The sequence below is a fragment of the Xenopus tropicalis genome, chromosome 9 (assembly GCF_000004195.4).
Source record: "Xenopus tropicalis strain Nigerian chromosome 9, UCB_Xtro_10.0, whole genome shotgun sequence".
Lineage (NCBI taxonomy): Eukaryota > Metazoa > Chordata > Amphibia > Anura > Pipidae > Xenopus > Xenopus tropicalis.
In genome coordinates, this window is record NC_030685.2 from 33,437,633 (window position 1) to 33,509,721 (window position 72,089).

A 72,089-nucleotide genomic window follows, 5' to 3' on the forward strand; every position below is an offset into this window, starting at 1 on the left:
AGCCAGTCTCATTGAGTATGAGACATTCTGCTGAAGTGGGTTTGACCCAATAAAGAGCTTTAAATATATTTTCCTATTACAGGATAACCTTATGGAATTAGCATTAAATATGGGGTGCACATCTTGAAAGGACATATAAATATACGGATTTGTAGCTTTTTTTGAAGTATTATTCAAGGAAATTACACATTTACCAATAAACTGTGTGGTTAAATATTTTATAGGAGATAAAGGGAATTTCTAAATTCACAGACGTTATTTGATCATTTTTTATAGTGTGCTGTCAACCAATAAAAAATGATTAATTGCCCTGTGATGACCTCTGGGTTAATGGCTAATGATATTTCTTAATCCTTGTTAAAAACACTAAAGATTGGTAGAAACATGATTATTACTTTACTTTACTTAGAGGCAAGTGCTTTATTTTCTAGGCGGTTCTTAGTGATTTATATTGTTTTTCTGAAAGTTGCCCTATTACTTTATTCCACCTGTCTTGGTTAGAGGCCAGAAAATAGAAAAAGCTGGAAAGTCCAAGAAGGAATCCTTTTTAGTGAGTGAACTCCTGCACCCATGTCCTATTGCACTGCTTTTCAGCATCATGTGGGTGTGCTGCAGAATAAATATCCTTGCTAGAGAAAATAGCAGATATATTCTCAGTGGCCTTGCTGTGTTAAATAGATTGTCTTCTTGAGTCACTATAAACCTATATCTATTGGAAATGGTAACATCCATTACAACATGCAATTACAAATGTTGCCTTGCAGGAAAGAACATATTTAAATTCTTCATTATTGTGACCTCAAGGAGCTATGTGTATTATATTACCTCTAAACCAAAGGTTTTAAATACTTTAGTCACAATAATTAGAAACTGCCTACACTGGATTTTACCTTCGCTGAGCACAATGCCTAGCTTTGTACAAAATTAGATTTCCAGTGCGGCACTACATCACCTCTCCAGAAAACGTGTTCTTATGAAGCGCCAGTTGTTTTCTCAGCATCTAATACGAGTATATCACCTAAAATAGAATTCAGAGACACCACAATGCCTAGGGTTTGAGTCATTATTCTAGGCTATGCCTACAGATGTGATGAGCCCTAATTATTTATTAAGCTATCATTGTGTTTAATGCTTGGTATATAACAAAATAATGTGTTCAAGATTCATTCAAGTGAGTCATATATCTCTGGCTAACTATTGGCACCGTGTAGAATCCATCAGTGAGTGACTAAAGTTAGTTCACTTCTAATCAGTGCTTAGATTGGATGTCTAGAATGAGATTGGGTTGGAAAGTAAGGTCAAATACATCTTCTTAATTGCTTTGTGTTGAAGTAATAGGCAGGAGAATAGTAAAATAGCAAAAAGAATGTTGCACCACATACACAGTCCACAGTTATAGATCAGCTTCAGGTAGAATGTGAGCTATCACATTGAGTTGGTCTCCAGAAGTCTAGGAGAAGCAAGATTATACTATAAAACCTTATGGTCCCTATATACGGGGCGATAGTAGCTCCCTTGGACCGATTCGGCAGCTAATCTGCCTGTGTATGGGCACTTCCGACAGGCCTGCCTGACCGATATCTGGCCTGAAATCGGCCAGATCTCGATCGGGCAGGTTAGAAAATCTAGTCGGAAAGGGGACCACATTGGCTCGTTGATGCGGTCCCCGGACCGACTTTTCCTATACCCGCCGCAATACCCTGGCTACATCACCAAACAAGTGGATCTTATGGTGTATGGGGACCTTTAGCTGTTTAGTAACCAGTGCATAGCAAGCATAGAGATGTGTGGAAAAATTGCATCCAATAGCCTCCAGAAGAAGGGCACATTTACTTTCTATCATATTATTATTTCTTTGAAAGAAAGCGAGTGAGAACTATTAGCAATAAAACTTTTATCTGAAGATGTTTTGTTTTGCATGACTAATGTTTCAGTGCAATAGCCATTCCATAAATGCAGCCCTTTTTACTACAGCGTAGATGGCAAAAGCAAATAGAGAAATTTACAGCGGGCATTGAGGGATGCATTTACCAGATGTCCAAAGGCAACAGCTGATGAAAGCATTAAAACAATTGCCGTCATTTGAAAGAACACTAGTGACTCCGATTAGCTAAATTTCATTGAAATTCTAATACCAGCTCGTTCTAATACCACGGATAAAAATCAATAATAATCTCAACTGAACTTTTCTAAACCTGTTCCCAGGATTCATTACAGTGGTACTGAAACTAATGGAGTTTGGAATGTGAGTCTGCTTTAAAGCAGTCTGTAATCTAATTATGCAAACTGTTCTTCCGCTTTGTTGCAGCTTTACCGGCGATGTTAGAACACGTTTGTCACATCACGTATAGGAATGATAATCAGAGATATTGAGGTTACCCATCACAATGCTTTAGAGCTTGGCAGATTATTAGCAATATGAGGAGTGCTGTCACTAACGGATCTGGTTTCTATAACACAATCATTGTTGCATGTTAAACCATATTAAGTATGGCTGCTTGGTTTTATACTGATGCACTTATGAGGTAGGTACTTTCATTATTTGCATTCAGTGTAAAAAGAAGGAGATGCGATATTGTTTTTGTTACAGACTTTAACAGAACATCAGCACTTATCTGAAGCAAGCAATATGGCAACCACCATTCTAATGTATACATGTTAAAGGGGTTGTTCATCCTCCAATTAACTTTAAGTATGATGTAGTGATTGCTATTCTGAGACAATTTGCAATTGGTCTTTTATTATTTGAAGTTTTTGAATAATGTAGCTTTTTGTTCAGCAACTCTCCAGTTTAGAATTTCAGCAGCTATCTGGTTGCTAGGGTCAATTTAACCCAGTAACCAGGCATTAGTTTAAAAGAGAGACAGAAATATTAATAGAGGAGGGCCTTAATAGAAAGATAAGTAATAAAAAGTAACAATAACAATACAATTGCAGCCTCACAGAGAAATACACTTTTGGCTGCTGGTGTCAGTGACCCACATTTGAAAGGTGGGAAGAGTCAGAAGAAGAACGCAAATAATTCAACAACTAAAAAAAAAGATCAATACGAAGACCAATTGAACACTTGCTAAGAATAGGCCATTCTGTTAAAAAGTTAACTTGAAGGTGAAAAACCCCTTTAACATGCAGAGAAACATTGTTCTGGCAACCAAGACACCATTTCCAATTGAGTATACTCTTGTTTTTTTTGAAATTTGAGATACTGTATAAAAAAACCTGTCTATAATTGTCACTCGGTTTGTTTACTGTGTAAATGAACTTGCTGTATAACAGGAGGGAGGACATTATATTGTGTATGTGCCCTTATATGTGATAATTACATGAATAGAAACCAGGATGGGGTGTAGGAACATTGGGGTTCTCATTGCAGGGTCCTCTTGCTTTAAAGGGGCTGCTGGCCCTGGAGAGCAGGGAAAAGTTCAACTGTGTAACAGTAAGAATCCATCCTTGATGTCAATGGACCATAGATCCCAATATTTGGATGTTTTATATCCCTTTAGTATTCTGTGCTTCCAAAATCTAAAAATATAATTAGTCCTAAAGGAGAGAGAGATTTTGGTGCAAGGATATGCACCACCACAAATAGTGCATTCTGAGAAGTCTTGTGGGGAATCCAAAACAGCCCATGTAGCGATTCATCAACTCTATAAGGTTTATTTACAAAGAAACACTCCAAAATAGATGCAGAATTGGACACATAAATTCACTTTGCCCCTATACATACTACTTTCAACTTGCCTGTAGTGTTAATGTGCTGATTCAGCCTAATTAATAATTATGTGCACACAAATGAATTTACATAAATGACTCTGTTTGTAGGGCCCTATTATTATGCTGCATTTCTGGGACAATGCTGCATTGTAAAAAAACATATCTGTGTAATTTTTTGCACTTTGTGCACTGCACTTGCAGTCATAAATATGCCTTTAGGTTTTGCACTAAATAGAATAAGAAGCAATTATTAAGATAAAAACATTTACTTTACAAGAGGTGAACAAGTTGCTTTTTCATAATGTAAAGATGTATGGATCATTGAACTACAGGATCAGGGTCAGTACATTACATTTTGACTCCAACTGGCTGCAGCAGTATCGTGGTACATACAGAAGACACAGTGGGGAAATTTGCCTATGAGCAGTAACCCATAGCAACCAATCAGTGATTGGCTTTTTTTAGCCAGTTGCAGGTAGAACAATGAATGTAACAATATGATTGGTTGCTACAGGCAAATTTGCCCAGTGTTGATATCGACCCCATGCATCTTGGTTGTACATTTTTGTTGAGGCCAATTAATTCTACTATAAACATTTGCTGGACATTTTTACTACAAACATACAAAAGAGGGGATTGATCAATGGACATTCCTTGTTCCCTAATTTGTTAGCAATTTAGTATCTCATAAACAGTTGGTTTTATTTAGACATTTATGATCATTTAATGGCCAGCCACTATACTTTGTCAAGGTAAAGCCCATATGGTGATCCTAATTACTTATCATATTTTTCATAGGTTGGCACCTCCCTGCATTGTTTTTACAGGCCGATCCTCCCTATTCTCCAAGGTTATGTTCAAAAAATTGGCATTCCACTAGTGTACAGTACACAAGCACACAGATCAGCTGGCACTGATCCTCCTACAGATAAATGTTATAAGGAAATATGGATTGCACTCTGCCCAAAAACTAGCTAGCTTAATGGTAAGGAAGCCATAACCTATGAGCAATCTGGGAAGACACTGTGGGTAATACTTTTACTTACTGTAAGCAACGCTTTTGCTTCATTTGTGTAATATAGTAAATGAATATAATTATAAACTGTTTAGAATTAGTTGGATCTGTAGCTGATTTGTATGCTTATGAAGGGGTCACTGGAGTCAACTCTGCAGTTTATGAAAAACAGGCCATGCATAACAGAGAATAAAAACGTAATTGTTTGCAAATATCTATAACATATCAAAGCTGTTCTTTTATCCAGAACATGAATCGAGCTAGTTGCATGAGGATTTAAGCACACACCAATAGATATGGGGATAGGGCAAACTGTAACATGGCTTATAGGCAAAAAAACATGTTATGTACAGGCAAACCTTTGCAGAAACACTATAGGGTGCATTCGTGTACAAAGTGTAACTTTGAGCTCAATCACCATGTCTTTCCCCACAATGCACTGTTTTACCCAGAATTCTGACATCATACCATTCCCCAAAATATATGCCACTGCTTGTGAGCTTTATTATAAATCACAAGTCTGCCTGTTGTCATCTCTGGAGCCCTGGAGCTACTGCCTGGTGAGGAGGTGGCAATAGCTTCAGAGTTCCCCTGCGTTAATAAGTGGAGCAGTGCCAGATTTGGTACGAAAAATGCATTTAGATGCAAGTACCTTTATTGAATATAGTTTTATTGGCAACTGTTAGAGAAAGCACAAGTTACTCACTGCACTTGTGGACTTAAAGCTTTTAGTGATGCTGGTGTGTGTTTACACATATCAATAATATTTGATGCACTATTGCAACAAGACATGGCACAATATATATCAAGGTACTTGTGGATCAATAGAAAAGTTAACCAAGATGTATCTAAATGGAGGATTGAGTCCATATCCTGAAGCACTTTCTTCCTCCTGGTTTTGGTCAGGCTGCTGCCCGATGAAGGAAACTCAAAGTACCGCCCTGCTTTATAGGAACCATACAAAAATTCCAATAGCACAATATACAGGTAATTTCTGGCATGATAGTACCAAAGGTATCATGGTCTCTTTAAATAACTTGCCAAAAGCAAAGTCAAACTTGTCCTTCTTGCAACTTTTTAAACTGCGATATTAGTCTTTCCAGCATTGCAATTTTCCTTCCTGGGCATGCAGTGCTAATTCTGAATCCGATTCACGTAGGGAGACAAGACATAATTTGACCAATCTTGCCCTTTAAAACTTCCAAGGAGAGAAAAGGCTTTGCTTCTTTGCAAGATGTCCTTTAACCCTTGAAATGCTTATCTGAGAAGCTTTGCGCAGAGCACAGTCCAGTGGAGGAAAAAAACATTCAGACGCTTGATTTTTATCGCTTATATAAATTTTAATTAGGACTTGCTTGTGGAGAGGTACGTTGTTTTCAAGGTGCTGCTTCTTCACAAAGCACAGAACAAACACTAAAAAAACAAGATAATAATCAGTTCTTGTACATTAGCAGTGGAACATAGAGATGCCTGGCTGGCAGGGATGATACAAATGTCTGACCTTTCACATAAACAAATATTACATTTGTTTTCTAAATTCAGAAACCCTTGTACACATAATTAAAAAGGGGATTGTTCGACAGACAGATGGATCGTTAATAAGACATCACCGTTGATAGGGAAAATAAAACACTACGCTGTGTATTTCCTGAAATGATAATGTTGTTAATATTAAATGCTGGGGGGGATGTGGAGGAAAGGGAATGATAGACTAACTATCCATGTGCATCGACCTCTAATATTCCTAATGTGATATTTTTGGCAGATAGAGAAGCACGGCTTGTCCAAGGGCTATTAAAATGGGTAAGTGCAGCCAGTTGCAGTGCTTTTACAGACAAAAGCATACCAGTACTAGAGTTGCTATGGAAACACTGAGTGGTGTAATTCCAAAAAAAAAAGTTTTAAAATGTTCAATGTTTTAAAATAACATTTATATCTTATATGGCAGCATAATTAGCCAGATAATGAGCAGAGGTTTTGTGCCTGGTGCAACGCCATTAGTGTGGTTTCATTATTCTTTGTCTGCATTATTATTAGGCATTTGTTTTAAATGTGTCACGTTTATATACACATAGTATAGAGAGCAGCTTTTACTTGTACTTATAAAGATGTCTATTGAATTTTAGCCAAGAGTAAAATTTAGGTGTAAAAACTAGTTTTTAATATCCGTTTTTTTACTCCTAAAATTTGTCCCATTGCAAAAACATCGATAAGTTCAAAAGTCTGCCATGAAAATGTGATTTGGCTTTTGTATTGCTGCACTGTATTGATGGATGCTAGTTTGAAAAAAGGTAATGTAATTCAGTTTTGATCATTCCTACCAGCTAGTAGTGATGAGCAATGTATTTCTCCAGCCATGGATTTGCGTGAAATTCTGCATTTTGCCATCAGTAAATATTTTTGTGAAACCAACAGTAAAAAACACACATATACTCCAATGTATTCAGCACAGAAAGTTTCTGCAGAAAAAGTCACTGCTTAAAAAGTTGCTGCAAAAAAATACCCATAGACCCATACCCTTCTAGACTCCATAGACACCCAGAGAGTTCCAAGGCAATGAAAGTTGGAGCAAAAAAACTGATTTCAAGGAGTTTCACAAATCTTCACCGTTTCACACATTTCCCCATGGTTTTGTGAATTTTTTTGGTGAAGCAAAATGGGACAGATTCTGTCATCACTACTCATCATATATGTACAAAAAAGAGCTCAGTCTATAGAGCCACGATGGAAGGCCATGGCAGTCTTGGGATGCCATTCAAAATAATATGCTGAAATTTGAAAAAAGTCTCTCCCTTTGGCTCATATGAAGCACTGTGTTCACACACAAACCCACACATACATTTTAGGTTACATCAGCCAATGAATGCACAAAGGTATGTATTTTGCTGAGCTGGGGAAAATTTTACCAGCCACAGCAAAAATCAAGGAAATGTAAAAAATAAGTGGGCTTTTCTAGAAGACCTATATAAATACACCAATAACCACTCACGGTAATGCTGCTTAGTGAAAATAAACACCACATTTCTTTCCTTCTATTCTGTATACATGATCTTCTGTGTCAGATTTCCTCCTTCTTTTAGCATTTGGAGTGTTAATAGCTATGGGGAAAGACTTTTAAGAAAGCAAAAAGGATACAATGATGTCAGATAATATGAAATGATATGCATTATTCCCACTGACAACTTGCTGGGTCACATATAAATACAGAAGCTGATCTTTGAAGTTGGTGAGGATTCATCCATTCTCACTGGTTTGGTAAATTTCTATATAAACATTGCTTGCATTTGAAGCTACTTTACATAGTACATAGTAAGTTGGGTTGAAAAAAGACATACGTCCATCATGTTCAACCATAATGCCTATATATAACCTGCCTAACTACAAGTTGATCCAGAGGAAGGCAAAAAACCCCATCTGAAGCCTCTCTAATTTGCCGCAGAGGGGAGAAAATTCCTTCCTGACTCCAAGATGGCAATCGGACCAGTCCCTGGATCAACTTGTACTAAGAGCTATCTCCCATAACCCTGTATTCCCGCACTTGCTAAGAATCCATCCAGCCCCTTCTTAAAGCTATATAATGTATCAGCCAGTACGACTGATTCGGGGAGGGAATTCCACAACCTCACAGCTCTCACAGTAAAAAATCCTTTCCGAATATTTAAATGGAACCTCCCTTCTTCTAAACGGAGTGGGTGCCCTCGTGTCCGTTGGAAGGACCTACTGGTAAATAAAACATTAGAAAGGTTATTATATTATCCCCTTATATATTTATACATAGTTATCATGTCACCTCTTAAGCGCCTCTTCTCCAGTGTAAACAGACCCAACTTGGCCAGTCTTTCTTCATAACTGAGACTTTCCATACCCTTTACCAGCTTAGTTGCCCTTCTCTGGACCCTCTCTAACTCAATAATGTCCCGTTTGAGCACTGGAGACCAAAACTAAACAGCATATTCTAGATGGGGCCTTACCAGCGCTCTGTAAAGGGGAAGAATAACCCCCTCCTCCCGTGAATCTATACCCATTTTAATACAGCTCAAAACCTTGTTTGCCCTTGCAGCTGCTGCCTGGCATTGCTTGCTACAGCCAAGTTTATTATCTACAAGGACTCCAAGGTCCTTCTCCATTATGGATTTGCCTAGTGCAGTCCCATTAAGGGTATACGGGGCTTGCATATTTTTACATCCCAGGTGCATGACCTTACATTTATCCACATTAAATCTCATCTGCCACTTAGCTGCCCAGATTGCCAGTTGGTCAAGATCCTGCTGCAGGGATGTCACATCCTGGATAGAATTGACTGGTCTGCAGAGTTTTGTGTCATCTGCAAACACTGATACATTACTCATAATACCCTCCCCTAAGTCATTTATGAACAAGTTAAACAAAAGTGGACCCAGTACAGAACCCTGAGGGACCCCACTGAGAACCTTATTCCAAGTAGAGAATGTACCATTAACAACCACCCTCTGTACCCGATCCTGTAGCCAGTTTTCTATCCATGTGCAAACGACTTCACTAAGACCAATAGACCTTAGCTTAGAAAGCAGTCGTTTGTGGGGAACGGTATCAAATGCTTTGGCAAAATCCAAATAGATTATATCTACTGCATCCCCACTGTCCAGCTTCTTACTTACCTCATCATAAAAAGCAATTAAATTGGTCTGACATGACCTGTCCTTCATAAAGCCATGCTGATTACTGCTCATAATGGCATTCTCCACTACATACTTTAAAGTGCTTAGTTGAGTTTAATCTTTAAAGGGACACTAAACCCTACTGTATTGCACTGCGCAACCCCACTTACTACTCAGTGGTTGCTGGACTGCAAATCCCAGCATACTTTAACATATCAAGGTTAAGGCATGTTGGAAGCTGTAGCCCAGCAATATCAGGGTTGTATTCTTAAAGCAATATTGCTCAATAAAACTTTCCCCAGCTCTCCAGGCCATGCAATTGCAGTACAATACTAAATAATCATGGAATGAGAATCCCAGCTGATCTGTGTAAATCTGGCTTCATGTTTGTTGTTCCTGCAGTTGGAGTTGGAACCAATCTGTCATTTAAACCCATGTTTGATTACAGTGTAATATAAAAAAAAGGTCAAAATGACATAACAATCTCAGTCTGTAAGATAAGGATACTAACCTGGCGCTGGTTAACAGCATTCCCAAAGAGCAGCCCGCCATTTTGTGGTGTTCTCTGCGCCACCAGCCAGAAAAAAATACAGATTCTAACTATAAAATCTATAAAATACATATTACTGTGCATTCATTGGCTGATGTAACCTAAAATGTATGTGTCCTCTTGGGTTTGTGTGTGAGCACAGTGCTTCATATAAGCCAAAGGGGGGAACTTTAATACTTTCAAAAAGCAGTGTTTTAATAGTGGCTTCTTCAATGACACACACTATTAGAAAAACACATTTTTCATTTTTAAGGCTTTATTTATATGAAACAGTGCTTTACGTATTGGCTGTATTTTGCCATGTTTCACCTAGGGTTGCCACCTTTTCTGTTAAAAAATACCAACCATTCTATATTAATAATATTTGCATCAAACATCAGTTTTACTGGCCAGGAGGCAATCCTAGTGTCACCACCTATGTCTTCACAGGGTATCGTTTTTCTTTGTTCCCTGTTTTACTGAACATTTCAAAATATACATTATATATATCATTAGTAAAGTATCTAATTTTATTACTCATTGAAAAAATAAAATAACAGTTCAATATTAAGAATATTAAGAATTTATGGAATTAAAATGAAATAAAGACTATAAGAAATGATTTAGAAAGATGCAATTTCTGTTTCAGATATTTTCAACAACTTTCCTTCCTTGGCAGAATTTAGCAGGAGAAAAATATTAAATGTCAAAAGAGACTGACTTTGTTGCCGAGCATGCAAAATGATCTGTCAGTTATTATTAATAAACAGACAACAAAAGCTTTCAGTGCATTTCATGATCCTCGCAGCATTAAAAACACTCTATGAATTGAACATTTTATAATTAAAAACTCTGGACTCACCAGTAAAAGAATTAAGGTTGATTTACCACCAATGTTTTCCTTCAGGGAACTCTGTGTGTTCTGAATTCATTAAATGTACTGTAGAGGGAATGAAGAATGGAAAGATAAAAGAAAGCAAATGGCATTGTACATTTCAGAATAGGGATTTCAAGATTTCATGCTGAGTGATTTCAAGTCTGGTTGGCGTCATTTCCGGTGTTCGGCGTGAGAGTAATGTTTGCGGCTGATTCTTTAGGCACAAGTGTGCTGTACAGCTACTGCCTGGTCCACCATGGGGGGGGGGGGGGGTTAGCTCCAGGTTTTCCCTGCATCAGAAGGTGCAACTGCCAGTTCAGAAGGGGAGGCAGGTAGGACTGAGCGGCAATGAGTGCAACTGTACTGAATCTCAAAGAGAGCATTTTGATGCAAGTACCTTTAATGAATGCAATTTTACTCAGAACTGGCTACAAGTAAATCTGCACTACTGCAACTACACTTGCAGTCATAAATGTATGCTGAGCATTTAAATAAATTCAATTAACCTCTTATTTGTATTTTATATTTACAAAAAAAAAATGTGTATATCCATTATATCCATTTAATAATAGCAAGGTACCTAATTCTCACAGCGAAAAAGTATCTGTACTATAGATAGTGAATATCTCAACTGCTATTGTAAAATATAAGAAAATATACTTAAGTTTCCTCAGAGTTTCATGACCATATAAAAACAAGTCAGTAAGGGGCACATTTACTAATCCACGAACGGCTCGAAGGCGTCCGAATGCGTTTTTTCGTAATGATCTGTATTTTTGCGACATTTCTGGCTTGGAGTTTTGAAGCTCAGAGACAGTTTTACTCCAAGCAGAGCCTCCTGGGGATTTCTGCCTTAGACTGTAAGCTCCACTGGGACAGGGAATGATGCATAATCTCGGTAAGGCACTAGATAAAGCATAATATTTTTCTTAAAGAACTTTAACACCTTTGAAAATTTTAAATTAAAGGAGAAGGAAAGGTAAAAACTAATTAAGCTTTATTAGAAAAGTCTATGGAAATACAGCCATAAGCACTCACAGAAATGCTGCACTGACTTCTCTGAAAAAGATTAGTTGTGTCTGTTTTCCTCTGCCAGAGACACGCAGCTTTCAGCTTCCTGCTCTCTCCTGCTCCCCCTCCCTCAAGAATCCTAAGAGCTCACTCCCTCCCTTAGGAATGTGGATCTGAGCCAATCAGCAGGAAGCTGACTCATAGGGGCTAATTTACTAATCCACGAATCCGAATGGTAAAAATTTGGATTGGAAAACTAACATTTTGCGACTTTTTCGTATTTTTTGCGACTTTTTCGTAGCCGTTACGACTTGCGCGAATTGTCACGACTTTTTCATAGCCATTACAAATTCCGTGAATTGTCGCGACTTTTTCATAGCCAATACAAATTCCGTGAATTGTCGCGACTTTTTCATAGCCAATACAAATTTCGTGAATTGTCGCGACTTTTTCATAGCCATTATGACTTTCGTGAATTGTCGCGACTTTTTCATAGCCATTACGACTTTTGTATTGAGCGCTCGAAAAAGTCCCAAATTCCGATCATTGCGAAAAAAAACGCATTCGGACGCTTTTCGGACGTTCGTGGATTAGTAAATGTGCCCCATAGTCTTACTAACTGAGTATGTTCACTTGGTCTGGGTGTCTGTGCAGGAGCGAGGCATTATGGGAATATTCTTTACACAGCTCAGCGTTTTTTCTTCCTGTTTGGCTTCAGATCTTCTGAACAGGTGAAATATGGGGAGACTTAAGGGCACTTCTGAGGCAACTGAAGGTATGCCTGCAGCTTGAGATTAACTCTTTATTAGTCTTTCCTTCTCCTTTAAGGCACTTTGGAAAGTCACTTAGAATTATACTTTTATTGACTTGCCAAAATTAGTTTTGGCTTTATATGCCTTTTTTGTATTGTATTTTTCCTTATCTTGTTTTAAAAAAGATATTACACTTTCATCCAATAAACCTATGAATGCTGTTTTGCTTCCTATGAGATACTCTTGGAGCAACAGCCAGTCTTTCATATTGCAAACTGCTGTCAGCCTCAGCTCGGTTTTGGCGTCTATGCTTTTTCACTATGCAGAATGCATCTGTCAATTCACAGTCCAATAATACCCTATTCTGAATGTTTTGTTGCCTGAGTTACTTATAGGATTTCACCCCCACAGACTTTAAAAGCTAAGTGACGGACTTTGTGAGAGCTAGAGTGACCTTTGCGGAACACAGACCCAGTAGGAGCAGTATCCATTTCTTCTAACAGGTCGGGGAACAATATGCTGCAAAATAAGTGGGGGCAGAGATTTTGATGAATGTACGTGTATAAAGAATTAATATTTCATAAAATAACCATAAGTCTAAAAGGTCACACTTCTTATGAATCTATTCTCAGCCTTTAGTCAAAGGTACATTTTAGCTGTGACGGCTTGATTAAACAGCAGTGAATTATTTAAATGTGAAATCTACTTGATTTAAAATGCAAGCTAATACCAGATAATCTAAATTATTATTCTCCTGCAAATCATAAAATGGAAAATCCTTCAGACTAAATATAATGTTCTTCCACCTCCAGCTCCTCAGAAATAGCAGAATAAAAATATATTTTCCCATCAAAATAATGTTTCATTGCCTAATCAGCTTTTAAAAATGTTATTGCAATTTGAATAAATATATGGTGCCCAAAAAACTTTTTGAAATGCAAAAAACATGTTGTGTGGTTACATTTGGGTTGAAAAAAGACAAAATTCCATCAAGTTTAACTCCTCCAATTAACCCAAACTGTGCACACAAACACACACACAGGCACACACATATACATACACCTGTCTATTCTAAGCTAACCAAAGATCTTAAAATCACTAGATATTATTCTGGTCACTCTTAAAGGCATTACTAAAATCTACAGTACGATCAAAACAGCAAATCAGTAAATATCAAATAATTTCCTTAATTTTTACGTCTCCTATATGCAAAAAGAAGGTATGTGTCAAAATGTTTGGAGGTAGATTTACTGTTTTGTAACATCGGACATTTCAGCAAACAGCACCCTGTTCTCCTTTTGAGTTGTTTATTTGACCTTTACTAAGGCACTGCCTAGAGTAACACAGTTTATTATCCAGAAAAATTCCCAAAGTTGCATTAAGGAGGCCACCAACATGTTTCCATTTGTGTATAATTAACATTTATAAACGTTAAGAACATCACCTTGCATTTATTAGCATTGAACCTTCAATTTCCTATATAGTTCTGCAATTTAGTCAAACATCCCCATTTGAACATATAGTTTTGCACAATAAACCCATGTTGATAACTAAAAGTACATCTCTTTTTTTTATTTTAATAGTTTTTATTTTGTTTTTTAACTTTTACAGAGCGGATATCAAAGTAAAACATTTTCGTAGTAAATGACTTATATCCTGAGAGAATGGAAAAAAAAAGGAAGAAGGAAGAAGAAGAGAGATCCCATTTTAATAACCAATTGGTCAAAGGAAGAATATAAAGAAGTAGCTTAAGAAGCATGTGAACTAAACATTGGGTTGACGGTTCTTTTAATTATTAGATCCAATGATCTATAAATAACAGTGCCTTTGAGGTCCCATAGTGTAACATCTCTTTTTTTTAATAACCTTAAAGGGATGGTGCACTGCATTATAGAAAGACCCCCTAATGAGCAAACCCCAGGTTCCAAGCATTCCAGATAAAAGATCTGCTACTTGTTAGGAGCAACACTTTTAAAAGCATAACTAGGTTTTATATCAAACATGTTACTTGATACAGTCATCTGCCATCTGTCTTTCCTTCTTTATAAGCCTTTTCTTACATTTCTGCTTTGAAAGGTTGCTTTGCAGATCGCCAAAATAAGGAACTCGAAAGTCATCAAATATTCATCTGCAAAAATGACTTAAATGTAATACATTCTGTGCAAACTTCTTTGTAATGCCAGTCAGAACCAAGTACAGTATTTTGGGTCACAGAAGGCTCAACTGAAAAGCTGTGTAAGGAAAGTCTGCAAACCATACTATACATTACTGGGGGTAATGTATGCTTACTAGACAATTAAACCTAGAGCCGTGTATAATCTTCCTACAGACCATATTCATTATGTACAATATTTCCTGCTGCTGGTCAATGTTTATGTAAATGTTGCTTTAAATGTTATATTATATTATGATATAATAATGTAGTATGTAGATGGCTACTCAAATTGGGTCTTATTATGTCAACATAAGACCAGTTAGCTTTAAAAGCTTTTTTAGGCCCAAAAGGAAAAACACGGAAAGTTATTACCCACTGTTTTACTCTGTTTATCTATGATTGTGATGCTTAGGTCGGTTAAAATGACATAATTGCGTTTGCAGATGACACAACCTGGTGTCAGAATAACAATTGACTTTAAGGGGCAGATTTACTAAAAAATCTGAAATGAAAAAGTTGCAGAAAACTCCCAGAAATTCAGAATATTTCATCTTGTACCAGGATAACTGCCACTTTTTTTAATCGTCTGATAGAAAACCAGCATCAAATCTTTATTCTCCATTGACTTCTCTATGATCTTGGCAGTTTTAGCTAGCGAATTGCCAGATTTGGTGTCATTTTGACACATAGTGAATCTCAGAAAAGTCACAACTGTTTTTTGTATATAGTTGGTTCCCCTGTTGAGATATTCAACTGTGTGAAGTTTTCTGGAGAAAATTTAGCAGATGATGAATCCAGCGCTTTGAACACTACTTCAATCACCAGGGCCACCATACGGGGGGTACTGTAGCTCCGGGCCCCATGAAAATTTGCTTCGGAAGGGGGCCCAGCCGAGTCGTGAAAGTTATGTAAATTACACAAGTTACATATGAGGTTGTGTTAAAAGTTACTCAATTTGCATAACTACTGCAAAGGTTGACTAGAAATGTAAGAAACTGACGTGACTTGCCTAGAAACTTAGGTAACTTGCATACAAGAGAAAGACAGGGAAGGGGCAGATGGGGCAAACTCCATATTAAGCAATGACAGCACAGAGATGGGGCAGAAAGGAGATTAAACTTTGGGCAAACTCCACTAACTGTTAATAAACTGACCATTAATTTGAACATTAATTAATGAAACCCTTTCTATGAACTGCTTATTATAGGGTACATTAGCTGTTTATAAGGCACACACAAGGGGCGTGGCCAAAATATTGGCACTGTGCACTTGTGTTCATGGGGGACCCCATATAAAGAACTTGTACAGGGCCCCAAAGTGTAACAAATAGAGCCTTACCGGCTTGGCGGGGACGCCTGCCGCACCGCCATCGGCGGGGACGCCCGCCGCGCCGTCCTTCCCCAGTGCCGGCTTCCTCCTAAGTGTGCGCGCGCACTTCCGCAAGTTAGGGCGCATGCGCGCTGGCGTGATGACGTCAGCGCGCAATGGCGCGCAATTCAAATGTATTTAAAGGGACTTTTGCCACTTTTTCATTGCCCGTGATAGGATTGTTTCCTGGTGCCTTTTCTGAGCCTTGTACTTGTATTCCCGTATCCTGTTGGTGCTTTCCTGTGTTTTTGACCCGGCCTGTCCCCGACTATTCTGATATCCATATCCTGACCTTGGCTTGTACGTTTGACTCCGAATTTGCCTTATCCCGCTATTTGATTATCTGGTTGACCCTAGCCTGTCTGACGATCCCTGATTTCTGCCTGCCTCGACCCAGCCTGCCTGACGACGAACTTGTCCAATCCTATTTGTACCGTGATCTTCGGCCTAACTGACTTTATATACAGTTGTGTCCCTTTGCTTGCCAGAACTCCTCGCCTTGTCCCCCTCGTTAAGTCCAGGTGGCATCTGAGTAGCTGAGGGCTCCTCCCGAAGCCAAAGGCGGTCACAATACTGGTGAAGCCGAGCCAAGACCAGGGAACTTGGCATCAGTTCTGGTTTAGGATGCCGACCGTGACACAAAGTTTCTGATGGTGGCCCTGTCTATCACTAAGAAAGTAAACCAACTTTTATACTTTCTACAAAAAACAAATCTAGCCTTCCCCCTACTATTCTTACATCTTTCTATTGTGGGACTGTTGAGAGTGTTCTTTGTAGTTACATTACAGTGAACAGCTGAGTGGATCATAGGAACTCTCCTCCTGTCCATATCAGAACTGTACAGGAAGCACATTATCCATTATGTGAACAGTATTGTGAGATACATGGATCTTTGACCAGTAACAAGGCTAAAGAGTAAATGGTAGGGTTTAAGGCCATATTAACCCTAAGGGTCCCTACATAGGTATATGTGCACGTACATTTTGCTTGGAGAATTTAGTGAAATATAGAAATTGCTAGTAATTGTAGAAAGTCTATTCAGTAACTTACGTTTCATTTCTTATTTTATGGCACTGATCCAAATTACAGAGAGACCCCAAAACCTTGGGCCCTAAGCATCTAAATAATAGATCCCATACATGTACTATAAAGCTAAAAATAACCTAATACGCCCATAAAAATATCTAATGGGACACTACAGGGGTGTTCTCTTTCCCCCCTCCTATACTCCTTAAGTATAGAGCCACTAGCAGCCAACATAAGAAATGACCTCCAAATTAAAGGTATTACTGTGGGAACAGAAGAATTAAGATTGCACTATATGGAGATTATGTAATTTTCACCATCACCTGCCCACACACTTCTCTTCCAGCACTTCATAATTTGCTGGAACAATATGGCTCAATATCAGGCTATAAAGTATTACCAAGACAGTCTGATCCGATTACTTAAACTTTTCGGACGACCTATAAATATAAAAGTAAAACAGATTTTATTTCATATTTGGGAACAAAAATTACCCCTAAATATGAAGATGTATTCGCCCAGAATTTTATCCTACTGTCTAAAACAGTTAAAGCTAGCCTACGCAAATGGGATACATTAAATATATCCTAGTTTGGCAAAATAGCCTCTATCAAAATGAATATACTCCCTAATTTCTTATATCTTTTTGAGACCCTGCCTATAGAAATTCCACCAAAGTTTTTCAAAGAAATGCAAATTGCTTTTAATGATTTTGTATGGGGCCATAAATACCATAGGATTAGTAAAAAATACTTACTACATCAAATATCCAAGGAGGTCTAGGACTTCCAACCATCCAAAGGTACTATGAAGCGGCACATATCTGACAAATTTTAGCTTGGTCACGCTGGTCCTCCGAAATGGCATGGGTGAAAATGGAAAATACATAATTTAACCCATATCATCCAAATGCATGGTTTTGGATAAACCAAACCCACGCATTATCCAATGTCAATATGCTAAAAACAACCTTATTTACGTTGAAAGTGTGGAAAAGGGACTGTTGTTTTAGGCAATCCGTTGTTCCAACCTATGGCTACTTTCTTGCCCATCCAACCCAGAGAGAGAAACTCCTTATTTAAAGTTAAAGACCTGCTGAATCCCAATCTAACATCTATTTTACCTTTTGAAGCTCTTCAACAAAAGATTCCAAATTCTCAACTCCATTGGTATATGTACTTTCAATTAATGCATTTTCTAGAACCATTCATTTAATATTTTAAAGATAACCCACCTACTCACTTCGAATCTTTGGCATACAAAGGTCTCCCCCAAAAGGGTCTGATATCTAGAATACATGCTTTGAGTAACGACCCATTTGTTGAACAAGGATATAAACATTCCTATATGCTGAAATGGAAAAAGGTGATAGGATCAGAGATCACAATGGAGGCTGAATAGAATTTACCCTGAGGTTCCACATGTATGCTGGAGGTATGGTGGAGCTTCAGGAGATGTACCACATATATTTTGGTTGTGTCCCTCTCTACAATCTCTCTGGGATAAAACCCAAGATCCTTTGACACTACTTATGCACCAAACAATCCAGAAAGACATAGCTACGTTCTTACAGGGTAAACCCATAACTGGACTTACCAAACCACAACAGAAACTTGTCAATCGCATACTAACTGCAGTTCGCATCTCCATAGCATCCAAATGGAAAACACCAATTCTCCCAACAAGGGAAAAACTTTACCAAAGGATTGAAAGTAACAGAAATTTTGAATATAGGATTGCCTTTCTTCACAATAAGACCCAGGCATATCTAAAGGTCTGGGCTGTATGACAGCTCCTCTCTCTCATGTAAGGAGAAAATGGACATATAACAATGATAATAACTACTATTACTATATGATAATTGAAACCAGCAGAACTTATGTTTATCGTGTTTATTCTTTTCTATATTTTATATTATTGCCTATGCTTTCAAAAAAAGAAAACAATAAAAATATAAGTTACAAAAAAAAAAAAGTGTTGTGTTGAATTAAATACTACTCTTTACAAAATTGTTTTAGGCAGAGTTAGTGAGCCAACACATAAAGCAGGGTGTAAAGAGTAATGTGCTGGTGTAAAACATTCAGAAGCGTTACATTATTATGAAAGGTTTGTCTGGTAATGAAACAGTCAACAGGAATTATTTTCTCAAGCTTAAATCTAATTGGCTTAAAATTGCCTAAAAATTGCATGAAATGATTTGTTTGTGCTACAGTCACTAAATTGGTTTACACAATTGAAGAAAAAGAGATGAACAAAGGATAATTTTTCCTGTATAATACCTCAAAGAAATCATTATCTTTTGATTGTAAAGGAAAAAGATAATCAATTGGTTTCAGAACAAACAAAAAACAGCAGCATATAGAATGTTTATGCACTATGAATGGTTTCAATCTCCTTTCCCACTTAACCCTGTTTGTACCATTTGTAATTGTTTCTGGCACCTATCTACTGCTGTTTTCCTATTTATCAAACCTCTAGTGAAATTATTATTATTTCTAGTTCTGTGATGTTTGAGAAATATTTATATTGTTTATTAAAATGTAAAATTCCTATTAGCTGACACAGAAAAGTACTATTCCTTTAAACCAGCTTTTATTTCTCTTTAATTAAGTCAATTGCAAATAATTTTTTAGACAACTATATGAGATCTTATGTGTCTTATATTACCAATTTGCCATGAAACAGTAAATATTTTGCACTTACATTTTTATTTGATCTAAAATGTATTCAGTTCAGCTGTAATGAAGCCGAACAAGGCTATAAAATGATGCAATCCATTTATTAGAGAAAGAGGTTGAGGAAAACATTCACTTATAGATGTACATTAATTAATTAATTTTATACTTCAACAATGCTGCAAAATTGTACCCTTATATTCCAAAGTGAGTGAACATTATTTCCTTTTTCTCAAAATCCATCTATTAATCAATAGAATATCTTATAAATTATCTGAATATGAGTCTTGTGTCACCAGACATAAGACCAAAACATGTTGGTTAAGTATAATATTTATTATGGGAAACAGAATGCTCCTGTATTGGCGTTCTGTGCTCATGAATGAATGGGGTTGTATAAGCAGTATGCCTTCTTTTGTTTATTTCTACTAGTTATGTGAATTAGAATATAATAATGATATAGTCAAAATAAGCCATTGGGTCTCAATTACTACAATTATCAAGTGCCATTAGATGCTTTAAAAAGTGCATAGCAGAGTTGCTGCTGCACTAACACCTCTTCCTCCCTATATTTTCTCCCTATAAGGTCTTTAAAAACTACATCATAGTTCATACATGATAATTCATTGTTGGTCAGGAGTAAACCAGACATGCAAGGAATTCTACCCTGGGAATAGCTTTTGTCTTTGAGACCTTCTATGAAGGATATTTACAGAACAGGCCTTTTAGAGTTGTGCACAGGAGTTCACAATGTTGGATTTTATTAGGACTGTCAGTGACACTGCACATGCTCAGTGTGCTCTAGGCATCTGTTAAGAAAATGAGCATCATCTGTCATTGAAACTAATGGAAAATGACTGTATATTAAATTCTTATCCAAATTACATTGGCTTCTGAGCTACAATGTAACGAGAGTCCAAACTGATTGTTAATCAGCATTGTATTTCCATGTTTATATGATATAAATAATGTATTATATAAATCTATGAAGATTCTCATTCATCCAGGTCATGATATACAGTATCTAGTAGAATTAAGTCTAAAACAACTAGACTTTTCTGAGTTTTTCTTGAAAACGTTTCACCACTCATCCGAGTGGCTTCTTCAGTTCAAATGACTGGTAGGGAATTCCCTGGTATTTACCGGTTGTTTACCAGTTGTTTTAGACTTAATTCTACTAGATACTGTATTATATAAAGAAAACATATTGCATATTTTTGTTTTATATATATATATATATATATATATATATATATATATATATATACTATACACAATACCCCAGCACTCCATTATAAAGCTTCAAGAGAAAATTAAAAACCAATTTTGCACACTCTGAAGGAAAAATGTGAAAAGAGACACGTTTAGTTACACGGTTTGTACAAAGTATGCATAAGCTGACGCGCCCCGTCAAGTGTCCTTGCGTCAGTCCTAACCTAGCGAAAAAAGAGAATATATTTTCTTTGGGGGGAGAAAGACCATACCTGCTTTTCTCTTTATATGGCATGACCTATTCCAAACCGTGTACAAACCGTGTAACTAAACAAAATATGTACTGTACTGTATATATAAAATATAAATGTCATGATGCTACTATATAATTATAAAAGTATATTGTGTGTCGGTCATTAAAACTAAAGAAAGTGACAGCAGCACAGAGTACTGTATGTGCAGTGAATCAGCAGAAAAGATGGGGAACTACTGGGGCATCTTTGGAGGCACAGATCTTCCCTGCTAAATGGCTGTGGTTGCCTTTGGTACAAAAGCCCAAAACATAATGTGCAGTAGTTCTGCCTTACTTCTTTATTACGCTTTAGGTCTCCTTTAAGGCTTTGTTAATTCTAAGCACAAATTTCACAGTAGTTAAGGAGAGACATAATTATTAGATTTCTGCTATCCTTTGAGAACATTGAATTCAAACAGTGGTGCAGGAATCCTGTTACTTCTTGAAATTATCAGTAGAAATGCATAATTAAAATATAAACTTATAGTGTTTTTTTTTTCTTCCTTGGCAATTAATGGTGAGTTTATAATTTATTAAAATGGCCCTGGAGCACTCGTGTATACAAATGTAAGAGTCATATATATTTCACTGACTTTCTAATTACTATGACTGTAGGTTTATCATTTATGTGCTTAATATCTTGTTTTTGCTTCCATGCACATTTTAATTTAAGGCTCCACAAACTATATACTCAACATTAAATGTAAGCACTAATGATAAGTCATATTTATCTCAAATATTATAGGTTTTGTATTACAGCTTCCTTGTGTATGATTAATAATTTGTGTGTCATGCCCTCCCAATGCTCATCTCAAGTGTTATTCACCAGCTTCCTTTCCTGTATTATTAGAATAGTAGCTGTTCCAATGAAAACAGGACTTACATTTCTGGGCTCTGTTTACTTGGAGATGTTATTCAACAGGCCCAAAAGCATCATCATTTGGACATTTTATGTAAAAAATGGGGGCTGAAAAATGTAGTTTGACTTCAGGAACTGCCACAATTTATGTAAATAAGAGACATAGGAGGTAAGTGATTTCCTATACAAATTAAATATACAGTAGACAAAAAGGCTGCCTAGCTCATACTGTTATTATTGCTGCAAAGAACATAGTGAGTTTAAAAACCGTTTTTGCATTATAACATTGTAACATGCTGTTGGTATGTATTCTATAGTGGTCCAGCTTCATTGTCTGCTATTACCAATATAAATGAATACAATAATCCCTTTAGTCAGAATGGCATTATGTTCAATATGAATATAGTTAGAGGGATCAGCAAACATAGCTGTTTATTTAAATCAAGTGGAAAAGTACTATCAATCTCCAGTTTTTCTCCCATCAGTACACCTTTTATTCTAGGAGACGTTCATTGTAGCACCAAAGCCCTTAAGCATTTCAATTACAGTCATAATAACTTTCCATGTTCTTCGCTACAATGCTAATATCCCTTTCATTTCTATCCCAGACTTACAAGATATTGTATAGATGCCCTATGATTTCAATCTTTATACTCAAAATAATAAATATCTGATATAGTCTCAAATGTTGAAGAAAATTAATGTTTCCTATATTATTTGTTTGTTGCTGCTACTTTGACTCTAAAGTCATAGTTGGATTCTGAGTGAGTTTATGGTGGGTTTCCTATTTATTTTGGGTGCTGTTTATGAGCAGGACTAGGCAGTTCTGTAATTCTCTGTTTTAAAAGAGGGGTAATTATATATCTGTCCAGGTATGGGACCTGTTATCCAGAATGCTCGGGAACCGGATAAGGGATCTTTCCGTAATTTGGATCTCAATAACTTAAGTCTACTAAAAATCATTTAAATATTGAAAAAATCCAATAGGCTTGTTTTGCCACCAATAAGGATTAATTATATCTTAGTTGGGATCAAGTACAAGGTACAGTTTCATAATTACAGAGAAAAAGGAAATCATGTTTAAAATTTAGAATTATTTGCTTATAATGGAGTCTATGGGAGATGTACTACAGTTATGGGACCTGTTATCTTTGTACCTGGGGTTTTCCGGATAAGAGGTATCTCTGGTTTTTGGATCTCCATACAAAAAAAACATTTAAACATTATAAATCCAATAGGATTGTTTTGCCTCCAGCAAAGATTAATTATATCTTAGAGGGGATCAAATACAAGTCTATTTTATTATTACAGAGAAAAAAGAAATCAAATAATTTACATTTTTAAAAAATTATTAAAACTGAGTCTACATGAGATGGCCTTCCTTTAAATTTGGCACTATCTGGATAACAGGTTTCTGGATAATGGATCCCATACATGTATTGGGTTTAAGAGATTTATACAAAGGCACACCACCCCCCATTTCTGAGCCTATTTTTGTACATAACTCAGAGCCGAACATATAAGCTCAGTATAAATCATAAATTAAAGTTTTTCTTTCACAGTTTTCTATTGTATTATTTAGCAACATCATCTAAATCAGCTAAATAAAGAATGAGTCAATGTTATCCCTTTTCATGCCTGCACAGAATGATTTAATTTAATTACCAGAGATCCTATTCATTCGGCTGTTTCAAAGGCTCGGAACAATGTACCCAGATTAATTATCTAAACAAACAACAAAGGGAAGTATTTTTCTGCATTAATTACTTTGATACATATTTTGTTTGGGGAGATACTGTATTGCTGTGATGATCAAAACATTTGCGAACATCTCAGACATGTAATTCCCCTCTTTTACTTTTAATTCTCTTTTTTTCTTGCTTCAGTAAGACAGACTTTTTTTTCCTGGAATGCTCATGACTAGCCTCCGGCAAGCCAATTCACTGCTACGGAGAAAAATATAATCCTTTCATGGGCACATATACCCTATTTACTTCTAGGATGCACCTCCAATTAGTTTTCTCATTATCGGAAAACAATGCAAAATATGACAATAATGTATTATAACATTATCCAATAAACAGTTGACACATACTGTATAGTAAACTAGTTGATATCCAGTTGCAGGCTAAAGGAAAAGTGATAGCAGAAATAGAGGCTACAAAGGGCCTACTTTATTTAAAGGGACAGTATAATCCCTTGTTCATCAGCTCAATGAATTGGGCTTCTGCTGAACATACATCTTTTCTATTGTAATCACAAAAGAACTATGGTTTATGCTATTTTTTGTGTTAAACAGGAAAATAGGCAAATAGGAAAACTGAAGCCATGGGTTCATGTAATAAAAGGCACTAAATTTGCCCAGGAGCAGTAACTCTTAGCAACCAATCATCAGGCAGAATTTACTGGTCACAGCAAACATCTTATTGGTTGTTATGGGTTTCTACTACTGGGCAAACTTAGCACCTTTAATTACATTTGGGGTACGATTGGTCTTTGTGAGGTAGAAAGTTTATCAGTCACAATTTTGTTAGCAGGAGTCCATTATACAGGTGAATTATCAGTGTATTGATAATCTGTAATAATTATCTACCTTGCAAGGATCAAACAGTGCAGTTGTACTCCCTCCTCTTTTCCCACAGACAGTTATGTGCAAAATCATTTTCATTAAAGGTACTTGCATCAAAATGCCCAATTGCACTTCAAATATAGTTATGCTCTGTGCTGCTCAGTCCTTCGTGCCTTTCATTCCAAACTGAGCGCTGCTGCAGCTATTGATGCAGGAAACCTTGGACTTACAGGCACCTCCTGACCAGGTAGCAGCTCCAGCATTTCCTAAGCGCCCTTGGACAATTGCCACAGTTCAATTACACCGAAAGAATAAGGCACACACAACACTCCCAAGCCTAGGCCACCAAAAATGTTGGCAGGCACTCTTTAAAAATATTCACTGCAGCCGTGGGTGATTTGTGACAAAAACATTTACAATTGCATCAAGATCATTGCCCCTCTGTGACTGCAATGACACCAGAATTCTGGGGGAAAAATTCTACATTGTGGGAAACAAAACATGAAGATTGCAGTTGAACTTGCTCTTTGCTCCCTGCACTTGTGAATGTGCATGTGCCCTATAAAGGTCTAGTAGGCTTCCTAACATTTCTGTTATTACATTAAAATCAGTATTATATCTGTATAGAAGTAACAACCAAAATAAAGCAAATAAATACTAAGGGCACCCTCTTAGTGCTTATTCAATAAACACTTGTGTATTAGACATACCTTAATTTTGCACCTCACACTGGATCAAAAATGTAGTGTAAGGTCAGGACACGGTGCTTGATGGTGCAAGGTAGCCATGTCCTTAATGCCTACCCCTACACTTGTTCATCTGAATACTTGAATACATTGCAGTTCACAATACTATAAGCTATATTGGACTAGGAAAACAACTCTTTTACTACATAGTCATAGTCATGAACAACTATCTAGGCTATTTTTATGTATGATGTAAAAAGATTTGGAATACATATATACATAGCATGATTTTATTCATACTTTATACTCCTTATTACTGAATTTGTATTAATGCATGTAACACCAAATTAATATCCATAACTCCCATAGGAATGAGCCCCCCACCCTCCCCTTTTCAATTTCTATTGACTTCTATTGAACCCTGCCAGCTTTTACTTGCTGACTTTTCATGGATTTTTTTTTAATAAATACTGACTATTCAAGGTTCTGAAGAATATTCTTCTTTGCGATTTTTGACACTTTTTTCTCAAAATTGTAAAGAAAACGCAAAGTTGGATTTTGATAAATATGCCCCTTATTATACATAGGGGCTGATTTACTAATCAACTAATCCGAATCCCGAATGGGAAAAAATCGGATTGGAAACAAACATTTTGCAACTTTTTCGTCGCCATCGCGACTTTTTCGTAGCCGTTACGACTTGCGCGAATTGTCGTATTTTTCGTATTGAGCGCTAGTAAATGGCGGGCAAACCTTTCCGATTTTTTCGCGACGGCTACGAAAAAGTTGCGACAATTCGCGCAAGTCGTAACGGCTACGAAAAAGTCGCGACAATTTATGAAAAAGTCTCGACAGCGATGAAAAAATCACAAAATACCGATCATTACGAAAAAAACGCATTTGGACGCTTTCGATCCGTTTGTGGATTAGTAAATTGGCCCCATAGGGTAGCAGAGGACAACCCCTGGCTTCACCACTAGATTTAGTTGCCAGTGTCTAAAGGAGTTTAATAATATGCATATTTTCCTTTCCCCCTATATAGGCACTAAAACCTGAAGCCACTACCTTAGTCACATACCTTGGGTGCCTATAAAGAAACACATCTCTGGCTGCATTGGGTGCAATGTAAATTTCATGGCATTATATGAGCATTTCTGAAGCACCATACTAAGTAAGTTAACATGTGGGATATGTGTGGAAATCTACAATCGGATTTAACTTCCCTTTAATAGCACGATAGGAACATAATCCTTTTTTCAGACATTCCCAGATAAAGTACAAGGGTAAAGATAATGCTTTCCCTGCAGCATCTCGTGTTCTCTTCCTAATTTCTGAATAGTGAATGACAATCTGCATTAAAAGCTCATGTTTTCTGCCTGCAAGCAAAGTTTTAATCAATTTCTACATTTCTGTACAAGCCACAGCTCCCGAGTTGTAAATCAATCTATTCTGAATGCCACTGTATATTATTATATTACGCGCAGTCTTGCAATCCATAGAAACAAGCCTTCCCATTATTCCTTCCTCTTAGCCCAGCCAGGCCACTCACGGGATCACATCAGAATGTTTGGATTCGTCCTTTGTGATTCTGCATTGACTATCTGCCTTTGCTTCTTTCCTCACACATATTTTCAAAGCTTTTCCAATTTCATGCTTTCAATGTGATGGAATCTCATTTGCAAATATATAGCTTCTATTAGATATCATCTAATGTTCAGGTTTTTGTTTTTTTTTCTACAGGAGCTGTATTAACCAGTTCACTCATGTAGTAACATCTGAAAAAATTGTGAGAAATTCATATTGGTAGATTCATTCAGATGAGTCCAGACATGAACTGATAGTTATAGGGGAGCTGAATGTCACAATATCAGAATGTGCAACTATTTATTAAAACACCTACGGCTTGTGCTGCTTTTGGACACAGAGTGGGGAACTGTTTTGAATAATGAAGTGATCCAGAAATTCAATGGTGTTAGAGTTTGCTGCTAGTGTTATAAAATCATGTATGCAATGTCTAGACCATTTGAACAACCATGTGACCTTCAATATCCTATTTCATAAATATTCTGCTTTACATAGAGTTGACAAGTGATGAGCAAAACTGCCCCATTTTGCCGAAAAAATTGCAATATTGTGTGTATTTGTGACATAGCAAAATTTCCAACTGCATTGGAGTCATGAAGTAGGCATTTATTTACACTTTCTTTCACCTGCCAATAGGACAGATTTTCTTGCACCAAATATATTGGAGTCAGTGGAAGTTTTTTCTCTGTTTTTTGAAGAGCAAATCTTCAGGCAGAATTCTTAATTAAAAAGTAACTATATTGGAGTACTGTCTACTGTGTTTCGTGTTCACAGACACTTAAACATTGGCCTATGATTAAGTACGGATTAAGTGGCATAGAGATGAACACGAAGATTTGCTCAGTTCTTCAAAAACCTGTGACATTTGCTCCCCTAGCTGAAGCCTCTTTTTGTCTGTGGTGAGTTGTTGGATGCATTTTATAATCTCTTACTTTTGGTTTAGTTTAAGTTTTTCCTTTCACTAAATGCATTGGAGTCAATGGGTGTGGCCCTTGCCAAAATCAGTGCTCAAGATTAGGGATGGTCAATCATGTATCTGCTGGTAAATAACACCCCAGTTAGCAGATTCAGCAGACAGCTGAATTGGTGATTTTTATTTTCACCTATGCTATTCAACTATTCCGATAAAACATAACTGGTTACTATCCTTAGTAACTGAGTGGTCTTTGTTAAGATAGGGCAGCAGCTTTCACATAAGTCCTTTACCCTGCTAGATCTCTTAAAGGCAAAGCAGCTGAAGGAGAGGCAAATATTTGTTTATCCCCCATAAGAACATATATAAAATCCTGCTCCAGAGAGCATAGCACATGGCAAAACCCACAGCATGTCCGATGAAGGGGCGTGTCCCCGAAACGTAATATAGTTTGCTACTATTAAAATTAGCAGGGTTTATCTTGCTTAAATAAGTCCTGTTGTGCCAGTATTTGTGCTATTTGAAACCCCACAGCACCCATACAAAGCATCTCAAAACACAAAGCATGCATTTAACAGGAAATCCATATCTTCATTTTCTCTCTTTTAAGTCTATTGAGATTTACATGATTCTTGACAGTTTTTTAAGGTTTTTTTACTTTTTTAACACAGATTTTTAAAACAGTAGATGTATTTACTGTAGGACCGTAGGTGCGGTAATGTTGCGTACAGAATGAATTACGCAACAGAATGAATAGATTTTCGTTTTTAACAATAAATGTCTTTTGTATATTCTTTACCCATGTATATGGATATAATTATATAGGAACCTTGAGAAAATTTCATTTTGTTGATTGTGAACTATATTTTTACATACAAAAGCATTTTCGTAAACGTACTTGGGCCAAACAGCACCCCACATGAAACACATGCACCATGCCACTGCTTCCTGTACTTAATATCTGCCTTTGACCAGGCTTTGAGTAAAGAGTTTTACTTTAGTATTTCAGCAAGAAGAAAGGAGAAATACTGGAGGAAGTGTAAGTAAACACTCACACCCTGCTCTTGTGACAGCCATAATCACATGGATACAAATTGAACAAGAATTGCACCTATTATAATAGAGGAACTAAAAGCTCACAGACTGTTGGAGCTATTCTGCTGGCATAGCTCTACAAGGAAAAATAGAATAATTAAAAGGACTTTTATTGACATTTGACGAACACTAAAGATAGGGTGAGTAGGAGACCAATGGGAGAGAGCGCATTAGTGGTTAATTCCTTTACTTAAGACCAGCCACAGCAATGTGCATGTCTCTTTAAGTTCTGACATAAGCCTGCTATTTATTAGTATATAATTTACAATATGGGTCATGGAGAAATGAAAGCACTCTAGAATATACAGGAATGGCATCTGTTATCCGGAAACCCGTTATCCAGAAAGGTCAGAATTACGGAAAGGCTATCTCCTATAGACTCTATTATAAGCAAATAATTCTAATTTTTGAAAATTATTTTCTTTTTCTCTGTAATAATAAAACAGAACCTTGTACTTGATCCCAACTGAGTTATAATGAATCCTTACTGGAGACAAAACAATCCTTTTGGGTTTATTCAATATTTATCTGATTTTTTGGCAGACTTAAGGTATGGAGATCCAAATTACAGAAAGATCCCTTATCCAGAAAACCCCAGGTCCCGAACATTCTGGATAACAGGTCCCATACCTGTATAGGGAATAGTGTGGACCCCCATTACAAAATAAAAGGATATTAGAGTCACCAAGGAGTGCCATGACTAAATAAAGGCACAAGGCCAAAGCTTAAATACTTTTACATAGGTCATGGAACTCCATGGTGACTTCTAATATTCTCATATTTTACTAAAGATAGGTGCATTATTATTATACCCACATTTCAGTGAATCATGTGACAGAAATGACATCACTAAGCACCAATTATAACTGATGATATCACTAAGAACCATTTTAAAGATATCATTTACAGGGTGATATACATGGCTCTCGAATATTATATCCATATATATAGTGTACAGTGCAGTAGAGGCTAAATCATGTCCTTTGATACATTTATATACTACAAAGTAATTAATACATTATCCATATTATTTATATCCATATATTTCTTAGCCATGTAATGCATTTTCTGCATGAGTACTTTAGCCCTTGTAATTCTGCCTGGGCTGGAGCAGTGGGTGCTATATTATGCATTCATGATATCTGCCGTGAACAAGAAAAATATTGTACATTGCAAAAGTGCTCAGAAGAGAACCCTGAGCTATTTTACATTGTCACGTTTTTTAAATCAGCAATGATCTTCTTGTCAAATGGCTATATTTGACATATTACATATTTTACATTTGTAACATAATATTGTAACAATTATTCTGATACCAGAGGGTGTAAAGAGGATTCTGACAAATGCATTGCAAATTAGAATTGCTGGAAAAAATAAAGGCTTCAATTATGAGCACAAGTTCAGTATGCAAAAATGCAATTTCAGGTGCAAGCCAGAATGTATTTTAGGCACAATGCTGCATTTTCCCACAATTCCAGCAGAATTGTGTCCATGAGCTAGCGACACACCTGATGCGATTGCACAATTTAGTGTACACTTGGATGCTAATTGGGCACAGTTGCTCTAAAAATCTTTGGGGTCAGGATGTTGTTATTTTGCATTTGCACTTTAAAGGGTTGTTCACGTTTAATTGAACTATTAGTATGATGTAGACAGTGATATTCTGAGACGATTTGCAATTGAAATTTTGAAATGATTTAGCTTTTAGTTCAGCAGCTCTCCATTTTGTAATTTCAGTGATTTGGTTGCTAGGATGCAATTTACCCAACCAACCACTTAGTGGTTTGATTGAGGGACTGAAATATGTATAGGAGAGGCCTGAATAGGAAGAAAAGTACATTGTAAAAAAAGTAACAATAATAATAAAGTTATAGCCTCACAAAGCAATAGGTATTTGGCTACTAGGGCCAGTGGTCCTGAAGGAGTCAGGAGAAAGAGAAAGGCAAATAATTCAAAAACTATAATATAATTTATACTATATATATATCAAAATAAAACCAAGGGTCTTTGTGTTTCAAAAAATCTCTTGTGTATTATAATTGCATGTACAACCGACGTTTCGGTCCCTTTTGGGACCTTTTTCAAGTCCCGTGCACAGGGGCAGCTGCAGAGCAGCGGATTTTGGAGTGTGGTGCTGTCGTGTGAACTGTATTATATATATATATATGTAAAATAAACTGTACATTTGTAAGAACTGCCCATTCTATAACATACTTAAAGTGATACTGACACCAGAAATGAAACTTTTTTTTACATCTTTCATAACACTGTCTTTGCATGAGCTTTATAATTTTGCCATAAACATATTTCCTAAGGCTTTTATATTCCCTAGCTGATCCCCCATGTTCCTTTATGAGGGGGCTGCCATATTTGTGCAGCAGGAGGCCGTTAGCATTAGAAACGATAACTGACAGGTTGAGAAGGGACAGTCAGGCTGGCAAAACAGGTAAGGTTTAGGAACTTCAAGTAACAATTACTTACAAAAGCAGCCCTATCAGTGAAAAATGATCAACATGACCTATAGGTAACTTTTTATGTAGATTCATATTTAAAAAAGTATTTTTTTGTGTCAGTAGCACTTTAAAGTTAATTCAAAGGTAAATTACCCCTTTTATAAATAAGCCCTTAACAATGTATGCATTTAAGAAGTATACTGTATGTACAATGTTTTGAATATATTGCAATATATGGACAAACAATCCTTGTTTGGGCATTTCTTAGTAGCTTAATGCACAGACTGTCTTAATGACCTATATATATTGATAATGGGTGAGTGCAGAGGACCTCTTGTTCCTGTCTATATGAATTTTGTGGTCACAGCCTTATTGCACCCCCCCAATGGTTTAAAATGTAGAGTTGAGCACAACTTTCCTTTTTTTTTTTTTGCTATAGTTTTCCCTAAACAGCTGCTACTATTCCCTGTAAAGTTTATAGCAGTATCTCTCATCAAACTTGCTTGAGCTTTTCCTTTTGTAGTTTATTCTTAGTGGCAAAAAAAAGCTGATGCTCAAGCAGGTCCCAGGTGATTGCTAAGGCTGGAACCATTTTGGAAGCTGGTAATAATTTTGCAGTGCAAGTATATCACCTGCTTCCTGCTTGATCTGCACACTTCGGTCAATACAATGAAGTCTGAAGCTTCAGTGCACCTTGAGAGTCTCTATTCTGGGAATCAGTGGCTCCTGATCGGCAGAAAACCACAAAGTCTCGAACTTCACATTTACCGTTCACAGATGGTAATTACTGTATTAATGCCTATAGTGGTTTAAAATATAGATGTAGCTGAAACCACTTTTGACCTTCTGCTGGATTCCGCAAACAGGAATTGGCTTTTTCTAAAACAAAGCTGGCGATTGCTTGACCTTTTGCTATGTCCCTACCAACTAGATGATCGCACCTATTGCATCTAGGAGAGGGTTATATTGAGTTGCTTTCTTTCCTCCACACCATCTCTAGATTCTCTGCCACTCTTCATTGCTGATGTATTGACGGCAGTGTGGAATTACAAGGTCATACTGATTTGTTGTCCCCAGGGTACTGCAGAAGCCACAGTCATCTGTCTTAGCCTTTGGCATTCTATTAGCAGTTTACTGATCTATTTCCAAATATGCTGGCAAAGCATACATCTGCACCTCCGTCTCAATGACCCGCAACAATAACACACTTTTTTATGTAAAAGAGTAAGAGAAGTTTAAGGAAAGGGTATAACTGGTAGGAATGCCTGGAATAAAAATCTGTTGAGCCAAGCAAGCAAAATAAATCATTCTATTTATAAACACTTCCTTGATCTTTGAAGAAAACAGATCAATGTGAGCAGCATCAGTAAAAAGTGTTAGAAACGTTATTTTCACTTCTAAAAAAGATTTTGTTTGGGTAAAATAAAAAAGAGAAATGAAACCAAAGCTGGTTGGTAGAGATATTGGACTGCAGAATTTACATTTCATCCAAAAAAATTAAAAAACAGCAAATATTTAGACTTTTATTTTACTAAATGAATTTTGTTGACATAAGAGATTTTAACAATGTCATAAAATGTCTGAAATTATTAACCTGTTGTCATTCTACCAAAAAAAGGAACAGAAGCATCCAAATTGATGTTAACAAATGAATTCAGCTTTTGTATAAATAAGGCTTATTTATCCATTAATGAAAAGCAAACCTAAACCATCAAATTCCATCAACTCTTCAAAGTGTCTTTGTTAATATTGTTGGTCTTGCCTGGATAATTGCATTTGAAAACAAACATTTTTCTAATGTATAATCATCTATTTATTTCATTTTTGTTCTATGATGATTCTAAGTTCCTTATACCTCTACTTTTTTTACTCTAGTCACTGCCTATTCACTAAGAAGTATGTATGTACGTATGTGTGTATGTATGTATGTATGTATGCTAACCAATCACAATCCTGTTTCTTTTCTTCCTATAAAATCTGAAGTCCTGTTATGTTGCTTTTGTCTTCTGCTCATGTATCATTACTGTAATGCCTTGTGTTGGACCATGTTTTCCTACATAATGGGGACATATGCATACCATTTTTTCATGCTTTTCTCTCACCATGTTATTCTAAATCCAGATGTAGATTACATAAATGTAGAGCTTATCTTAGTTTACTGTTACATGTGGCACTGCAATTTAACATCTAAAGCCTAGGGAATTTCTATATACTGTAGGTTAATTGAGATGTTCTTTTTAAGCAGTCAAACTGTTTTATAATTTGAATTTTTTATTTTACAAGAACATTTTGAAATTAAAAATGGAACAGTATAATTTTCATGGAGATAAAATACTTGAATTCAAATTTCATAAATCTGCCACCAGCAAATCATTGCTTTTACTTAAACACCTATTGATTCTGCCACTTACTCTGAAACACAGTTTTCAATTTGTGTTTTTGTCGCTGGGGAAAAAAATCAGACTTTGTAGTGATTTTTATGCAATTTATTTTTCAAAATACACCATCTAAAACCTGCTGAGATCATGTAGAAGACAATGGCAGATGCCCCTTTTATAACTGGAAGATTCTTTCTTTGCTTCATGGTTTTAAAGGTTTTCTGGTTTATTTACAAACCAAAAAAGCCACAGTTTTCGTGGGGCATATAGAAAAAGTTGCGTTTTTTTCCCATGACTTTCTTTTCATTTGTGCTTTTTTATTTTAGAGCTTTTGATAAAAGTAGAAAAAGCAAAAATTAGTTTATTTGTGGTTTCTTAATACTGTAAAACCATGAAAATCTGAATGTTACTAAATCCCCCTCTTAATAATAACATTCCTTTTAATTAGAGATGTAGCGAACTGTTCGCCGGCGAACTAATTCGCGCGAACATCGGGTGTTCGCGAGTTTGCAAGTTCGCAAACTTTTTGCGTATGTTCGCAATTTGGGTTCGCGTGATGTTTTTCCGCTGCGTTTTTTCTCTCCCTAAAAACGCCGCACAAGCCACACATGGCGTTTTTCAGCAAATCCCGTTTCCATGGTGCTAATAGTGCGAAATAGCAAAAACGCCGCGTATTTCCGCTAGGTCTGCCAGCTGCCTTTGCGGTTTTACGCAACGCTGTGTCAACAAAGTATTTTTCAGAGAAATTTTTGCCCTTGATCCCCCTCCTGCATGCCACTGTCCAGGTCGTGGCACCCTTTAAACAACTTTAAAACCAGTTTTTTGGCCAGAAATGGCTTTTCTAGGTTTTAAAGTTCGCCTTCCCATCGAAGTCTATGGGGTTCGCAAAGTTCGCGAATATTCGCACTTTTTGGCGTAAATTCGCGAACGGGTTCGCAAACTTTTTTTTTGAGGTTCGATACATCCCTACTTTTAATATTACTTCTATAAAGTTATTGTTTTTCAAGAGAAAATGAGTGGTAACTATAGAATGGCTCCCACATTTATAAAAGTGAAGCATGTTGTAAATCGGGCAAAGCATTCTGCAAGGATACTTTCATTACAGAAGATATAGTCTGCTTTTAATATCTCTTGTACTTATACAGAGCAAGTGCTTGGCATTAAAACTATGTTAAATGAGCACATCAATTGAAAATAAACCTCCACATCTGTTCTGTATTTCAAGTTCTAATGTAAAAGAGCATAATTCACAACTGCAGCATAAATAAGTGGGATCTAAGTAGTTGAAAACTTGCATTGCTTCTCAGTCAAGGAAAGAAAACATCTGTTAGATTTCTCACACTGCTGAAGAATCGTTATTCTTAGTGCTTTTAAAGAGCTTATGAAAAAGGGCCCTAATGAAGTGCTTTTCAACAGAAACTTCTGAAGAATAGATGTGTGTGTAATTGCAGAATAAACCATGGAGTGGGCAACAATGCTTACACAGAAACTAAGACCACTAAATAATAGAATGCACAGCTCAAAATCCCAAGCAAATCATAACATTTAGGGGAGAAATGTTTGTGCTATGAGGCATAAAGCCAATGAGTTAATCAATCACATCATCAACAAGGAAGCCATGCCAATCCATATGTGCAATCATACCATTGATGTCATCAACAAGACAGGTGGGAATCCATGTGGTTTTCAAAAGCAAATAACATTTATTTTATATTCTATTCTTTTTTAATGTTCCTAAAACACGTCAACAAAAAGCAACAGAATTTATTAATCTTGGTGTTTTAGATGTCATCTAAACACGCCTGTCATGGGTAAACAACCTATATGACATCCTGTTCCATTTCTTGAAAATGCTCTCTTCCCCCTACAAAATATGCCTGTCTTGGCATGATTCAGTTAACCACAATTAACTGTAAGAAAGTCTGTTTTTAGCACTTTTTGCTATTGATTTGTACATGTAAAGATCCCCTCACACCTCCTAAGGCTGACACTTTGCTTTGTGTAGTAATTCCCCATAGTAACTCATGCACATCACAAGATAATGGCATTCAGTTGAGTGTGTCAAACTAAATGATTGTTTTTCTTATTCTTAGAGCACACAGATGAAAAACTCAAATTCAATGAAATACATATTTTCATTAAGTTAAATGACAAGTAACACACCATTGGGTATAGCCAACAAGATACAGGGTACATTTACCTTCAAATAAACTTTTACTAAATAACCTATTCTAAAAAACATTCTATTTGAGGTTCATTTATTGCCTTTCATTTCTGCCCCCAACTGAAAAATGCTATCAGGTTGTTGGGGGTCACTCAGAATTAAATGTTCCGTTATGGATAGAAGAAAAAACAATAGGTAGTTTGATTGGGAAAAGAATGATGAAAAGCAGTATGGGGGCTGTGTGCATGTGAAACTGGCATAGCGGAGAGGAGAGGCTTAGATGTGCCAACTTCTCATAGAAACCTTTTAAAGCCTTTTAAAGCTTTTATACTTGGGCCAGGACGTGCATGTTTGTTTTCTAGACAGAAATAAAAGTCGTAATAGTCATGGCCAAATGAATTTGAGTTTGTAGCCAAGTTTTGCATTTGAATGTGTCCTGTTTTACATAATCTGTAAGAAATGTATATTCTAAATTTTGGCAATAATTTACATAGGATGTTTTGATTAGAATCTTTGGAAATGTTCAGTGTACAGTCTACACATGGATGTGGCTCCAGTGCACACATAGGGGCACATTTACTAATCCATAAACGGGCCGAAAGCACCTGAATGCGTTTTTTTCGTAATGATCAGTATTTTTGCGACTTTTTCACCGCTGTCAAAACTTTTTCTTATTTTCCGCAACTTTTTCATCGCCGTTGCGAATTTGTCGTATATTTTCCGCAACTTTTTCGACGCCGTCGCGAAAAAATCATATTGTTGTGCCGAGTACGAAAGTTTCGGATTCATTCAAGCTTCAGTATGGTGACTTTCCTTGGGCCAGGTTGGAGTTGCAGAGTGCCATTTATTCCTATGGAAGGCTTCTAAAATCATGCAAAATCGCAAAGGTTTTTCCGCCATTCACGATCGTTCAATACAAAAAGTTGTGACGGCGACAAACTAGTCGTGCAAAATACGAAAAAGTCGCGGCGGCGACAAAAAAGTCGCAAAATACGAAAAAGTCGTGACGGCGACGAAAAAGTCACTAAATTTTCGAATTTTTGCCGTTCGGGATTCGAATTCATGGATTAGTAAATGTGCCCCATAGTCTTGCCCCTGATTCACCCTGGTCGCAACTAATAATGTCAAAACCCTTCCCATGATCTACTCAACCATGCTAACTCTGCTACAATCCCCGACTTAAAATCACATATCTTGGGTTCCTTTTATGTCATCCTTGATGCCAACCCTGGCTTCATTAATATGTGTTTTAGTAAATGATGCCAAAAACTGCACTAGTGCAAATTTAAGAAAAGAAAGAAATATTATATGTACCAACCCTAAAAATATCTATTTTATTACATGTATTATACTATGGTGCTTAATTTTGTAGGCAGACAATTAGGAATCAACTGCTCCAGACTCACCCAGCATATTGGTAACATTGCTTCCCATCTGGAAATCCAGCGCTGCAGATGTCAGTACAGGTGTACACTTATGGCAAGGAACGCTCCAACCTCTCTCATTATAAGGAAGAGGATTTAAGCAGCATTAATTAAAAACAGTACTTTATATAGTATTACATTTAAAAGCATACAGCTCCCAGCAGCATCACAGGTGCCTGACACGTTTTGGTGATTTCGCTAAGCCTATGATTAAGGTAGGGCTGTATTTACCATAAAGGCACTCGAGCACCTCTGCCTAGGGCAGCAGCATGGGGGGGGGGGGGCGGCCCTCAAATGCCTATATGGTAAATAACATTTTGTTTGTGAAAAAAAAGCCCTTTCACTGCCACCGGATTCTTTCCTATGAAATCTAGTGGCAGTGAGGGGATAGGTGGTACCTGTCCAACACAGCATCAGAAGTGCACCCGGAAGGGACATCACATGCAGCATGTTCCGTGATGGCATCACTTCCCCCTATGGGCACATCAACGATCCAATGCCTAGGGCAGCACCAGACCAGAATACAGCCTTGGATTAAGGATGGGATCACCCGAAACATGTCAGGCACCTATTAAGCTTCTGGGAGCTGTATGCTTTTAAATTTAAAAGGAATAAAGTATTGTTTTTCATGAATACAGTGTTGCTGCTTACCACCATCTTCTGCTATATTTTGTATCCACACTGCAATTAGCAAGTTCAGAACCTAATATTTTTGATACCTGGTCTTATACCTTGTCTTTGATATAAAGCAATAAAAAGCTGTAGTCCTTTGACTTTCTGATATAACCTGTGCCAACCACACAAGTATAAATGGAATCCATGCACTCTTTAGACTACTACTATGCAAGCTTTAATTTAAACAATGAATATTGCTGTCTTGGGTCTTATCCATGTCATTGAAATTATTTTCAATGTTCTGTATCTGAGTCAGACATGGTTGGCATTTATCAGCTTGCCTAGAAAATTTCCATTATCTGAATATTTAGAACTGGGCCACCTGTGGGCATGACCAGGCCATATGCAGGAAGTCTGCCTCCTCCATCCCATCTGCGGCATTTTGCTTCGGGATTGTGTCCCATAGATCTCAATTCTATAGGTGTTATATAGAGCTGATGTAGCCATTTACATTGAATACGTTTATCCTGAATGAAGAATAGGTGGTAGTACCCCCTTTCGGTAGCCTCCTCCCAATCTTCCTCCATGAGGTCTGGGATGTCAATTTTATCTAACTTTAACTGGACATAGAGGAAATCAAATTAAATTATAATAATAGAATTTGGGTGAAAAATGAAAATGGTAATTCACCTTTAATTTGACTTTAGTATGTTATAGAATAGTAATTCTAATCAGCTTTTCAATTGGTCTTTATTGTTTATTTGGTAGAGTTTTAAATGATTTTGTTTCTTTGGAAAACAGCGCACTTTTTAAAGCTGTAAACAAATGTTTTCTTCTAATCTAGAAACTTTCTAGCAAAACTATTTCAGATTGAGTATAAATAACATTTTTCTTTACTTCTATGTTTTTAGTCCTGCACACAATAATGTAAAATAACTCTTGCCTAATAAAAAAACAAGCTAAAAACTCTAAATATAAACTGATTTTAGAAATATTTAATAAACATATCAGGTTACTTTCACTGTTCTGTAAATACTTTGGTATCACAGGGTTTGTAATAAAATGACCCACCCAGGCTGTAAATCTCCTGTTGCTGTACTAACCTTGTTGCCTGTCAAACGTACTTTTTTCAGCTGTCATTTGAATGTTTCTAGTTTGTCCAGGGGGAAATCATTCAGAAGTACTAAAATAAAGCAAAGTGGCAGCTTGTTGTTACCTTGTTGCTTCAAGGAATGTAGGATTTCATTTGCTTGTGAGTTAGCACACTGATAATAATGGCATATGACATAATATCAATAGCTCCTGTGTAGGAGTTCTACAGGGCTATGGTGAAATAATTCTATTTAAAATAAAAACATTCTGCTTCTATTTCTGCTGTGATTACCAGGTTGGCTCTGCACAGCACTCCTTTTCTATATTATTCCTAGCCTTCAAGAAAATATAACAGAGTGGATCAATACCATAACAGTACACACGGTGAGATGGAAATTGCTGGGTAAAGCTATCAATACCTACCTATTATCTGTATGTTTGACTTGCTTCAAAAATCCAAAAATAGATGTACTGGGATTATATTGTTTACAAGATAATATACCTCTATATAGTTAGTTCTTCCAGCCTCTTCTGCCAATGACTTAGATTTCTGACTTTCTGGGCTTTTTCTATTTTCTATTTGAAAGCAAAACTCACAAAGGGTACAATACATATTCACTGTGTTTATTGTAACAGCAGTCAAAGTCCCATGTGCCATAGCTCTTATTTGTGTGCCTAACAGCAACATATGCCATACACAAAAAATCAATTATACTGTAAATATATGTGACACATACTGTATATATGTGAGCAGAGCTGCTAATAGAGGTAAAATGGATTTTCTCCTAAGCCTGGACCTTCCCTGTGAGTGGGAATCTGCTTAACTTGGCTCAGAACTTACAGGCTGCTTGTGTTCTGATCAGAGAGGAGTGGGAGTGGTCCAACCATTCTTGACTGACATCTAAATTTAATCCCCCACCTGCCAATCTTTCCTATCTGATAGAAAAAGACTTTGAAGAAGGTCTAAAAATTCAACCCAGTTCCCCCTTACATTGTCTGATACTTTCCATCTCACTAACAAACCCCTAGAACTGCATTTCTTGGTTATTTATTAGAATAAAACATGAAAGAATATACATACAGTATCACTTTTTTTGAGCAGCAGCAATCAAGCACAGATTTAAAACTTTAAAAATCTATAAATTGTCAAAATGTTTGTTTAGACTTTATATTTTCAAGTTTATAAAAACATTTTCCATGACTGTTCCCCTTTAAACTGCAGAGAAGAAGTCAGTAAGAACTAAATAGAACTCAATGAAAAGTTTCAGTTGCAGAAAAGTAACCCAGAACCCATGATGGGATAGGTAGAATATGACCTAAAGCTCTGGCTGACAAACTCGACGGAATTCCTTCTGAGTGGGTGTAATTTTGGCAGGTTGCTTTTGAAACATGTGCTTTTGAAATGCAATCCTCGCATGTACGGGCAACCATGGCAATGCCCGAGAGTTGGAGAAGGGGTGCTATTAACTAAGATATGCGTTACTGCTAGAAATGATGCTTCCTGACACCTGCTCACCCAAGGGCCGAAACGTGTTGGGTTTGTTTAAAGGGTTCTGAAAGTGCCCTGTTGACTGGTTGTAGGTAGTCTCCTACAGTTAGCACCCTTACTTATTTATTTTTAATGGTGTGCCATCCTAAAATCTGTGTCTGCTCACATAGAGCAGAGATATAGAAGCCTGTGCAGTAAAAGGTCATTGGATCAAATACAGGTAGAATGTTACCCATAAATTGGTCATACACGGTAATCCTCTCCCGATATGCCCGGGGGGTGGTGGCGATATAGGGCTAATTCAGTCGTTTGGCCATAAGGCCCAACGATTGAATTAAAACAGCGGGTATAGGCACCGCCCTATGCTGCCCCCTGATCCGACAGAAAAATTGGGCCAGCTGTCGTGGCCATTCTTCGATTTTCTCCCAAGAACAGAAGATCCAATGTGCTGGGGTGAGGAGGGCAGCGGCAACAAGGGGAGTAGGGAAGGAGAGAAGAAAATTAAATTTAAAAAAAAAATTAAACAGTGGGCCCTGGGCAGATGCCCCCTTCACCCTTTTATTAAAGTGGTCCTGAGTGTAAGTTCCACAGGTAGAAGGTGATTACAGCTTCCCCACTGATCCACTGCTGATGGTAGTATTTTGGTTGGATTTGTTGCTTATCCATAGTCCTGACACTTTTCTAAAACAACTGATTCACTTAAGTGAAGTGCTTTGTCAGGCTGTCCTGGTTAAGCCAACTTTGTAGTGTTTATTCACATCACTTCCATTGATTTGTGTCTGTATATGTACTGTAACGATTAGATTTAAACCAAAGACTACATTAGCTAATACTAATAAGGCATTTCCTTGTACATTAGTGTGTTGATGAATGATCTGGGCTTAATTACAACTCCCAGCAATTTTCAGCTGGTAAATTGCTGGAGGACATAGGAAATTCTAGTTTGCAGTGATATAGAACACAATATTGCTGATTTAGCATAGAAATCCCTGTGTATGGCTGTAGTTTTGCTTTGGAGGGCATAGGAAATTCTAGTTTAAGGTACAGTAGTTGAATATTGCTGATTTGACAGATAATTTCCCAAGGGTGTCTATGTGTTTGCAATAGAAGTCATAAAAAAATTCTGAAACTTTATTAAAGTTAACATTAATACTGTAATACAGAATATTACATATTGATGGATTCCCTGCAAAGATGGTAACGTCAATAAATACAATTTGCTTTTATGTTAAGTTTGGATCAGGAAGGTGAAAACCTTCCATTTAAAGGAAAACTATACCCCCAGAATGAATACTTAACCAACAGATAGTTTATATTATTTTTAGTGATCTAAACTGGAATATATATATATATATATATATATATATATATATATATATAAACCTAGGAACATGGACCGCTTCACACAGGACTTATGAAAAACAAAAAGTTTATTTTAGCAACATAACAAAGACTGACGTTTCGGCTGGATAACCAGCCTTTGTCAAAGTTGAGAAAGGCTGGTTATCCAGCCAAAAACGTCAGTCTTTGTTATGTTGCTAAAATAAACTTTTTGTTTTTCATAAGTCCTGTGTGAAGCGGTCCATGTTCCTAGGTTTATCTTGCATTCATTTTTTGGACTGCACCCAGGCGAAAAATATTTTTGTTTTTCGAGAGTGCCTATCTGTTGCAGTTTATATATATATATATATATATATATATATATCAGTAAATATTGCATCCTTTTACATCCTTTCCCTTGATCCGCCATATAGTGATGGGCTGTGTGCTCCCTCAGAGATCACGTGACAGGAAATAATGCAGCTCTAACTGTAACAGGAAGTAGTGTGGGAGTTAAATGCAGAACTCTGTCCATTCATTGGCTGATGTGACCTAGCATGTATGTGTGCCTTGAATCCTATGATCCCTGGAGGCGGCCCTTAATTCTTAAAATGGCAGTTTTCTATTTAGGAGTACCCAATAGCAGATACAGGTATAGGACCCATTATCCAGAATGCTCGGGACCAAGGGTATTCCGGATAAGGGATCTTTCCGTAATTTGGATCTCCATACCTTAAGTCTACTAAAAAATCAATAAAACATTAATTAAACCCCATAGGATTGTTTTGCCTCCAATAAGGATTAATTATATCTTAGTTGGGATCAGTTACAAGGTACTGTTTTATTATTACAGAGAAAAAGGAAATCAGTTTTAAAATTCTAAATTATTTGATTAAAATGGAGTCTATGGGAGACGGGCTTTCCGTAATTCGGAGCTTTCTGGATAATGGGTTTCCGGATAAGGGATCCCATACCTGTACTACTAAAAAAGTATATTTTTATGAAAATGGTTTATTTAGATAAAGCAGGGTCTTACTTATGAGCTTGTTTAATAATAAAACAGTACTTTGTACTTGATCTCAACTATACATAATATATATATAATTAATCCTTATTGGAGGCAAAACAAGCCTATTGGGTTTATTCAATATTTAAATGATTTTTAGCAGACCTTAGTTATGGAGATCAAAATTATGGAAAGATCCCTTATTCGGAAATCCCCATGTCCCAGGCATTCTGAATGTCAGGTCCCATACCTGTACTGTCATATGTAAGAAACAGCCCAAAGTCTGCAATGGTGCAAGTAAGCAGCATTCTCATGGGTAAATTCTTTTGCAGCTGTAATTTTTTTTGCCCAACTTCTTTAGAAAACTACGAGGTGCAGTGGAAGAGCTTTATAGAGAGTTTAAATCCTCTATAATATGCCTTTAAGCTTTGTCAATAGCATAAAGCAGCATTTTAAATGTACTTGGTTTAGTGCAGATTCTCACAGTGGAGGCAGAATGGCTTGAGGGTAATTGCTATTGGCAGCAGGAGCTTTCTTTTCCCTTGTTGCACTCTTATTTCTGCACAGTGTTTTACAGAACGGTCTGACATGAAAACTTGAAACAAAAGTGTGTATGCTTTTGCTGATACCACCCTTTACTTTCTCATTTATCAACTTCAACTAAAAAAACTTTTAATTAAATACTTTGAGCCACTTGTGCCCTGTATTCTTTTTCAATAAAAATACCCAGTAGCCATTTTTGCAAGATTCCGCTATCTTTTGTTTACACTGGAAAAATGTACTCATTCAATGAATGGGTAAATATTTATACTTTATACTTTGTTAAATACTTTGCTATTGCCTTTATAAATTGCTTGATCCAAAATGGGCCTCAATTAGTGCTTTATGTTCTTGTGTGCATCATTTATGAAAAGAAATGTGGCACTGAATAGGCGATGCATAGATAGATATATGAGGACACATTCAAAATGTGTGTGCAAAAAAGGTTGCATTCAGCTTACTGCATGGTGTGTTTCGTAAATAGTTACAGGCCTATGCAACGACCTGCAGACTAAAGTTTAAATCTAGTGAGGCCTGTGTTAGGCTGGGCTATATTCAAAAGGGGCAAGCAGGGAGAGGCTAAGGTTGCCTGTCCTGGCCGGTAAAGATGATGCCTGATGCCAAAGATAGGTAAAAAAAAAGGCAAAAATATAGAAAGGCCGGTATTTTTTCTCAGAAGAGCCGGCAACCCAAGGCGAGGGACGTAGCTCCCCCTACCGGCCCAGACTATGGGTTTTTGTGCAAGGTACAGAGCAACCAGTGGCCCAGGCCACATCTGCTCTAAGGCAGTCAGTAAGGACAGGGCTGGAGTACACCTCCTGATGCTCCACTTTGCAGGGAGGGCTGGATTTTTAATCCAGGGCTTTGTACAAAGAGCAGGACACACCTGGGCGCAAGTACTTTTAGAATGAGCACCAAGAGGCTTTAGTATTTAGTATTGTAAAAGTCTTGCCTCACACTTGATCTGCTTCAAAGCATTTCAAGCTGACTTCAAGTTGACAAGACAAACTAGAAGGCCTAATTATATAAAGACCTGTTATCCAGCATGTTCAAACTTGGGACTTTCCTGGAATCTTTCTGTAATTTGGATCACCCTACCTTAAGTCTGCTAAAAAATCATGTAAACATTCATTTAAACCCAACAGAATTGTTTAGTCTCCAATAAGGATTAATTATATCTTAGTTGGGATTAAGTACAAGGTTCTGTTTTTATTTTTAGATAGAAAAAGGAAATCATTTTTAAAAATCTGGATTATTTCATTATTGAGTTTTCTGGATAACAGGATTCAGATAACGGATCCCATCAATCAAATAAAAAAAAAACACAAATGTAATTTAAAGAAGACACTGCTTTCCTGCTTGTCAGTATTTTACAACTGTAACAGTAAAAATGACAGCAGTTCTGCCACAGCACAAGACACTGTCCATGTCAAATCCCAGATTTGTCAACTGAAGGTGACTTTAAGCAGAACAAAGCACTGTCACAGACGCTTACAGACAGATAAAACCCATCATTTTGGCGCTAAGTGGTTTATGGCTATAGATTTCAATATCCCACTTCTCATTAGACACATTCAGATTAAAATGCTATGTAGTCTTTTTCATCCAAATTAGTCTATCGTCTGACCTTTCAATGGTGAAAGTTCAAAATAACATTATAGATTTTTCAATCCAAACAGTAATTAGCAGTTACCACCACACATCCATTACAGATCCACTCCTTATCAATTAGGTTAAGCACCAAACAATTGTACCTCTAAACTGCATAAAGTTAAATTGTATGTGCCCTTTGCTTTTATTGCATACTAATACACTGTCTCCCAAAGTCCGATGGAAAATGAAAACATTTGAACTGCATGAACTATAAAAATGATTATTAAAATGCTGTACAAGCAATGATTTTATTTTATTTAGAATAATAATTTTAAGGACAGGCGGGATGAATTATTAGGATAAGGTTAGTTGTTGTTAGAACATGTAGCCATTTAAACACATGAAAAGGAAAATATTACATTGTGTTCAGCAGCGGAAAAATAGGCTTATAAAAATCTAGTGCCCTTGTGAGTTCCTCATTGGTAAAGTGAAAGCACATAAATATGATGAAGGCTACCCTTGGATGTATTTCTTAGGTCAGGTCCATTTGTCCTTGGACAAGTCACTTTTATTTCCTATGCCGCCGGCTTTAAAAATTAAGTTAGAAGCTCTGGGGGACTGTGAATCCCTAGATTATTACACATAACATGATACATACAGTGATTATTGTTTTACATAGATATCCGACATTAGATTCTTGGGTAAATATACAGTGATGAAAATTATATTTTGGGTAGCAGAAGGGTTGATTCTGAGTGAGAAGGCAGGCTGAAATGTTCTGAATTCGACACCAACAATTGTTTAATATTTGTTTTAAAGCCACAACTGGAGTAAATAGATTTATTGATCACATAATCTCAGATTCAAATAAGCTTCTTTTTCCATGAGAGATCTGACATTCTGCATTTGAAAGTTAAAAGGGAAGGTGCTGGCTAGGGAGCTAAAGGTATATGGCAGGGAGACAAAAAAACAATCTCTAAAGGGTTTCTTTGGTCTTTGTTTCACCCATGTATTGGTAGTGCTAAATAGGTACATAAAATAGACTGTAATGTCCTCCTCTCTTGTGTGCCATCTCTCTTCAAATTAAAGGAGAACTTTACCTCCTAAAACCAAAAATAGGTAGAAATGTTTCAGAATCTCTGTAACAAAATGATGTAGGCCTTCCAAGTTGTTTACAGGAGCTCACAATCTTGAATTCTGTTTGGAGTGTCAGGCATGAAACTCACTTGCTCAGTGAGGTCTGGGCAGCTATTGAGTAGTATAGGGGATCAGATAACTCTGTCCCCTGTTTCTCAGTCTGTGACATCAGCCAGCCTAGCTACAGACTGGGGAGGGACCTGGTTGGCTGGATGCCCCAGTGCACTTCTGGGAGGAGGTGTGCTTAACTTTGGAGCCAAAAATCATGGGGTGGGCCCAACAGTTGATAAAGGGAGCCCCTGTTGTTTTGCCAGTTGTTGAAAGAGAGATACAGAGTGAGCAGCCAGTACCGCTTGCTGTGAGTTCAGACTGAAAAGAGAAGAGTCTGCAGGACTGCTAGTGATTATAAATTCCTCTGTGGAATCTCTGTGTGTGTCCCTTGTTGAGAACAGGTATTCCTTGTTTGCCTGCTACGTGGGAGCAGTCACCTTTCCATAGGGGAAGGTACTCTGGGGCAGGTAGCGCTACCTGGGGGTACTTAAGAGCTCTTGGGGAAGGGACTGAACTGATTTAAGGGTTGGGGTCTATCCAGATCCAAGTTGGGACTGGGCACCTACAGAGAGTGTGCCAGGAGTGGATAGCCCACACAAGTTTCTCAGGGCAGGAAATTCAGTTATTCCTAAAGTTGTTTTACATTCTATTTCAACAGTTATATAAAGTTTGATATTTCTGCAAATGTGTGTGATTATTCCTAGTGGAAATGCCCTTGAGGTGTGCTCCTCAGTGTCCACAAGGTGGAGACACTGCGCTACAATCCCGGTTCCCAGTATCTTTATAACTCAAAGAGCGTGAAAATCTCCTGTATACAGCCCAAAAATAAGTGAGTGTGCCAAGAAAGGGTTACAGTAGCTAAGCTTAGAGGGTGTTGCAACTAATAAAGCCGAAAATGAGGTCTGATTATTCAATTCTGATGCTAATTGCACTGGTTTCTGAGCTGCCCTGTAATCACAATCTAATATTACTTACTAATCAGCCTTGTACTGTGACTTTTATATTCTGTATATACAGTATATTGTGCGTTGGTCCCTAAGCTCAGTAACTGACAGCAGCACAGAGCATGTGCAGAGAATCAGCAGAAAAAAGATGGGGAGCTACTGGGGCATCTATAGAGTCACAGATCTCCCCTGTTAAAAAGTTGAGATTACTTGGGCTGGGACAGAACCCCAAAACATAATGTACATCATTTATAGCCTATTTCTTTATTGAGCTTTAGTTCTCCTTTTTAAACAGTTCAGAATTCCGGCACTTACAGTATGTACAATATAATAAAGAAGGAGCTTTTTATCCTAATGTGTCACCAAAAAAACCTTGAGACTGATGCGCCTTAGAATTGCTAGCAGGTTAATAAATATTCTGCTGGTATGATTATGGTATGGTATGATTCAGGGTGCAAAATGATAAACAAGTCCATGAATTTGTTTTAAAAAGAAATTCACAGATTAATTTGCGTTTCACAATGTCACCCCACTCCCACACTATTTATGAATGCTCTCATCTTCATCCAGTTAACTTGTGCCACTGACAAACTGAATTAGTTGGAAAAAGAACATGGAACCATGATAAAAACTGTAATTGTATCCATTTGTCCCATGGTTTAATTCATTTAAAGTAGACAGAATGCAATAAAATTCTATAGCGACCCAATTAGCTAGGAGATGCCTTAATATATTCCAATCAGAAATCCTTATCTTTTGCACCATCTCACAGCACCTACAAGTCCCTTTGTTTTCCACATGTCATAGTCTTGCTCAGGGGGAAAATGGCTATGTTTATTAGCAGCAAAATCACAAAATTCACCTGCCACAATCTAATGGGCAGCTAAGAAATGTGACAGCAAACTATATGTGAACAATGAAGTCAAATAATAACAGGCCTCTGCAATTTTTATCACACAGAATTAGAAAGCACATACTGTACAGCGGGCAAAATAAGAGTTTGCTAATGGATTATAAATTATAGAAAGTGGATTCTTTGCTATGTAATTAATGGAATTTTTACCATTTTTTAGGCATCTACTGGGAAATTTTTCATGTCAAATCAATTTGTAGATTGGACCCAAGAGGCACAAATTCACAGCTGTTTCAGCATCCTTCTTCATTATATTGTTGCTTCCTGTTTAATTTCCAGTCACGTTCCTTAATGACTTTGATCTCCGATGACAGAGTTAACTCCATTAGTCCTGAATGGGCCTTAGATATTTCTTTGTAATATCTTTGGGGATTTCGTTGCTAATTATTTTATTGAAGTTTTAATTGAATTTGTCCACATAGGGATAAGCTATAAGTTTCAGATGTAGGTAACGGCAGTTATTTTTTTCTTCATGGCAGAAATTAGACAAACTGAATGTAGCTGGGTAGGATGAGAGTGCAGTTAATTGAAAAGTTTCAAAGCTTGCTGCAAGTATATAGGCAGCTATGGGAAAAGGCATGCTAGGTAATCCGGAACAGAATTTACTGCGGAGAGCCACAAATAGTAACAATTATTGCATATACTGTATATGCACAATGGGCCCGATTCACTAAAGTGCGATAAAAATTATCGCACGCTTATTTGCGTAAAATTTTTCGCAATAATTAGCGCGCGATTCACCATAGTATTATCGCGTGCGTTAAGTCGCCATTTTCGCATGCAGTATTTTTCGCGCTAGTTTTAACGCATGCGTTAATTTCCGCGCTCAAAAGTATACGATCGCATGATTCACTATAACTTAGGCGCGCTAAATATCGCATTCGGCTATGCGAAAATTAACACCTACTACAGGCAGGCGAAAAATGATAGAAAAGTACAGTAAATGAGCTTTTGGCAATAAAATATGGACTTTGCAGTGCTATTTATTCAAGTCTGTGTCTTTTTACTCAATTTTACTAAAGTCTTGGCATGTATGGAATTTTGCTACTAATATACAGTACTATAGCGGTAAATATTTAGTCGCCAAAATATACAGTACTATAGCGGTGAATATCTTGTCGCCAAAATATACAGTACTATAGCGGTGAATATCTTGTCGCCAAAATATACAGTACTATAGTGGTGAATATCTTGTCGCCAAAATATTTAGTCGCGATATTATACAGTACAATAGCGCTAAATCTTTAGTCATACAAAATACATAACTAGGTATAATAATTATAGAAAAGTACAGTAAATGAGCTTTTGCCAATAAAATATGGACTTTGCAGTACTATTTATTCAAGTATGTGTTTCCCCTAGAGTGACGCAGCTGCCAGTTTGCAGGGAAATGGTCATTTTTAATACAGTAATTTTATGAAAGTATTGGCGTGTTTGGCTAACATGGCGTGCTTTCATTTGCGCAACTATTTATATGTGGCTACAAGTGATGAAATGTTTCGGCAGGCATGGATTCGCAGCGAATTTTTGGACGTGCGGCGAATTTTTCCGCAGCAATTTTTTCATGCGTTTCGCAAAACAATCCACCAATGGCAAAATGCATTAAAAAATTCCCCACGCGAAAATTCCCCGTCCAAAAATTGTCAAAGGCTTCAAAAAATAATAGTCGCGGGCAACAACTTGCTTAATTAGTACGTAGCGTATTTTCTGCCGAGTGTGATAACTCTAGCACTTCTTTTTTTTTCTTACTTATATTTTTATTGTTTTTTGGGGTTTTTTTTTTGCAAATAAACATTTATACAGCACCTCTCTAGCACTCTGTGCTCTCCCAGGGCAAAATGTCGCCAATTTTATGCTGCCGATTGTCGCGTGCGCAATGTCGCGACAATTAGCGCATGCGATAAATAGCGAGCATGCGAAAAATGCCGTGCACGCTATTTATCGCGACAAAAATATTGCATGAAATACCGCGCGTAAAATAGCGCAAGTATGCTTATAGTGAATCGTGCGAAAAGTTGCGAAAATTAAGACGCGATAACATTTTTACCGCACGCTATAAATAGCTCACGTTTTATCGCACTTTAGTGAATCGGGCCCAATATGTTTAGGGCAGTGATCCCCAACCAGTGGCTCGGGGGCAACTTGTTGCTCACAAACCCCTTGGATGTTTCTCTCAGTGCCCCCAAACCAGGTAATTATTTTTGAATTCCTGACTTGGTGGCAAGTTAAAGTTGAATAAAAACAAGATTTCCTACCAAATAAAGCCATAGTGTGCATAGAGATTCCCTAATAGCCAATCTTAGCTCTTATTTGGCACCTCCATGAACTTTTATGATGCTTGTGTTGCTCTCCAAGTCTTTTTACATTTCACTGTGGCTCACAAGTGAGAAAGGTTAGGGACACTGGTCCAATTGGAAAATGTTCCATTTACTACCACTCTTAGTAATTAGTGATGAGCGAATCTGTCCCATTTTGCTTCCCTGATAAATTAGTGAAACTATGGAAAACTTAGCAAACTGCGGTTTTGTGACACACAATGCACCCTTTTTTATGCAACTACATTTATTTTGACACAACCACAATTTTTGCAGCAAAATTTCGTAAAAGTTTCACCAAACAATTCGCCAATCGCAAAGTTCGGAAATTTGAACACAATGTATGAAAAATAATCGGCCCCCTCCATGTAATAAGTAAAAGAGCACTGGTATAGAAAATGTCCCATTATTGAGGTAGATAATTAGATTTTCAGTGTACAGATAACCATGCATAATGGTCACCTGCTACAACGTGGTGAAGGGAGGGGGTTGTTAAATGGTAATCTACCTGCAAGAACCAAACATGGAGTAGGTTCAATTTCCACTTTTACCCTGTTTAGCTCAAGAATTAACAAAAACCATACATTAGGCTAATGCCACATGGGGCACCCCGCTACTGTTAATTCAGCCTATCTTGTGCCTGCACCCGAATGAACGGAATACGCTTGAGTGCAGACACATGTAGCCAATATCCGCCAAAAAACACAAGACTTTCTCGGTGGATATCGGCTTCATGTGCCTGCACCTGAGTGTAGTCAATTAATTCAGGTGCACATGTAGGGGCATTTATGGAGCGTATTCTCGGCAAGTTTTTTTCGAAAATGCACTCCATACACTCCGTGAGGCATAAAGGTCCCCATACACAGGCCGATTCTAGCTGCCGATATTGGTCCCTTAGACCGATTCGGCAGCTAATCTGCCTGTGTATGGGCACTACCGACGGGCCCGCCTGACCGATATCTGGCCTGAAATTGGCCAGATCTCGATCGGGCAGGTTAAAAAATCTAGTCAGATCAGGGACTGCATCAGCTTGTTGATGCGGCCCCCGGACCGACTTTGGGTATAATGTATTTTTAAATTGCAGACAGTTGAAGGGAGTGTTATGGGCAGATGTGAGATTAAAGGTCACCACAGAAAAATTCACACATTTTCTATTTATTCCTATGGGATTTTTGTAGCACATTTATCAATGGGTGAAAGTTAAAGTTCACCATGTTATTAAATGAGCCCCTAAAACTTGTGATGCTTATATAATCTGTACTGTTCTAGTTTTAGGGTTTCTCTAGCCACCATGGCTTTTTGTTACAAAACTTTTAAATGGTATTACAAAAATGCAAACAGACAATGTAATTTTTGCTAACTGTGTTGATTACTATTTACTGTGTAATATACAATCCAACTTTTAGTCATTTACAGGAAAAAACCATAAATGGAGAAATGTTATAAACTTCAAATTATTTTTTTTTTCTGTGAAAAATAAAAACAGACATTTTAATACTGGTTCTTGATACAAGATCTATCAAATGTTTTCCTTATTTTTATCTCTGTGCATCTAATCTAATGGTTGCCTAGCAACTAATGGTGCATCTCACTTCAACTTCTCATCATGTTTTGGACTTAAATTTTATAGTCTGCCATTTTCAAGCTAGGGTCAAGGAAAGTGATTTGCAATGCATATTAAGTTTGATTTATAAAGCAAACAACATGCGATGCGTATAAAGAAATTTGAAGCCTGAAAATTACACAATACCGAGAATGGACCAATGTGGTGCTGGAATTACAGTAATTTAGAATGGAAAAACTGACAGCTAATTAGGCATGGAAAACGAGAACTGAAACATTGGGCACATTAGACACTGCATATTCAGAAAATAATGCAAGAAATAAGGGAGAAGAGGTTACTGCTTAATGTTCTCAATATATGCAGTAAAAACAGAGATAAAAGCAAGTCTCTTTGCCTCTTTCTGATTATGCTGCAGTTAAAACGAAAACAGTGCCCAATATGTTCTCTTTTCAAGCTTCCCAAGCTCTGGAGAAGGGGCTCCAGAGAAAACATACCTTGATAGTCTACTCTTCTAATTTATTTGTTCCATCCCCTTTACCAGTTTATTTGCACGTCTCTGCACTCTCTCCAGCTCATTAATATCCTTCTTAAGGAGTGGGGCCCAAAACAATTTAATATCGTCAGCAAAAATAAAGCCAGTACTATCCACCATAAACAAGTTAGAAAAAAAGGACAGAAACCTGCAATACTCTCGAACAACACTGGTCCAATTAGAAACTGTTCCATTTACCACCACTCTTTGTAATTAGAGATTAAATTGTCCCATTTCGCTTTGCCAAAAAATTTGCAAAACTATGGAAAAATTTGCTCAAACTACGGTGGAAAATTTGTGACGTGGCCATGCCTATTTTGACATGGCTGTGCCAATTTTGACATGGCTGCACCCTTTTTTGCAGAACTGCCTATTTGTATGCGACTGCACCTATTTTTACGTGATTCGCGTGTGTTTTTTTTCAGCACTGAAATTTCGCTGAAGTTTGCAAAACAATTCACCAATGGCAAAATGCGGAAATTCATTGCAAATCCATGCCTGGCAAGAAAATTTGCTCATCACTACTTGTAATCTGTGATCCATTCAAAAGGGACGAGCAGGGGGAAGCACATAGGTTCCACCCCTGCAGCCCTACCTTGTAAGTCTGACGTTATTTTATCTGGTGCTCAATGCAAAGCACAGACCACAGGTGCAAGTGCCCTCCAAAATGATCATTAAGGGGATAAAGATAAATAATATTCCTTAATTCAGTCAGTAACCTTCTGTGTGGTACAGTATAAAATGCTTTAGCAAAGTCTACATAGATCACATCCACTGAAACCCAAATGTGTAGGTTTCTGCTTACCTTTTGAACTTTCTGAGTAAACCAGCCATCAGTGGCCAAATTATTAGAACTGGGTCTAAAAATCTGTGGTTCCAAATCAAGCGCTGTAAACAGATGAAAATAAAAACAGATGTCCTTTTTAGTATCTTAAGGAAGATATTAATTCAGATAATACCTAATATGGCAAATCGGTGTGAATGAAATAGCTGAGGATCAAGCACTCTGCACTTCTGTTCTGTTCTCCTTGTAAGACAGAATCCAAAAAATCAGCTTAATTTTGAATTTATGATATAAGAGGGACTGCTGTGCGAACTTTCATTGTAGAGATAGTTTAAAGGAGAAGGAAAGGCAAAATCACTTGGGGGTGCCAAAATGTTAGGCACCCCCAAGTGACTTTAATCGCTTACCTTGTACCCCAGGCTGGTGCCCCTGTTCGGAGAAAGCAGCACCAGCCCGGGGTACCAGCAGAGCGCTTCCTCCTTCCTGCTTCCTTTTCCTAAAATGCCAGTGGTCGGCGCATGCGCAGTAGAGTGAAAAGCCGACTTTTCTGTTGAGGAAGGAGGAAGTGCTCGCAGCTACCCCGGACTGGTGCTGTTCTCTCCTAACAGGGGCACCAGCCTGGGGTACAAGGTAGGCGATTTAAGTCACTTGGGGGTGCCTAACATTTTTTTGCCTTTCTTTCTCCTTTAAAATATGGTTATCACAATGAATTGTTGTAACCTAATCAATATTTCCATACTTAATTTCTCCTGATATAAGTTAAATTCAATTCTTGTTGGTGGCATCAAAAGGAAACATAATGGCAACACTAGCTACACTAGCTTCTCCTTTAAAAAAGAAGGAAAGGTAAAAACTAAGTAAGCTTTATCAGAAAGGTCTATGTAAATACAGCCATAAAAGTCCTCTATCAAAAGAAACACATGATTTCTGGTGTTTCTTTGTGTACACATGTACTTTGATATCAGACTTCCTCTCTCAGAAAAACTATTCATTCCCAGGCCGCAGTCTCCACAGCTCTCTCCTCTCTCCCTACGCCTGCTCCCCCCCTACCATAAGAATTCATAACAATTGTTATGATCTGAGTTACCAGCCCGTAGAGCTGTAGCAGGAAGCTATTGAGACCAAGCTAAAATGGCAGCTGCTGTTTTAAACAAATGGTGGGAGCTTCTAGGGCAGTTTACTCAGGTATGGTAAAGCTTTCAGCAGAATAAATACAGCGTTCTAGCTTGCATTAATGTGGCAAATTTATTGGTAGTAAAATGCCAAAATGACTTTCCTTCTCCTTTAATTTCTATTGTTAATTTAGAAGATATAAATGATGATTTCTTCAAAGATTCTGCTATTAAGAAAAATACTGCAGCGTATACTAATTGCTACAGTTTGACTCTTGATCTTTTCACCAGAGAGACTGCTTATGACAGAAATAGGATACCATGGAAAGATGAACCGATTCATGAATCACTTATTGTTTTCTCCTCTTAGAATAAGAATGACTGGGATGTGTTTATACTTATTTAAGCCACAAATTCCAATTTTCTGCTTAAGCATTTCATGCTGCAGTATGACAAGTCCAGACATTTCAAAATTTATATTCAAACATTGATAAATCGCCCGCATAATGTTAATGATGTTTCATACTTATCCTTTCAGTATAGGTATACCAATATTCTCAGTTAGCAGTACCAGTAAACTCATGTTTCATATGTTTTCATATTTGAGGGGAAATTACATAAAAGATACCCATACACTTTTTGACACCCCCCCCTGCTTCTTATTTTACATGCCAGTGTATTACCTGGGGCGAGGCCAATCATTGCAGAAATATACTGTATATAATATACGTATGTATACAAACAAATTCAGTTTGCACTTTGCAAAAGCTTTTTTTTAAGGAGTCATTTAGCTTGTTTGTAAGTCAACCAGGGGCAGTTTTAAAGAAGAAGGAAAGTCATTTTTACATTTTACTGCCAATATATTTGCCACATTAGTACCACCTAGAACAAAATATTTATTCTGCAGAAACTATTACCATACCTGAGTAAACAGTTTTAGAAGCTTTCTCCATTTGCTTATAATATCAGCTTCCATTTTAAGTAGCTTCCTTCCTGCTCTAGCTCTAGCTGTTAGAGGGGGAGGGAGTTCTTAGCATTCTGATAGGAGGGGAAGGAGGAGAGGGGAGAGAGCTGCACAGACTCTGGCCCAGGAATTAAGGATGTTTCTGAGAGAGAAAGTCAGACACTGGAACATCATGTTTACAAAAAAGAGACAAAAAATCCTGTGTTTCTTTTGATAGAGAACTCAGTGCAGCATTACTGTTAGTGCTTATGGCTGTATTAACATAGGCCTTATGATCTAATTAGGTTTTACATTTTCTTCTCCTTTAAGCTTCTGGCAATTATTAGGCTACAAGGGCAGGCTGATTTGTCTAGTCTGTCTGCCAATGTTTTTCAGCTACTGCTTTCCTTCACTTGAACTGTAAACATAGGTACAGTCTTGTGGTGAAATTTGCAGTTTCAGATATCACTTTTATCAGGTTATTTGCCTTCAACCATTGGGTGTGGGAGCCCTCCCCCCAGTCTAAGAAGCAGTCCAGGCCTGGGTTTGGAAGTAACTAGCAACATGAGAGCTTTTTTTATATTAAGAACAGTTGTAGCATAGTTGAAAGGAGTTTCTCTAAGAAGGCAGAGTAATGTATATGTTGTGGTAATGCTTTCACTTTCCCATTGAATCCACTGCATTTCAGCAAAAATTAGTGGTTTAGAAACACTTTTGATAAATCAACATGCTGCAAGTCAGGTTTACCTCGTACTATTGACGGGTACTGGAATGTTTTTGACACACTCAAAATGTTCTGGTAGACTCAGTTACTAGACCACCTCCCCACACCGAAAATGACTGACATATAGACCTAAAAATGGGTGGAAATGCCACAATTTGATTTAGTAACAAACATTCAGTGCGGCTTATTTATACATTTTTGCAATGCAGAATGATCCTTATAGTGATAATATTTGCCTTGCCTGTTTTTATATTTAAAAGACAAGCACAAACAAAATTTGTGTATTAATTGTGCAAAAATATTTAGAAAATATGAATTGATATTTGCAAAATTTGCACACAACCACCGTGCACAATGTTCAAGCTCCCACAATCTCATTTGTGAGCCATTTGCAAATATTTGTGCACAATGTGCATTTCACCAAGATTCGCAAAAATGATCCATATGAAAATAAAATATCCTGCTCAAACTTTATAAATATCCATCACTGTAGAATGAACAGTATAATGAATCCACATAAATGAACTTATTAAGTACCCTGGGCCAAACCTGGCACTAGTTCTCCATCCATCTCTTTAACACACCAGAGAATGGAGACCCTGTGGTAAAACCTATACCTCACACACCCCCATACAGTTTAATCTTGGTATTCTCCCTATTTTAGCCAGTTATATGCAGCGAACAGAAACACACCCAACATGAAGGAAGAGGAAAAAAGAAAATGGATTCATATCTTCTTGATGAAATATAGGGACACTATTGCTTGTTATCCCATTCTACACACTGCAACTGTCCCATCAATCAAAGAATAAATTAAACATTTTATAAATAATTGGCCCTACATTTAATTAGTTTCCAGTGCCCTTTACAAATTAAATATTTTCTAACATCTGCTTACCGCTAATGAGAATGACATTCCGAACAGCAGGAAACGGCAATTTACTGGACTGTAGGTCAGGCAATATTGAACAAAATAAAGAAAACAATATACTACTACTAATAATAATATTTATTATAAACCTAGTGCAAAAATGCATTTTTACTTTTTCTGTAAATTAAGTATGACTTTCTTTTTCTTTTCTTTTTTTAATTAAACTGTTTTTATTTTCAAATAGCAGAATAAAGATAAAGAGAGTTCAGGATGTCATTGTGTCATACATAAGTATAACTTTCTTCAAGTTTACTAGTATGTCAGATGGTTAATTGTGCTTATAATCTTAATCTAGCCTTTCCTGTCAATGCACAATTTTTACTGTACAGTATGTTACAATATCTGGGATTAAAATGGTAGCCTAAACTTACCCTCAAAAGGTAGAATGCTGTGTGCTTCCTACTCTAACATGAAGCAAGTATTCATGGCTCAAGAGCAAATGGTCTTGGATGGATTTCACTGAGGGTGTGTACAGTTGGAAATAACCTAATATTGAAATATTTTGTGTTAGCAGAAACAACATTTTGCATTAACTTGTTTGTTTCCCCTTTACTGAGAACAGGCCATTAGTGATGAGCGAATTATTTGCGCCAGACATGGATTCGCAGCAAATTTCCGCATTTTACCATTGATGAATTGTTTAGCAAAGCTTCAGTGAAAATTTGTGTCACATCGCGTCAAATCAGGCACGGTCGCGTCAAATCGGGCGTGGTCACATCAAAATTGGGCGCAGGTGCATAAAAAAAGGCGCAGCCGTGCCACAAAAATGTGTGGCGACAAAAAAAAATAGACGCGGGCGACAAAAGAAAATAGTGCAACAAATGCGTTTCTATCTGTAATAACAAAACAGAAGTTAAATTAACTTGGCACCAATTCTCTAGTGCAACTCCTCGTTTCTTTAACCCTTTAAGTGCCATGGGACGTAGATTCTACGTCCAAGGCACTAAAGGACCAAAGTGCCATGGGACGTAGAATCTACGTCCAATGGCACTGTCGGGTTTACAAGCGCTGCGCTCGCTTTTAAAGCAGCGCAGCGCTTGTAAACCCCTCAGATCCCCCTAGGCAACGAGCAAACATAGACATACTCACCGATCCGGGTCCCCGAGCCGCACCGATCGCGTCACCAGCCAATGACAGCAGTGGACACGCGTTGATGACGTGTCCACTGCTGTCCCTTTAAATAGCGCCGCCTACTGTCGGCTCCCTCACTCCTGCTGCGCACGTTGGACAAGATGGAGCTCCCCTGCTGCCTTCCTGCTGGATTGATCGCCCCTGATCGCCCCTGATCGTCTGCCTGCCTTGGGTAAGCTGAACTACAACTCTCTACCACTGTTTATTTTGCTTATTTCTATCTCAACTGTCTAAAAAAATTTTTTTTTTTTTTTTTTGCATTTTTTCTTCTATCTTTGTCATTATTACACTTTTGTACACATACACACTTATTTACAACTTTCCCAAGCACACACAGACACTTACACACACACTTGCACTTACACTTTTTTTTTTTTTTTTTTTTTTTCTTTCTTTCTTTCTTTCCTTTTCTTTCTTTCTTTGCTTTCTTTGGCAGTCTTTTTTTTTACTAAAACTTTATTTCTGATCTTGCTCTATAATTATCTGATTTATTTGGTTGCATTTTAGTGTTTTTTTGGCATTTTCATAATTGATTTCTGTTTTTGAATTATTCTATTGCACTGTAACTTTTTTTATTGCTATTTGGTGCTGAATTTGCAGTGACGTTGGTGGATCCAGGGCTCTGACCACCGATTTCATTGCAATTATTGTTCTTCTGTTGGTTTAGGTGGTTTTATTGGATTTTACAGATTTTATGGTGTTTTATCTTTGCATTGTTCTTTATTGTGTGTTTAGTGCCCCCAAAAAGGTTGCTTTTGCAGTGACATTGGTGGATCCAGGGCTCTTACCGATTTCATTGCAACTATTGTTCTTTGATTGCTTTTAGTGGTTTTATTCCATTTGATTTCAGTTGTTCTAGAAAGGTCCAGAGGTGCTAAGATTGTTCTGGTAGTTTCTATTGCCAAGGGTTAGGCTGATGCCACACGAGGCGTAGGGCTGATTTTTTCAGCAAGTGGAAAAACGCTTGCCGAAAATTCAGCCCTACGCCTGCTACTTGTTCCTGCACCCGAATGAATGGGATACGCTCGGGTGCAGGCACGTGTAGCCGATATACACATGAAAACGCGAGACTTTGCATTCTCACGCGTTTTCATGCGTATATCGGCTACATGTGCCTGCACCCGAGCGTATCCCATTCATTCGGGTGCAGGCAAAAAAAAGGGGTGCATAGAGTGCAGCCCCAATATTATGCATTTTCAGGTTTGGCGGCCATGTACTTATGTGCAACCAGACATAGGTATCGTTTTATTCAGGGGAACTTGCAGATTGATGGTTAGTAAGTTTTTGGTAGTTGCCATGGAGATTTTGGGGAGAAATCTAGGTTTTTTATCTGGTTTTTCCTTGATTTCTGACCAAAATCTAGGTTTGTATCTGGTTTTTCCTTGATTTCTGACCAAAGCGCTGACTTCTGCAAGGGACTACAGCCGCAATTTTCCATGTAGAAAGAGAAGAGTGGCGTCTCTGAATAGCTGAAGGTGTGCACTTTTCATAAATATATAGATTGTGGGGGTTATCTCACAGGTAGGGGGGGTTAACACTGAAAAACTGCAGGTAGTGCACATAGAGCGCAGCCCCCAAAATTTCAACTGAAATTGCCCTTATGCATTGCCCCTGTTTTGGGGCATTTGGTGGCCACGTCTTTATGTGCACCCATACATATGGGGTATCGTTTTATTCAGGGGAACTTGCAAATTGAGGTTTAGTAAGCTTTTGGTAGTTGCCATGGAGATTTTGGGGAGAAATCTAGGTTTTTATCTGGTTTTTCCTTGATTTCTGACCAAAGCGCTAACTTCTGCAAGGGACTGGGGCCACAATTTTTCATGTAGAAAGAGAAGAGTGGTGTCTCTGAATAGCTGAAGGTGTGCACTTTTTGGAAATATATAGTTTGCGGGGTTATTTCACAGGTATGGGGGTGTTTAGACTAAATAACTGCAGGTAGAGCACATAGAGCACAGCCCCCCCTTATGCATTGCCCCTGTTTGGGGGCATTTGGTGGCCACGTCTTTATATGCACCCATACATATGGGGTATCGTTTTATTCAGGGGAACTTGCAAATTGAGGTTTAGTAAGTTTTTGGTAGTTGCCATGGAGATTTTGGGGAGAAATCTAGGTTTTTTATCTGGTTTTTCCTTGATTTCTGACCAAAATCTAGGGTTGTATCTGGTTTTTCCTTGATTTCTGACCAAAGCGCTGACTTCTGCAAGGGACTGCAGCCACAATTTTCCATGTAGAAAGAGAAGAGTGGTGTCTCTGAATAGCTGAAGGTGTGCACTTTTCGTAAATATATAGATTGTGGGGGTTATTCCACAGGTAGGGGGGGTTAACACTGAAAAACTGCAGGTAGTGCACAAAATTTCAACTGAAATTGCCCTTATGCATTGCCCCTGTTTTGGGGCATTTGGTGGCCACGTCTTTATGTGCACCCATACTTATGGGGTATCGTTTTATTCAGGGGAACTTGCAAATTGAGGTTTAGTAAGTTTTTGGTAGTTGCCATGGAGATTTTGGGGAGAAATCTAGGTTTTTATCTGGTCTTTCCTTGATTTCTGACCAAAATCTAGGGTTGTATCTGGTTTTTCCTTGATTTCTGACCAAAGCGCTGACTTCTGCAAGGGACTGCGGCCACAATTTTCCATGTAGAAAGAGAAGAGTGGTGTCTCTGAATAGCTGAAGGTGTGCACTTTTCGTAAATATATAGATTGTGGGGGTATCTCACAGGTAGGGGGGGTTATCACTGAACAACTGCAGGTAGTGCACATAGAGCGCAGCCCCCAAAATTTCAACTGAAATTCCCCTTATGCATTGCCCCTGTTTTGGGGCATTTGGTGGCCACGTCTTTATGTGCACCCATACATATGGGGTATCATTTTATTCAGGGGAACTTGCAGATTGATGGTTAGTAAGTTTTTGGTAGTTGCCATGGAGATTTTGGGGAGAAATCTAGGTTTGTATCTGGTTTTTCCTTGATTTCTGACCAAAGCGCTAACTTCTGCAAGGGACTGCGGCCACAATTTTCCATGTAGAAAGAGAAGAGTGGTGTCTCTGAATAGCTGAAGGTGTGCACTTTTCGTAAATATATAGATTGTGGGGGTTATCTCACAGGTAGGGGGGGTTAACACTGAAAAACTGCAGGTAGTGCACATAGAGCGCAGCCCCCAAAATTTCAACTGAAATTGCCCTTATGCATTGCCCCTGTTTTGGGGCATTTGGTGGCCACGTCTTTATGTGCACCCATACATATGGGGTATCGTTTTATTCAGGGGAACTTGCAGATTGATGGTTAGTAAGTTTTTGGTAGTTGCCATGGAGATTTTGGGGAGAAATCTAGGTTTGTATCTAGTTTTTCCTTGATTTCTGACCAAAGCGCTAACTTCTGCAAGGGACTGCGGCCACAATTTTCCATGTAGAAAGAGAAGAGTGGTGTCTCTGAATAGCTGAAGGTGTGCACTTTTCGTAAATATATAGATTGTGGGGGTTATCTCACAGGTAGGGGGGGTTAACACTGAAAAACTGCAGGTAGTGCACATAGAGCGCAGCCCCCAAAATTTCAACTGAAATTGCCCTTATGCATTGCCCCTGTTTTGGGGCATTTGGAGGCCACGTCTTTATGTGCACCCATACATATGGGGTATCGTTTTATTCAGGGGAACTTGCAGATTGATGGTTAGTAAGTTTTTGGTAGTTGCCATGGAGATTTTGGGGAGAAATCTAGGTTTTTTATCTGGTTTTTCCTTGATTTCTGACCAAAGCGCTTACTTCTGCAAGGCACTGCGGCCACAATTTTCCATGTAGAAAGAGAAGAGTGGTGTCTCTGAATAGCTGAAGGTGTGCACTTTTCAGAAATATATAGTTTGTGGGGGTTATTTCACAGGTAGGGGGGGTTAACACTGAAAAACTGCAGGAAGTGCACATAGAGCGCAGCCCCCACATTTTTAGCTGTAATTGCCCTTGTGCATTGCCCCTGCTTTGGAGTGTTTGGTGCCCATGTCTTTATGTGCACCCATACATATGGGGCATCATTTTATTCAGGAGAAGTTTGTCTTTCAAATATGCCTTTGTTAGAAAATTTTTATGAGATTTTTTTTTGTCAAATCCACATTTGATCATGCGTCCAAGTTTACGTTTTAGAAAAAAAAAAAAAATGTCATAAAAAGTTCCAAATTTCACAATGCACTGACAAAAGGTATTTGGCTTTTGAGTGAAAACTACATTGCACCTAGAAACCTGAAGGTCTGTAGTTTCTAAAGATACCAAACATGAGGGGATATTTTAGATTTACATATAAGTTATGCTGCATTAACTGTTACAAGCGCTTTTCTGCTTTGTTCTGGTGTGATATTGTACTAAGTATTGCCTTAGTTTGGGGGTTACTTCTGGACAGGAACTGTGGGGTACCACCACATATTTGGTATCGTTGGAATTGGGAGTATCAGGGCTTTTACAAACAATAAAAAAAAGTGAGTAAAATTAACTTTTCTATGGAAAAAAACCTCAAAATATACAGAAATTTTTCATAATTTTATTTTTTTTTTACATATTTCACCCAAAATACACATCATATCTCCAGAAAAGTTATAAAATTTGGTATGTATGTCGAAGCCCAATTAGTGACGAAAAAAACGATATATAATTTCCCTAGTTTCGTGGAGGTTTTCCTACCAAAAAACATTGTTAAAGTGAATGAGTACAAAATGCTTAAAAAACGTCTGGCACTGGGGGGAACCGAAATGACGAATTCGGCTGGCACTTAAAGGGTTAAGTGTGTGGGGGGAATTTGTGTTGACTGGGTGGGGTAATGGATTTTGATTGAGGCAATCAGGTGGCAGTGATGGCTGCCTGGGGACCACACAATTTAAATCTTTCCCTGTCTATTTGCCTACCACTTACCAATTTTCACCAGTCCAGTGGGGAAAAATGTGAAAAAAGTCTAGTTCTATCCCACTTGTCAGCAGTTTCTACATAATGCGTCATTCAAATAGTCATTCGAATGCTACTGTGTTCCTAAAGAGTTAAAACCCAAAGACTCAATTATATTCCTTTGTTAAATATATTCCTTTTTAGATTTAAATATATTCCTTTTTGGATTTGTGAAGGATATGTTAAAGTAATTAAGCACTTCCCAACCATCCAGATTAAGCCAAGAGTCTTTTTGTTCAAAATATAGAATATGTTTAATTCATATGCTGTAATCTATATGAGATAGCTAGCTTATTAATCATAGAATTCAAAGGCAGTGTTCCTCCTTCATAATTTTTGTGTCCATATGTTTAATAAGTCTTTTTCTGATTGTATCACTGTATTTTACATTTTGTATACTTTAAATTAATTGCCCTAGTCTCTGCTAGAATGTCTTTCATTTCCCTTGTGATTGGTTATGATGTAAAAATCACTCCACCACAGAGTAGGTTCATCTTTGCAACAGAGTTGTGGTCACTCACAGGAGGCAATGCTTGAAAAGGGAAAAATGCATTTTTTAAATGCCCATTGACATCAATGCAGTTGGCATGAGAAAAAAAATAGAAAAGAAAACACCCCTGACTTCAATACATTTGGTGCAAGAAAAAAAACAGCAAAAAAGCAGCCACTGACAAATCATTGTGTTTGCAAAAATGTTGGCAAAATCAATTTGTACATGACTAAATGGAAGCACTTTTGTTTGGAATAGACTTTGTAATGAAACTTGGGCTGTATTTATTGAAATTAGAGTTATTCAAGTAAAAAACACAAAGATAAAAAAAACACCAATAAAATGAGTAATTAGTGATGGGCAAAAAAATTCAGCAGGCATGGATTCCGGACGTTTTGCCATTTGCAGGATTTTTTGCGAAACAGGCGACAACATGTTTTCACCCAAAAAGTCGCCCATGTCAAGAATTGTCACGCATCAAAAGAATTATCTCTCTCGTCAAAGGAATTGTCTCTCTCATCAAAAGAATTGTCTCGCTCGTCAAAGGAATTCTTGTGCATCAAAAGAATTGTCACGGGTTACAAATTTTTTTTGATGTGCAACATTTTTGCCGTTTGGCAAATTTTTTGCCCTGTGAATCTTTTGAAAGATTTGCGAATTTTTCGACAAAGCAAAATGGGAGAGATTCACTCATCACTATGAGCAACGGTTTTCCTTGAGCAGTACAGAATATTCTCAGGTGCATTTTTTCCACTAAAAAAACACACACAAGTTATAATCACATTGTTCCATTCATTTTTAATGTGGCTGAAAAATGTGAATGTAAATTAATAAAGAGTTTTTTCCTGGCAAACTTTTGCAGTTTTTTTTAATAAATCCCAACTATTTGAGGTTTCAGATAATACCAGCACATTTTTTTCAGATCTGCGTTTTTTTCCACCTTGCTTTTCTGGAATTGATATGATATATTTATATAATACAATTCTTTTGGAATGATTTACCAATGTTGGATTTTTTCTGCAACTAAAACTCCCAAATTCGCACTAGGGTTTGCAAAACTCCAAAACTCGAATGTCTGATAGTTATAAAAAAAATCGAGAAACTTGAATGTAAAACTTTAAGGTGAGTAGAATATCATTTGATGCATTTGAGGTTTTTTTACTTTTTGTGGTTTTGTTTCATTTGATCGAGTTTTTTGGATTCAAACTTTTTAAACAAACATTTGAGTAATATTTCGAGTCTATTGAAATTGGAAAAAAAAACCTATGTAGCCCACTTTAGCTGGCAGTGCTGCTACTTGTTATACTTTGGCGCTACAGGAGTCCTGAGCCCCCGCTTACTATGAGGGTAACAGGGATTCTTCAACTTAATGGCGTGCCTCCACCCAGGGGTGATTCTGTGGGACTACAACTCCCACCCTGGGAACTTGATATTATATGCCACTCCTTGACTGGGACTCCACACAACTCCCGGTTCCTTGCCCCTCCCTTGGGGTATCTGCTTACCGGCCAGTAGGTGATCCCTGGGATATGAAGGAGCCAGACACAGATGGTTATAGTGAACCAGATGAGTATCTTTATTCAGGGCAGGACCTCTCCAGGAGTGAAATACATGCATTCAGGGCACAGTCTCCTTAACTTCCTCTGGAGAACCTCTCTCCTGTCGGGTACCCACGGTACTCCCGCCGAGTGATCTTATCTAGGTGCTCCCTCCTGGTACTCTCGCCAAGAGACCCTCTCTTAGGGCTCCCCCCGGCACTCACGCTAGGTGGATCCACCACAAAGACTCACCCCGGTACTTACGCCTGAGTACCCTCAGATTAGTAGGGGCTTAATCCACCTGTCTAGACACTTTGGGCCCTGATCTCCAGCTGATGGACTGCTGGGGGGGTCTTAACCCTTTTATCACTCCTGGAGGGGCAATGTCTGCCCTTGCTAACTTATCTCCCTACATATCACTCCTAGAGCGTTCTATTATAGGAACTTACTATCTACCGCACAGGCCTGTTGGATACCTCTATCCAGAGGGAGGTCCTAGGCTGCAAAACCTAATAGCACATGGCTGCATCCCTTTTTATAACCTTACACACCACCCTGTGGCTGTAACCCGAACTACAGGGATACTCCCTGTTAACTAGTGACATCCCAGACCATACCAAGTGTCCCATTAACCAGTACCACCCTGGGCCTATCCTAGGGTTGTCCATCCTACAGGGCCCATTTTGTCAAACCCCTACACCTATTTAATTCACAACTGTTAAATAGGTCTCCCATGGTTAATAACTAATTTTTGTATGAACATTAATAATGGTTAATATATATATTCTCTTTATTATTTCTACCAGAGTATAAATACTCACATCCAAAAGTACATAGCTATGCATGTCATTAAGACTCCCATGAATCTTGTTTAGTTTTCTCTTGATGCAATAGATAGGTAAAAATTATTTTATGATTTAGCCTCTGTCTAAAAGGGTTACATAAAATCCATCTTAGTTAAAAATGAAATTAGATTCATTCTTGCATCCTTATATATTATGATATTCATTTACACACTCTGTAGTCATTTAATACTAGCTGAGCACATATAAATATACATTCTGCAAAAAATAATTGCATTTGTAATAAATGCTTGATTTTCCTTTACGCAATACTGGGTGTTCGGAAATGAAGCTCTAACATTTCTTTTACCTTGGTGGGGAAATGAATTATTCAGAAATAAATTACAGCTTGGTGAAACAGTCTGCGTTTGTGTTCTTTAGACTGACAGTAACATATATAAACCTGAGGCATGAGCAAAATAAAATCCTATATTCTTGTGTTGAGTTTTGAAAGTTAAATATTGTTTTATTTATATTTGTCATCAAATTACTGTTTATTTTATGAGGTTTCACATAGTTATTATAATTTGGCTTAGTTCAATCTCCCATGAACAAGTTTAAATCTGCATTTTACAAACTGTGTCTTTATAGAATTATACCTTTGACATGGTTTCTCTATTCTGGAATGTTTTCTGTAAAGTGATGGGTTGTGCTAAAATACTTATGGGAATATTAGCTTTTGAGTCATTGCATCACACTGTCTGTAAATCCTTTGAGTGCATTAGAGTAGTCAGCAGACTACAGAACACAACACTCCTCACAGTGGGAGTCCTTCTTTATAATATCTTCACAGTGGGAGTCCTCTCTTATAATAAATATCTGGCAGCATCTGTGCTATATTATAAGAAACAAATATCATTTCCATTCGCTCTACTCTGACTCACTTTCCATATTCCAACAAAACTGTAATATGTGGTTTATGTGATCGGGTAAAGAAGTGGACCCAAATCATATAATTATTAGTGATGAGCGAATCTGTCCCGTTTCGCCGAAAAATTAGCGAATCTTTCAAAAGATTCGTGAAACGGCGGAAAATTCGCGAAACGGTGAAAATGTTGCACGTCAAAAAAAATTGTCGCCCGTGCCTATTCTTTCATCGCGCGGCTAATCTTTTGTCGCCCGCGGCTATTCTTTCGTCACGCGGCTATTATTTTGTCGCCCGTGGCTATTATTTTGTCGCGTGGCTATTATTTTGTCGCCCGTGGCTATTATTTTGACGCGGGCGGCAATTTTTGGACGTGCAGCGAATTTTGCCTCGGCTAATTTTTTCATCCGTTTCGCAAAACAATCCGCCAATGGTGAAATGCGGAAATTCGCAGCGAATCCATGCCTAGTGAAACATTTCGCCCATCACTAATAATTATTAGTTATGTGCCCCAACCTATCAGAAACAGCTTTTATCAGTTTTTTTGTAAAAATGGTGTAGATATATTTTTTAATTCCGCATATATTTAATAACATAAGGACTTCCAATAAGACATGAGTAGAAACTTTAGGGTTTTGCTACTTTGTCAGTGGTAAATATGGTATAGCTAATGAATTTAATTTGGTTTTTATTTCATTGTCTGTCATTTTCTTTGACCATTCACTGAGATAAATCTACACTGTGTACATCTCTTCAAAAGGGAATTTATATTATCAACTATGATGAAATACTGACCAAAGCGAACAGTGAAAAGAATTATCATTTTGGTTGCAAAATATAGGGAACAGTCCTATTTATTGTGCTCATGTTGACCAGCAACACCAGAATTTTGATTTATAAATTGTATACTTTATAGCTGTATGACCAACCGACGTGTGACAATTGGGTCCCAGTCAAGATCTTTTGCAAGGCATAAAATACCCTTAGTGATCTAAAACATATATACCCACATTTCCTATATATGCTATTATAACATAGCAAGTTGAAGTAAGATGGGGGCTCCCACATTAGGGATAGATATGTCTACAACTGTTTTTAATATTTTGCTATAAGGTTATAGAATTTTATAATGGTGCACATTAACTTGAACTATTTATTACTTAGGTAGTATAATAATGAACACATTGGTATATCATGGGACCACTGCTTTGCAGTTTAATATGGTATATTTATATACATGCATGTTTATATTAATATATTGGGAGGAATACACAAAAGTGGAGCTAGCCCTTTTTTGAAGTAAAAGTGGTGGTAATACTGGTGTATAATGATTTCTCCATATTCAACTGACACTTTTCACTTTTCTCGTGAAAAAACAGACACTTTTCTGAGTCACTTTACAGACACTTTTGTGAATTTGTCTTCTAACCCTTTAAGTGCCACCAGAATGTTGCGCTTCATTTGCACTAAGTGCCAGACATTAGACACTTTAGAGGCATTTTCTGGTCGGGAATTTTTAGTTTATCTAGGAAAACTATACAGGAGAATGTGAGCTTTCTAAATCTGAGTTTATGTGTATTCCCACTTCTGGCCAGCACAAAATGGCATGCACTCGTCGGACTCCAGGACAGCGGATAAAAATTCAAAAAAGCTTTATTAAAGATAAAAACCTAAGTTGAATCTCCCCATGCTGCGGGTCTGGGGCATGGCACCCGGGCCACCAAAAGGAAGCGGTGAGTGAACATCCTGCATTTTGAACTTACATGTGAGCATATACTCCCCAGAACGAAGAGAGAAAAAAGTGATAATCGAAAGGTTGGGGGCATAAGCACCCAAACCTACTATTTAACTGGGTGAGCACGAGCGCTAATTGAAATATAAATCAGTTTTTTTATCTGTAGTGGGAAGGACTGTGAGCCCCCGAACAAACAAATAGTACAGGGACTATTCCCACTTCTGGAACAAGATTTAAAGCAAGATTTAAAACAATTTATGAAAAACGTATATTTTTCATGATATAGAGATTTATACCAAAAAAATATTTTATTGTATGGACAAATACAACTAAACTGATTCAGAAATGTATAGTTTTATGGAAATTTCTGACTTTTATAGATCAAAAACTCCCAGCACTAAATGACCACATTTACAAAGCATTATAGTAGAATACGGCATACTTTAGAACAGTGCTGTCCAACTGGTATCAGTACTGAGATTAACTGCCCCCCCTGCATGGTTCTCACCTCAGATTCAGGCTGTAAACCCTCTGTATTGTTTAAAAATGTAATCCCCTGTGTTGTTCACACCTTTTAATCTATGCATTGTTCACCCCCTGCAGTGTTCACACCTCAGGCTCAGGCTGTAATCACCCAGATTGTTCCCCTGTTCACACCTCAGGAGCAGTAGAAACCCACAAAGTATCCCTTCACCCTACGAAAAGAACATATACTGAGGTAGTACTGCAATTAAAAAGTTTTTTAATATGTAGTTATTGTGCAGACTGTAGGAGCAGTGCCAGCATTGTGTCACTGTGTGCTGCCTGTGTGTGCCATACAGAATAGGGCAGGCAGAGTATGGCACACACAGGCAGGGCAGGGAAGGCAGAGTATGGCAGGTTTTTGCTGTACTTCAACCATTAATATGGGTATGGTCATGTGATAACACGGGTGCGGTTTCAAGTGGGTGCGGTTTCAAAAAGGGAAGTGGTCAAAACTGGCTTCCATTATCGGCCCTCCACCACGTAGGTCGGAAAAATTCCGGCCCTCTGTACCCCAGAAGTTGGACAGCACTGCTTTAGAACATTAGGTTTACCCCAGGAAACCATACATTTTTAAAAAGTACACATTCTGCCTAATCTGAAATGGGTAACCTTGTACTTTCTAAGTACCAACAACAATGCTTTTCTAAACTCACCAGTTTCTTTAAAATGTATGACTAAACAAAACCTGCAGTGCCGTATTAGCCAGTGTCAAAAATAATTTGCCTGACGAAGGGGCCTTAGAGCTCTGAAAGCTTGCAATGTATTTTTATTGTTAGCCAATATAGGTATCATTTCTATAATACTCTTGTATTTGTGTTTTTTTTTATTATTTTAAAATTTATGAAAATTCTAAAAAAAAAAAAACAATTTAACACTTTCACTTTCAAGCATTGTATCTCCCACCAATAAAAATCCTAAATATGAAAGCTTTGGGTCTACTGAACCGTTTGATGTCCATTGTGCATAGGATCACCAATGTTTCTGGCATTTAGAGACACCAAAATAAAGTCAGTGCATAAAAATTGCCCCAGCTATCACTTCAGCCACTGAAAATTCACCACATTTACGGCATTTTTGCGGGGTAAAAACACAATAAAATACAGTACATTGACCACAAAAACGATATATTTTTGGAAAGTACACATTTGGGCAAATAAAAAAATGGGTACCCATTTCTTTCTACTCCAAACTCACAATGCTTTATCAAAATTGGCGGTTTTGATAAAATACCTAAAACAAAATCACCTCAAAACTTCCACTTTCAAGCGTCTTATCTCCCATATAGCATTAGATGTTAACATTCTAAATATGAAAGCCAAGGGTCCACTGAAAACTTTGATGCCCATTGTGCATAGAATCGCCGATGTATCTGGCATTTAGAGACCCCAAAATTAAGATACATACACATTGCCCCAGAGTTCACTTTACATAGTTACATAGTTACATAGTTACATAGGGTTGAAAAAAGACCTGTGTCCATCAAGTTCAACCCATCCAAGTAAACCCAGCACACCTAACCCACACCTACCAATCTATACACTCACATACATAAACTATAAATACAACCAGTAATACTAACTGTAGATATTAGTATCACAATAGCCTTGGATATTCTGATTGATCAAGAACTCATCCAGGCCCCTCTTAAAGGCATTAACAGAATCTGCCATTACCACCTCACTAGGAAGGGCATTCCATAACCTCACTGCCCTCACCGTGAAAAACCACCTACGCTGCTTCAAATGGAAACTCCTTTCCTCTAATATAAAGGGGTGACCTCTGGTGCGTTGATTGTTTTTATGGGAAAAAAGAACATCCCCCAACTGCCTATAATCCCCTCTAATGTACTTGTACAGAGTAATCATGTCCCCTCGCAAGCGCCTCTTTTCCAGAGAAAACAACCCCAACCTCAACAGTCTCACCTCATAGTTTAAATCTTCCATCCCCTTAACCAGTTTAGTTGCAGTCTCTGCACTCTCTCCAGCTCATTAATATCCTTCTTAAGGACTGGAGCCCAAAACTGCACTGCATACTCAAGGTGAGGCCTTACCAGGGACCTATAAAGGGGCAAAATTATGTTCTCATCCCTTGAGTCAATGCCCTTTTTTATACAAGACAGCACTTTATTTGCTTTAGTAGCCACAGAATGACACTGCCTGGCATTAGACAACTTGTTATCAACAAAAACCCCTAGATCCTTCTCCATTAAGGATGCCCCCAACACACTACCATTCAGTAGATAGTTTGCGTTTATATTATTTCTACCAAAGTGCATAACTTTGCACTTATCAACATTGAACCTCATTTTCCAGTTTGCTGCCCAGTTATCTAATTTTGTCAAATCGCTCTGCAAAGCGGCAGCATCCTGCATGGAACTTATAGTTTTGCACAATTTAGTGTCATCAGCAAAAATAGAAACAGTACTGTCTATGCCCACCTCCAGGTCATTAATAAACAAGTTAAACAGCAAAGGCCCAAGGACTGACCCCTGCGGTACTCCACTAACCACACTGGTCCAATTAGAAAATGTTCCATTTACAACCACTCTTTGTACTCTATCCTTCAGCCAGTTCTCTATCTTTAGCTAATAAAAATTCAACACAGTTACTGTATTATAGTGGGGTAAAAAAACCACAAAAAATAAGTTGTCAGAAAAAGCTAGTAGGTTTAGCAGTTCAAGAACCTACTAGGAATGAGCATTTGGGGAACAGTGATCATTACATGGTGTCTTTTGAGATAATACTACAGAGACAGCTCTATAAGGGAGTAACTAAAACGCTCAATTTTAGACGTGCAGACTTTGCCAGTATAAGGGCATCTCTGCAATGTGTCAGTAAAGCAAGCAAAAAAGCTATCAGGCAAGCTAAAATAGAGATGGAAAGGGATATTGAAGCTAGGAGTAAAAAGAATCCAAAATTATTTTTTAATTATCTGCATAGTAAAAAAATGAAGCAAGAATGGGTGGGAACCTTATTATCATGGGGGGGTACGTTGGTTGATGAGAACAGAAAAAAAGCTGAAATTTTGAACTCTTATTTTTCATCTGTCTATA